Source organism: Pinus tabuliformis, chromosome 9 (genome assembly GCF_031772625.1).
Source record: "Pinus tabuliformis cultivar Carrire ecotype Pingquan chromosome 9, CPIR1, whole genome shotgun sequence".
NCBI classification, from domain to species: Eukaryota; Viridiplantae; Streptophyta; class Pinopsida; order Pinales; family Pinaceae; genus Pinus; species Pinus tabuliformis.
The window spans coordinates 799962456-800034544 of record NC_142307.1 but is presented as its reverse complement, the minus strand read 5'-3'; the positions used below and the strand labels follow the sequence as shown (position 1 = coordinate 800034544).

At 35.7% G+C, this 72089-nt stretch overlaps 2 protein-coding genes, 1 long non-coding RNA gene and 1 pseudogene across 4 annotated transcripts; 2 read left to right on the top strand and 2 right to left on the bottom strand.

Moving 5' to 3' along the window:
* Positions 1-9967: 9967 nt before the first annotated feature.
* On the bottom strand, positions 9968-13917 carry LOC149151191 (putative pectinesterase/pectinesterase inhibitor 51 pseudogene; annotated as a pseudogene).
* Positions 13918-14575: 658 nt separating this feature from the next.
* On the bottom strand, positions 14576-18076 carry LOC149151190 (fibrillin protein 5 homolog). Its single transcript, XM_089443087.1, has 9 exons — positions 18073-18076; positions 17794-17931; positions 16615-16830; positions 16338-16453; positions 16029-16151; positions 15781-15879; positions 15204-15248; positions 15031-15104; positions 14576-14872 (listed from the first exon to the last, which is right to left on the bottom strand). Exons 1-9 carry the CDS (start codon positions 18074-18076, stop codon positions 14782-14784), a joined length of 906 nt encoding a protein of 301 aa, XP_089299213.1. The 3' UTR covers positions 14576-14781.
* Positions 18077-18847: 771 nt separating this feature from the next.
* On the top strand, positions 18848-24108 carry LOC149151189 (uncharacterized). Of its 2 annotated transcripts, XR_016262525.1 has the most exons (4): positions 18848-19488; positions 19582-20034; positions 22041-22179; positions 22626-24108. It is a non-coding gene; the product is annotated as an uncharacterized LOC149151189 (long non-coding RNA). The 2 variants fall into 2 exon arrangements; XR_016262524.1 differs by having other exon boundaries at positions 18848-20034.
* Positions 24109-26093: 1985 nt separating this feature from the next.
* Positions 26094-33907, top strand: LOC149151188 (putative pectinesterase/pectinesterase inhibitor 51). Its single transcript, XM_089443086.1, has 4 exons — positions 26094-26190; positions 26757-27185; positions 32514-33215; positions 33852-33907. Exons 1-4 carry the CDS (start codon positions 26094-26096, stop codon positions 33905-33907), a joined length of 1284 nt encoding a protein of 427 aa, XP_089299212.1.
* Positions 33908-72089: the final 38182 nt, after the last annotated feature.

The following is a 72089-nucleotide window of genomic DNA, read 5'->3' as shown; positions in this document are numbered from 1 at the left end:
TACTTATTTTTGATGCACCAACTTTTGGTACACACTATTTAGTGGTTCCTCTTTAACATAGAAACCTAGATCTTTATTAAAAGTATATATGTAGTGTTTACCAAATTCTTATGTAACTAGGTTTAGCAAAGGTGTTTAATCTGTATCCCCTTATTACTAACCAGTTCTTAATAGGTTTTGGGTTAAGATTCCTTTAAGACTTACTTATTTCTAATTACTTTTTTATTCCTATCAAATTCATTTCTTTCCGTGAAATTATTTTTTTAGTAATCATATATTCAATTGTGACCACTTACTTAGTTCTCTGTAATGGTCAACCATCTACCACAATGCTCTACAATTTGTATCATGATTACATGTAAGACTTTGTAGCCCAATAATCACCTATAATACTACATATAGGCATAATATTTGAATCCTTAAAAAGTACCACACTAGATTATGTACAAGGAACTGTGGGAGATGAAGACAATACCTTTAAGAGAGAACACTATAGTGGGAGAGAAAGGCTAGTTGAACCTGGAAGATTAGCAAGATATTGCTAAAGCATCTTAGAGGTGAATCCTAACTCAAATTTATGCATAGTTTCCTGACACCTAAGGGGTGGAACTTGGGGGAAATTGACAGAGAGTTAGGTAAGGTTGGGAGGATCATGGAGGACTTAATCATATTCCTAAAAATATTTAGATATGTATATCAATAATTAAATGGTGAATAGTATACATGTGAAAATGGGGATTTTGTAGTAAAGTATAGGGTAGATAATTATTGTAAAGGTTAATGGCTTAAAAAATTATTTATTGTTAAATGAACATGTTATTGTTATTCAATATAAGTGTTACTGTTTTGAAAATATAGTTATTTTCTAGCTAACTTTGTTCTTATAGGCACAAAAATGTGTATAGGTATTAGGACAAAGGCCTTTCTGACCAATAGCAATGCGAGGGTACTCAAAAACCTTGTTTGAATTTCCTAACTAAAAGCATCAACAAAATAAAATAAAAAATTGTGTAGGATATTTTCTAGATATATTCCCTTAAATAAATTTAGAATCAAATGAATAAATTGGGGGCTTATAGATAAACATATAATATTTGTGGGGATTTCTATTATCAAACAATATGCTCTAGAAGTTGTAGGCTATGTGTGTGTGTGTGTGTGTGTGGATGGTTTGGGCTTGCATGTAGGTTAAATGTGAAGCCCTATGGAAAAGAGGTACTATGTTCACAAGCAAGCATAAACAGTCTTGAACATGTCTGGGTTAGGGTTTAGAAGGATGAAAGGTTGTCCCCCATTACAAGGGTCCACTGTGTTGAGAAATCCTTAAGGAAACATCAGGGAAATTTTTTCTTGATTTCCCTTTACTTGACATTTACATGAATATTATATTAATATTCTATTTATTAAAATAGTGTTATTGTCATCAAATAAATTCCAAAACCATGAAGATCACAACCAAACAAGATGAACACAAGATGTAGGCACTCAGTTAGGGAAAAACCCCTCTTTTATGGGAACAAACATATGTTCTTATTTTCTTCCTTTAGAATCAAGTGAAATGATACAATCATGACCTTTGGCCAAAAACATAGACTATCTCCAAACCACTAAGTGAGCCTCCCATGTACATGATTCAAACTCTAGTCAAAATAGTTATCCTTCCAAGAAATAAGGTCTTGAATCTCTCTATTACATATGAAATTTTCATTCTGTGAGCTCACTCCTTTGTAATTTTGGCCCTTGCAATGTTTCAGACTTCAAATTATCCACAAGTGTGGCACAAAGATGAGATTTTGTGGCTTTCCTTTGCCTAGTTAAATTCCTCTTCTTTATCGGCATGATCTTCCTTCACTTCAAATTCATTCACATCCATTTTTTGTCCTGGAAAATGAAATCAAGTTTCATTCTTGATTCACCTGCTCAAATGGTTGAATACATGGCTATATATAGTAGTTCAAACTTCCTTTATTCCGGACGACATTAAGAATAGAGTGTTGAAAAATGTAACTAGGTTCAGTCTTCATAAAATTCATTTTTCAAAAGAATTTTTATTATTGTTACACTAACTTATTAAAGAATGGGTTTCATGCTCGAGTCATCATTTTATTAGTCAAATTCCCCATTGAGGACTCGTAGGATTAAGAAAGAGTCAATAGAGTCATTACATATTTTATGAGACTCTTCTTGGGATTTCAAACGATGTGAAAAGAATTATTTTCTAGTCAAAAATAAATTGTGTAACCTCCATAGCAAGTTGTCATCAAGAAGATCAAGTCATCCTCAAGAAGATCGTGTCATCTCCAAGGAATGCAATTCGACCTCAAGTAAGGCTATATATACAAGGCAGTTTGACTTCATTTGAGCAACTCACTCTCTCAAGCATAATTTGATATTTTGAAGCTAAAAGATGGAAGCCAGGAAGAAGTGTGAAGTTGAAGGAAGGTTCGAAAAGGAGTTTTTGTTTGGACTAGGTGAAGGATAAGAAGAAAATCAAAATTTTGGTGTCTCTGTCTTGTGTGGGTTAGTTTAGGAGATTGAAGTCGCCTAGTCTAGTTCAAAGTTGTTGCCGATGTTGGAAGCTACCATGTCAAAGTTCTAGGGTCAGAGTATTTCTATTGCTAGGTTGAAGGTTAGCTTGGTGTGGTTGAGGTATTTGTCTAGGTATAAGAGACTCAAGGAAAGCTATTGAAGGAAGAGATTTTTGACTGGGTTTTGTCTATATCTTGTGTCTTAATTTTTTTTTAACTTCATGCACACATAATTCAGTAATTGCTTGACGAAAGATAATATAAAAAATAAGTAAAATAACTAAACATACTTCACAAATAATTATCAAGAAAGAGAAATATACGTCTAATCCTACTAGCATTAATTTCTCAACATGGTATCAGATTTCTAGAGTCGAAGTGTTGTTGCTACTAGGTTGAAGGTTAGCTTGGTGTGGAGAAGGTTTTTGTCTAGGTATAGGAGTCTCAAGGAAAACTATTAAAGGAAGAGTTTTTTCACTTGGTTTTTCCTATATCTTGTGTCATTTTTTTTTCTGAACTTCATGCACACATAATTAAGTAATTTCTTGATGAAAGATAAGACAAAAAATAAGTAAAATAATCCAACATAATTCACAAGTAATTATCAAGAAATAGAAATCTAAGCCTAATCCTACTGGCATTGATTTCTCAACATGGTATTAGACTTCTTGAGTCAAAGTGATGCTATTGCTAGGTCGAAGGTTAGCTTGTTGTGGAGGAGGTCTTTGTCTAGGTATAAGAGTCTCAAGGAAAACTATTGAAGGAAGAGATCTTTTACTATATTTTGCCTATATCTTGTGTCTTATTTTTTTTTGAACTTCATGCACACATAATTCAGTAATTGCTTGATGAAAGATAATATAACAAATAAGTAAAATAATCCAACATAATTCACAAGTAATTATCAAGAAAGAGAAATCTAACCCTAATGCTACTAGCATTGGTTTCTAAACGTGGTATGAGAGTTAAGTTCAAAGAAGATTGAAGGTCACCTCGTTGGCTTAAAGGAAATTATTGCTCCCTCTATGATAAGAATGAGATCCACTTCTACAAGGAGATGGATCAAGAGGATTGTCTACTACTCATTCAACTAGGTCATAAGCGAAGGGTTCTTAGCTACCGTTAAAGGATCCCTCAATGATGATAATGCATCGATCATTGACAATGGAGCATCAAGTCATATGACAGGGGTAAGTAAGTAGCTAAAAACTCTATCAAAGGAAGCATCCTCTCATGCTATGGAGTTGGGAGACAACAAAAGGTGTGTTGTTAGAAAATTGAGATCTACATCTTTGAAGATGGAGAATGGAGCAGAACTACATCTCAACAACATACTATATGTTCCAGGTTTGAAAATTAATTTTCTTTTCATTTATTTCTTAGAAGATAAAGGGGATATAGTTTATTTTGTGATTGAAAGGTCTTGGCTTTGGGAAAATATTCTAGTATTGATAAAGATAGGGTCATTGGAGTTTATGAAGGAAGTTTGTATAGAGTCATTACACCACCTCTGAAAGTCCTAGTTCATTTGGAAATATCTCCTATCGATCTATGGCAGAGAAGATTTGGTCATCTTCACTACAAAGTCATTCCTACTCTTAAACATCTTGTTCATGGCATCCCCAATATAAAAGATGACTATGAAGGAATTTTCAATGGATGCTCTTTGGGAAAACATACATGAAAACCATTTTCAAATAGTGAAATGAGGTCTAAAGAAATATTTTACCTCATACATTTCGATGTATGTGATCCCATGTGTAACAAATCACTTGGAGGCCATCTTTACTATGTAACATTTATCGATGATCACTCTAGAAAGACATGGCTCTATCTTCTCAAGAAAAAGGATGAAGTATTTGAGAAATTCAAGGAGTTTAGACATGAAGTGGAAACCTTAACTAAAATAAGGATAAAAACTTTTGGATCTGATAATGGCGTGGAATACACTTCTAAAGAATTAATTTCAAATTATAATGAAGCGAGAATGAAGAGGGACCTCATTGTTCCCAACTATCTCGAACAAAATGGAGTGGCTGAAAGAAAGAATAGGAAAATTGAATAAGGTGTACAAAAAACCCTACTTGATCTAGGTTTACCAAAGTTTTTATGGGGAGAAGCACTAATGATAACTATATATATTAAAAATAGAAGTCCTTACAGAATTCTCAATAATATGAAACTCGAGGAAGCATTCATAGGAAAGAAGCCAAGTGTGGACCATCTTTGAATCTTTGGGAGTCTTGCATATATCCATGTTCCAAAGGACAAGAGAAAGAAGTTGGATTCTACAAGTATTAAAGGGATCTTCGTTGTCGATAGTCTCTGCTCAAAGGAATGTAGAATCTACATCAAGGAAGGGAGACACATTGAATTAAGTAGGGATGTTATATTTGATGAGAATAAAGCCAACAAAAATTTGAAGGATATTCCTATTGATTCCAATGACAAAGATCTACATGTATTTGAAGAAGAAGAAGTAAAACCCAACAACCCTTCTACAATTCAATAGGAAGAAGAAGGACCAAGTCAACCTATTCAAGTTGTCGTCATATTAAGCACAAGGAAGAGGAAAAATTGGTTTAAAGCCCCCCTTGAAGATGTTGAAGGGCATGGAATTGCGAAAGGAACCCTCAGGGAAATATAAAGGCCAAATATATATTCTAGATATGTTTCATATAAGAAAAATATAATTGAAGAAGATCCATCTACATTTGAAGAAGATGCTCATCAAGAAGTATGGAAGAAATCTATGCAAGATGAATATCAATATGTCATGAAGAATGGGGTTTCAGAAATTGTTCAGAGACCTAGTGACAAATTGGTTGTCACCTAGAAATGTATCTACAAGATGAAACACGTTGTTGATGGAAGCACAAACAAATACAAGGCGATATTTGTTTCAATAGGTTTCTCTTAAAATGAAGACATAGATTATGAAGAAACTTTTACATCCACTGCAAGATACATTGCCATTAAATCTTTTTTTTGTTGGCTACTACAATGGGATGGAACATCCAACAAATGGACATGAAGATAACATTTCAAAATGGGACCATTGATGAGGAAGTATTGTTTGAGCAAACTAAAGGCTTTGAAGAAAATAGCAGTGACACTCATGTCTGTAGACTCAAGAAGGCCATGTATGGTTTGAAGCAAGCTCCTAGGGCATGATATGGAATAATGAATGCATACCTTCTAAGAATTGGGTTCATGAAGAGTTCCAATGATCCAAATATCTAAATCAAAGACATGAATAATGAGCCAATCATTATTCTATTGTATGTGAATGATATATTCATCACAAGTGTGAAGATAAGAATACAAGATTGTAAGAAGATGTTGGAAGGGGAATTTGATATGAAGGATCTAGGATTGATGCACTATTACCTAGGTAAGGAAATATGGAAATATCAAGGGTGGTTATATTTGGGGCAAGGAAAGTACATCATCAAGTTGTTGCAGAAATTTGGGATGATGGATTCCAAACACATGACTACTCCTATGATCACCAATCTCAAGAAGTTGAGGAGCTCTGAGTCAAGTCTCATGGATCCTACTTCCTATCATCAGTCGGTAGGTTCTTTGATGTATCTGGTAAATACTAGACCAAATATATGCTTTTTTGTGAACATCCTCAGTCAGTTTTAGTTGGATCCTCGTCGTGATCATTGGATAGCTGCCAAGAATATATTGAGATATCTTTGGGGTAAAATACATCAATCCTTAAAATACAATAGAAAGGAAGTCAATTTAATTGGCTTCACAAATTTAGATTGGGGTGGCGGTGAGATTGATGGAAGAAGAACTACCAGAGGAAGCTTTAGTTTGGGATTTGCCATGACTTCATGGATGAGTAAGAAACATTATCCTAGTGCTTCAAGTAGCAATGAAGCAGAGTTTGTGGCTACATGTGAAGTAGGAAAGGAGGTTGCATGGTTCACAAAGCTTTTGACAGATTTTTTTGAGGAGCCTCTAGATCCTACCATGATTAATTGTGATAATCAATGTTGCATCAAGATGTTTAGAGATCCCATGTTTCATGCTAGGATGAAGCATATCAATAATAAGTTCCACTATATTAGGAACTTGGTGCAGGATGGAATCGTGAAGCTACAATATGTCCCAATAGACGATCAAGTAGCTAATATACTAACAAAGTCTCTTCCTAATAAGAAATTTGAGTATCTTAGAAGCATGCTTGCCTTAGTTGATATTGTTGATTTTGTTGATGATAAAAGTTTGGAAGAGATTTGTTGAGGTGTTATGTGTGAGAAACATTACCTCAAAGGACATGTGGACAACACTATGAGTTGATATCTATTTTCCGAAGTAGGGAAGGTGGGGTTGGTCTTAGGGCTCTGACTTGATATACTCACCTAGATCTCTCTGTTGATAGTTAGCAAGTAAGAATGATGGTACCTAGAAAGGCTAAAAGCTCTGGTTGATCTTAGTCCCACTTGGATAGATTGCGCTGGTGAGGAATCTAGTCCATGACATTACAATACCTAAATTGTTGAAGTCCGTTATATCAATTAAATAACGATTTTCTAGGTGATGTTGCCCCTTCGCATTCAAATCGGTGTTGGCCTTTCAGAGGAGTTGAGGCAGTGTGACTGTTAGATATTTGATGAGGTAATGTGCAATGAATGACGGTGGTGACCTTTGGAGACGGGATGAGGTGTGGTTGCAGGTGGTGGACATAATTATCTCTATCAATTTGTACGTTTTCCATTGTCTCTTTTTTGATCTTAGAACTAGTGGTATTATAATAATTTGTAGATTTTCCCAAATGCATAATTATAAAATCTATAAACCCTTTGATTACTATGACATATCTCTCAAAACTTGTTATAGTAGTATTATAATATTAATATTAAATACATTTATAACTATGAAAAATGGCATTTGGTTTAGTGAATCTTAATATTAAACTCATTATTATTAAAAATATTAAATATTAAACTTTTCATTTTATATATACACCAAATAATTTTATATTGACAAACCATCTTTTAGCAATAAAATATTAAATATTAAATTTTTCATATTATATATATATACCAAATAATTTTATATTCACAAATCATCTTCTAACAATGAAATACTAAATTTTTCATATTATATATATACCAAATAATTTTATATTAACAAATCATCTTCTAGCAATATATGTTTATGCTAATATACTGATTCCAAATTTGAATTGAGTTTCAAGTTTAGCTTCACATTGACCACTCTCGCAAAATTTTGTGAAGCTTTTCCTGATTGCGTAGGGATATCGAACTCACAATTGACGTAGATCCGTAAATAATAAACCTAAGGCTTGGCCACCTAGCTTTCAAATTAAAAAAAAAGATGATAGGATTAAAATCTCCAACTATAACTATGTCACAATTGACGTAGATCGGTAACTAATAACCTAAATGTTGGCCACCTACCTTTCAAATTACAAAAAGATGATAGGATTAAAACGTTGTCTAAAATGGGCATTTAGACACAAAGCTGATGGTAAAGTTTGCAAGATCTGCAGCCACTGCTTTCGTAGAAACATTTCCTCTTTGAATTGTATGAGAAAGACATACACTAGCATTTGCACCACATGTTGCAAAAGAAACGCCGTAAGGCAATGATATGAAAAACAATAGCATAGAAGAGAGAAGTCAAAATTTTATGCAAATGACATAAGAAACAACAGCATAGAAGAAAGAAGTCAAAATTTTATGCAATTTTGTTTCTTTACCGGTGTTTATTTTTTATCATCAACAAATGGCCAATTCGAGGCAATGCTAATCTACATTTTTGACAAAGAAAAATCAATAAAAGTCAAAAACAATTATGGATCTAGAATTGAATCTCAACACAGAGGTGTGCCTTACTGTCTAGCATGTATGAGTGGATATCACAATGAGACTTTTCAGAACATTATATACCTTAGTGTCAGACAAGGGATGAACAAAGAGGAATCCCAGATAAAATGGAGACTTCTGGCTTGTTTTAAGTTTGATACATTATAAGTGCTACATTCTTTTTCCAACCCTAGCGTTGCTTCTGATCCTAAAAGAATTCGACAATGTTCTGATTTTTATTGAGAGCTGAGAAAGTGTTAAAACATGTGTACAAACTCATAACGTTAAAGAGGAGTATACTATAAATATAAGATTTATCCCACATGTCTATCTAGTCCTGTCAGCAAATCTAAAATAACTGATCTTACCATTGGTTTAGGAGCCTATAATACAATTAGATGGATATAAACTCAATTACATCTTAGAAATCATGGGAAGACAATCATATGGATGGAAATGATAAACATACATAAAGTTGAAAAAAGTGAATGCATCATTGCTTGTGTGTAGCATAAGGACACCCACAGGGAGATATATTTTGAATAACATCACTCCTTGGAAAAATCAAAGAGAGTGTATGCAAATTGTCACACAGAATAAGCCATGACGTTGTTGAGAATAACATGTTGTTAAAAATTAAGTACCTTATTCTTCAAATGATCAAAGTATTATCCAAACTTATATTGTTCTAGAATCTATTAGTTCCAACGATGTTTAAATTATTCTTCATTGTGGTTGTCTTTTTATTTCTGGTGTTAATAATAGTTTGTATCTTATACCAGGAAGGTCAGACTTTTATAACTTTCTAGGTCCGGTTTTTATTTCAAGCCTTTTAAAAGTCTTTTGGTTAGTTTAAAAAGTATGCTGTAATGTTGTCGTAGAGTCCTCTATTACCAGAAAGCTGACCGATAGACTGGTTTTTGCTTCTGTTCACCAAATCGCTCTGCACTTACACTCAGCCTGTATAAGTTGCATGTTTTTTTTTATATTAAGAACATATTGAGAACTTGAATGATATCTACTTAAAACTTGAGAGTCAATATTATGTTTGGTGGTTCAATAAATCCCTGTAATTTTCATTCAACCAATTTTCGTGATTTAAAAAAAAAACAACAACAAATACAGACACCCAAACCTTTAGAGTTCATAACATTTTTCCAAAAGTTTTATCCCATGCTTCAAACATAACTGCGGGAGGATTCGGCCAATCACAAAACAGTGCTGCGTTGAAACTTTCCCAGTAACAAAACAGCTTTCCTCTGCACCAGGTACAAAATTATTCTGTCATTTTGGTCATCAATGTCGATCAAAATAGTGCAGTAAAAATTGCAGACAAGTACAAATAACATTTTCCTCCAATGAAAAGCAAGTGGCTCCTTCATAGCAGATTGAAATTGCAATACTCCAAAGACAGATGAAACAGTGATAGAAGGAAACAATGTGGCTCATGGATTTTTGGGTTGCAACTGTCTGAGAATTTTTAGTCCCATTGCTTCCCGTTCAATTCTTCACCATCATCAGGGAACAACAACAATGTAGAAGAAAATCACGCATTAGAAGATTGCATAGTAACCAACCTTTGTTTTTGGATTAATTGATTGTATCTGGCAGCCATTCGTCTCCCTGTATAAAGTTTCCAACAGTATGCATTCCTACATTTCTCTCAGGTATCTGATTAGACCATGGCGTTCTTCCAGAAACCTTAACCCCCGGCCCATAATTCTGGTATTCCCCATAGTAAAGCGTGTTAAGAGCAAAGTCCTCTATCCACGGCATCCATCCCTCAGGGCTAATGGCCTCTCCCAAATATGAATTTATGCAGATTGCTTTGGAGTACATCTTCCATGGCCGACCCAAATAGCCTTTGTAAATTTTTGGGTTGGCATAGTAAGCCCTCATATATTCTTCAGTTCCATTGATAGTGCAGTTATGGAAAACAAATCCTGTGGGCTCGGCTGGATCTGTTCGACCCTGTGCAGTGACAGGATCTGATGATCCTTTGTCTAAGTTTATTTGACGAGGATGCAGCAGAATGAGACAGTTTTCAAAGATGGCTGCCGAGTCTCCAAATATGAAGTCAACAGTGCCTTCTATTCTGCAGTTTCTATAGAACTGACGAAGAATATGAGTGTACAATGTATCCTGGTGGCCAAGAAAGGCACAGTTGTAGAAGGCAGAGTGATCACTATCTACTCTTAGGGCTACCGCTTGTTGACTACCTGGCCCTGCTGCATTTTCGAATGTTATATCCCGTGCTAAGAAGCCATCAACATTTACAGCTGCAATTGTGAAAACAAATAAATTAGCAATCCTCAACATCTAAAACCAGATTTAGTGGGATCGAGGAATATGGATTGATTGAATTTTCCTTTGATAAGAGTTCAAAACCAAAGAACGATGGTAATTGTAAGTATTAAATTCCGTCTTTGTTTAGAAATAGCATACACATATTTATCTAGTTATCAGAATAAACAAAGGATCTGATTTTAGCATATGCCCATTGAAATTTCTCAAACTTACAAACCCCAATGCATGTTGAAAGACATTACACCTATCATATGAAAGGGTTCCAAATATCTTATTCTTAAAATGTAAAACCATAATTAATTTTTTTGCTGCTTTAATAGGATGAAAGAAGTGCAGAATCTGCAAAAATAAATGTTATTGCTCTCTTCTTTTCAGCAACCTACAATCTGAAGAAAAGCATTATTGCTTCCCTTGCAAATGACAGATTGCATTCCAAGCACTGCTGGATTTTGATTGTTTCCTTCTCCTCTCATTTGTATTTTGTTGATGCTTTCTAGATCATCATTCCTTTGCAAGGGAATTAATCTGGGTTGAACTCAAGTAGAAAATTTCTCTCTCATTAATTGGATTGTCATTTTCACAATTGATTGTCTCCAAAGAAGTCTTGTCAGCCAAATCTCTACCTTTCCTCAGGCTTTTAAGTTTAACCAGCATGTAGGCCCTCAGTGTTGTGGTTTGGCATTTTTATCCAGTAGTTCTTAGCAACATGGCAGAAAGGGAACACTTTATGTCCATGCAGAAGGAATTGGAAGCAATGGTAGTGGATTCCTTGGCCACAGAATTGAACAAGCGTTTAAAGCCCTTTGGGTTCTGCAAGAAGACCCATAAAAATCTGCAAATGTATCAAAGAGAATTGCTTCCTAGATCATACTTGTACAATAAGTGATCATAGTAGAAGGTCATTTGATTGTGAAACCGTTGTGGGATTCAATCCAAGTGACCTGAATTTACTGTAGATAGATGTCCTCTTTGATATCCATGTTTATCTCCATTCAGGGGCTAGGATGTCACTAGGGCATCTAGAGAATAGCTAAAAGGAGGGAGGCACTCTTTGAAGAACTGAAGACGCCTTTAAAAAAACAGCACATTCGCTAGACAAAGGGGCCTGTGGAGGCAATCTAAAAAAGGCAAAGGGCCAGATAGGAGTTTCCCGTGAAGAAAGAAGACAAGTCCAAAAATGCTCTCAAGGAAAAAGGGATGAATGCCAAACTGTTTGTACAATGGGTTATGGAACTGTTTTTTTATGCTAAATCATACACTGTAGCATGAGGAATTGCACTGTCTCAGCCTGCGCGCAGTCAGGTGGTAACGAGGTAGGCCCCAAGATTTCAACACCGTATAGTACTATAGGTCTGTTAATTGTGTCAAAAAATGCATCTCAGAAGAGATGTCCTGACAATGCATATGGAAGTATTGTCGGTCAAGCATGGAGAGAGACCTATAACCCTTTCTAAGTTTGGGTTGAAAGACATGCCTTAAGCTAAACCTAAGGGCTATGGATCAGATCCCATAGATGTATAAGCAATGGTAATCTCCACCTCGCTTCCTTTGAAGAAGAAGTGGAAGTTTGTTAGGGTGCTCTTGGATATTTAAATCACAACCTCAGTTTCACTAAGGCTCACCACCATCATTCTATGACCATCACATTGGCAGGGGCATCAATCTATCTCTGAATGTCCCTAGGGGAGGAGGCTAAAAGGATCAGATCCTCTGCAAATAAGAATAAGGTAAACAAAACATGGTGTAAAACGTAAACATCTTCCTTGTGGAAGTACTCGCTCGGTTATGCTCTAACCCATTAATGTATATCCCATGGAATTTCATGAAAGCAACTATGAGACACTCAAAGATGCCAATTTCACGTAGTCTCCAGAACGATAATTCCCTTGGAACAGAGTCCAAAAGCCTTCTGAAAATCCACAAAGCTACAGGACTTTAGATGAGGGACGTCAGCTTCCTTGATAATAGCACGCAGGCTAAAAATGTGGTCACTAGTTTCATAATCTCTTCTAAGACTTGGTTGCCCCATAGCTTTGAATTTGTTCCTCTATAGATGTTGAGAAAGCCACACGTTCACGCCCATAACATAGAGTTCGACAAAGGCACGCCCAATCATAATATTCCTGTAATTATTTCTATCAGAAATATCCTTCAATTGGAAGATGGGGTGGATGATATTTTGAGACCATGAAGAGGGAAAGCCAATGCAAATTCAACTTGCAGACCTTACTCATCTACTTCTTTGCTGGTGCTCAAGATCCTAACAGCTCTTTTAATGTCTCTTGGGGTGAATTAGTGACAAAAGGTGAGAGAGGAGAGAATATGGACTAAGGTTGACCCAAAAAATCACAGAGGGATGTGGTCCGCAAGAACCATGTGTAATGATCAAAACATGTTGGAAGAGCAGATTTTCCAATTTCAATTCAAGGCATCTCAAATCTGCCAGGAACCACACCATGATCAAACACAATAACAAAACCAAACTCAGGCAAAGAAATAAATTCCAACTTAATATGAAGAGGAAGAGGAACAATGATGAGCATTACCAACAGTTGCAAAGCCATATGTACTTGGAACACCAGGCAGGGATGGCACACGCATAGACCCCGTGATCACAGTCTTCCCCATGCCATCACCCACAAACATAAGATTAGTTTTACTGGGACGAGCCCTAACAATCTCCTTATACACCCCAGCCTTTATATGTATCACGAATCTCCGCTCAGATTTATCCGGTGCACTGTTCATTGCCTGTTGAATACTCATAGTGGATTCATCCTTGGATACAGTCACATCGGGAACCAATTTATCAACCTCTAATACATCCCAAATTTGATTATAATGATGGTAATAATCTGCAGTACTAGAGGAATTGGATGATCTCTCTGTTTTTGGAGGCCTCCATAGGACCATATTCTGTCCGTATGTATCCAGAGCATCTACCATGCTAAGGGCATTACTGGTCAAGCTCATGACTGTAAGAATAGGTTACGTTACATAGCGGCTGCTCAGCAAGATTTGAAGCAGCAAAAAAACCCATTGTTTGATTATGTATAATAAATTAAATATAATCAAAACAATGTAGTGACTTACAGTTCTGCCATCTTAACCTGGTTGGAGTGTTCAGAAGTTTTCTTCGCGCAAGGATAGTAATCGACGGATTTCAAGGGGCAGGCCTGCCTCCACTGATTCAACCACTCTGTCAAAGCGTTATCTGTCCTGGGGATCTCCATCTTTGTCCCTTCCCCAGCTCAGCCGCAATGCTTGTCTCCCCCGATGCAGCTAACGAATCTTCCAGTGGAGTAAATACGCAGAGGAAAAATACGAAGACCGGCAAGAACAACGAGCCTGAAACCAAAACCAGAGCGAGGGCAAGCGTTTGATCTGAGGTAAAAACCCTGCTGCCTGGATGAAACTATTCGATGAAACGCCCAAACCGTTTGGGCAACCCCGATCAACGGCTGAAATGGTTGCAATCGTCTAACATATAATCCTGTGGCTTACAAGATGACAGGTAGGCAGAGAAGGAAGTTGATCTCAGAGGGAAACGCCTTACGGCGTAATTAATATAAAATGAATAAATTATATATATTTTATAAAACTTAGTTTTAACTTGTTATATTTAATTTAAATATAATTTTACTTGAATTTTATATTTTACAACTTGGCCACATGTTCACTTGTTCCACCTTTCAATTATCCAATCTGATGATGCGAGTTTGATGATAGAATAATTGCGATCATAGATTCAGAGCAGGGTGACAACCATCACAGCATTTTGAGAAGCCCTGAAGTGGAAATTTCGTGCAGGTTATTTACTTGACTTCAAGTCCACTGAAACCAGGTAACTGTATTTACTTTTTCAGTCTATTCAAATGATTGCTATAGAATTAAAGAACAAAATATATTATTGTGGCCCTTTAAATCAATTATAGAACACATTGTACAATTTAACTAAATAATCTCTAAGAGTCATCAGCCTAGGAATATCTTTTTTGACAATGATATTCTCTGAGCTTGATGCAGTCAGCCAACCAAGCTCTCATAAATTACATTTCTCTGCATCATTTTTTTTGACAGCTAAGAACTTGCAAACCTTACCCAGATATCTTTTCTCCTGCCACTCGTTCAAGGAGAAAGACATTACCTTTGTCATCCCTACCAATCGTTGTAATATTGTCAACATATCTTTCCCCACATTAAGGACCATCATTCATGTGACCAAAATCACTTTTAACTATTGCACACTTTCAAAATTAAAATCAAACTGCAGCCAATTCAATATTTTCACAAAGAAAGAGAAAGAAGTCCTCTAATTATCCTAGGAAACATATGGTCAAGGATACGTTATTTCCAACCAGCCTTGGGGATTGAAAATGCTGAGAAGTATATCATAGTTCTTTCGGAACAAATTTAGTAACTGCAAATCACAAACAGCAAAGACATTTGCAACCTCACAACCGAAAATTCCATGCCAAATCTTGTTAACAACCTGTATTTCTGAAACAAAGTAGCCTACCGTTTCAGGGGCAATGGCTGATCTTTCAAACTGTATGTCAACGCGCTGGTTGGAAAGAAGGGCAGGATTAGTTTAAATACTTATGCAAGATTGAGAAACTGAACAATGTTGACTATAAATTTTGAATGAATCAAATCAAGGAATAGGAAAAGACATGAAACAACAAATTGAATTTGATCTTGAGCTGGTGAAATTCAGCCCTCAACCTTAATTCCATGTTCATTAGGCACCTGAGTTTTCCCTATGATTTCGGAAATATCAGAGCACACCTTTTGATTCTATTCAAGAACATAAACTAATGCATATTGTAATAAGTTTTCCACAATGGCTCAATAGATATCAAAGTGTAAATTTTGATTCTATTCAAGAACATGGACTATTCCATATCATACTCAGTTTCTCCCAATCGTTTGGAATATATCAGAGTGAACATTTTGACTTATTCAAGAACATGGACTAATCCATTATAAAATCAGTTTCTCAACATTAATTGGAAGACCTCAATGTGCACATTTTGATTCTATTCAAGAATGTAGACTAATCCATATTACAATCAGTAAGGGTTAGGGTTTGGAACCTTAGGGCTTGCAATCTTGAAGGAAGCCTCAATAGTTAGCTCTCTTGTGAGCATGCCCAAGCCGGCAACACTGAAGCCAATGGTGTTTACTGCTTTTCCCTACATTCAGAGGATTAAGATTTCAAAACCCATATGGGTCCCTACAGAAATCAAAGCCATGAACACCCAAGCTTTTCTGATATGATTTTGAATTTAGAATAAAAGACAAGCAATTCATGAATGAATGACAAACTGGATAGCAGAGCCACCTCTTTTGTATTGATAGTCTGCACAAACTCCCCCAGAGCAATAAAGTCCTGGAGACCTAGCTTTGTCCGTTTAGAGCCCAGGATTGTTATTGTACTGTATAGAAGCTTCCACTGGCCTTCGACCTAGTAGAAACTTCACATTAGGGCATCCATGGTATCCTATCCATGCCCAAATCTAATTAGAACATGGGATCCCAAATCTTGAAATGGAATAATAGCGCTAATTTCTTTTGTAAATGCCACCAACCATTGGACTAGATCCACTTAGTTTCGGAACCCAGATTCACACTGAAATACAAACGCATTTACCATTTGGAGATTTTCAGTAGGATTGTGTACAAGTTTTTGTTCTTGAAGCAGCATTAGAAGCTTCTCTATTTCGGTCCTTTTAGCCACTGGAACGCCGAAAACACCCCTGTTCAGGCCTTGCATTGACATTCACAAAACCCAAACGGGCAATCAACAATTTATTTTCAGAAAAGGCTTCAATCCTTCAGCTCCGAATTACTGTTATCATCCAAAATGCAATAAGGACCCCAAATTCAATAACAGAAAGCATAACATACCCATGTAATAATAAGCTAACCTTCTAAGGAATTTTTTAGGGCTATTTTTAGCTGATCAGTGCTCCCAACCTCTGGAGTCTCCATGGAAAGCTCTGTTGCTGCACTCGCATTCAGAGACATGATCTGCTGCACATCGCATCTGATGGCGCCGCCTTTGATGGCATGATCCAGCAGCCTATGATCCAATGGAGTAAATACGCAGAGGAAAAATACGAAGACCGGCAAGAACAGCGAGCCTGAAACCAAATCCAGAATTGAATTTGATCTTGAGCTGGTGAAATTCAGCCCTCAACCTTAATTCCATGTTCATTAAGCACCTGAGTTTTCCCTATGATTTCGGAAATATCAGAGCACACCTTTTGATTCTATTCAAGAACATAAACTAATGCATATTGTAATAAGTTTTCCACAATGGCTCAATAGATATCAAAGTGTAAATTTTGATTCTATTCAAGAACATGGACTATTCCATATCATACTCAGTTTCTCCCAATCGTTTGGAATATATCAGAGTGAACATTTTGACTTATTCAAGAACATGGACTAATCCATTATAAAATCAGTTTCTCAACATTAATTGGAAGACCTCAATGTGCACATTTTGATTCTATTCAAGAATGTAGACTAATCCATATTACAATTAGTAAGGGTTAGGGTTTGGAACCTTAGGGCTTGCAATATTGAAGGAAGCCTCAATAGTTAGCTCTCTTGTGAGCATGCCCAAGCCAGCAACACTGAAGCCAATGGTGTTTACTGCTTTTCCCTACATTTAGAGGATTAAGATTTCAAAACCCATATGGGTCCCTACAGAAATCAAAGCCATGAACACCCAAGCTTTTCTGATATGATTTTGAATTTAGAATAAAAGACAAGCAATTCATGAATGAATGACAAACTGAATAGCAGAGCCACCTCTTTTGTATTGATAGTCTGCACCAACTTTCCCAAAGCAATAAAGTCCCGGAGACCTAGCTTTGTCCGTTTAGAGCCCAGGATTGTTATTGTACTGTATAGAAGCTTCCACCGGCCTTCGACCTGGTAGAAACTTCACATTAGGGCATCCATGGTATCCTATCCATGCCCAAATCTAATTAGAACATGGGATCCCAAATCTTGAAATGGAATAATAGCGCTAATTTCTTTTGTAAATGCCACCAACCATTGGACTAGATCCGCTTAGTTTCGGAACCCAGATTCACACTGAAATACAAACGCATTTACCATTTGGAGATTTTCAGTAGGATTGTGCACAGGTTTTTGTTCTTGAAGCAGCATTAGAAGCTTCTCTATTTCGGTCCTTTTAGCCACTGGAACGCCGAAAACACCCCTGTTCAGGCCTTGCATTGACATTCACAAAACCCAAACGGGCAATCAGCAATTTACTTTCAGAAAAGGCTTAAATGCTTCAGCTCCAAATTACTGTTATCATCCAAAATGCAATAAGGACCCCAAATTCAATAACAGAAAGCATAACATACCCATGTAAGAATAAGCTAACCTTGTAAGGAATTTTTTAGGGCTATTTTTAGTTTATCAGTGCTCCCAACCTCTAGAGTCTCCATGGAAAGCTCTGTTGCTGCACTCGCATTCAGAGACCTGATCTGCTGCACATCGCATGTGATGGCGCCGCCTTTGATGGCATGATCCAGCAGCCTATGATCCAGTGGAGTAAATACGCAGAGGAAAAATACGAAGACCGGCAAGAACAGCTAGCCTGAAACCAAATCCAGAGCGAGGGCAAGCGTTTGATCTGAGGTACAAACCCTGCTGCCCGGATGAAACTATTCGATGAAACGCCCAAACCGTTTGGGCAACCCTGATCAACGGCTGAAATGGTTGCAATCGTCTAACATATAATCCCGTGGCTTACAAGATGACAGGTAGGCAGAGAGGGGAGTTGATCTCAGAGGGAAACGCCTTACGGCGTAAATATTACGAATATCTCAAGTCCTTTTACCTTTTACTATTTTTTAGATTAGTAGTTTTCAAATACAAACTTATCATCAAAGAGTATTTCTCTAAATATGGCAAAATTTTGTATCAGAGAATGTATCTGTCATCGTGGATATTTAAAAATGTGTAAATTGGTAGGAACTGAAATCTAAACTTAATTACGCCGTAAGGCGTTTCCCTCTGAGATCAACTCCCCTATCTGCGTACCTGTCAACTTGTAAGCCACAGGATTATATGTTAGACGATTGCAACAATTTCAACCGTTGATCCAGGTTGCCCAAACGGTTTGGGCGTTTCATCTAATAGTTTCATCCGGGCAGCAGGGTTTGTACCTCAGATCAAACGCTTGCCCTCGCAGATCAACACTTGCCCTCGCTCTGGATTTGGTTTCAGGCTCGCTGTTCTTGGCGGTCTTCGTATTTTTCCTCTGCGTAACTCCACTGGAAGATTCGTTAGCTGCATCGGGGGAGACAAGCATTGCTGCTGAGCTGGGGAAGGGACAGAGATGGAGATCCCCAGGACAGATAACGCTTTGACGGAGTGGTTGAATCAGGGGAGGCAGGCCTGCCCCTTGAAATCCGTCGATTTTGCAGAAGAAAACTCCTGTTAAGTTTCTCCGCTTCCTTTCTTGAAGATTCTACCCATTTCCTGGTATTTGTATAAATGCTCTCCTGTCCGTCCAAAAACTTCAGCAAATTCATCTCTCCAGGTCTGTGAAGGAGGTCTCACATTCAAGATCGACATTCTTTCAGTCATTTCGTCCGCAGAAGATCCAGTGTTCTTGATCCCTTCTCAATGGATTTTCGTGATCCTTTGGAATCTGAGAATTTTCCATTTCAGGGGACATGCGGCATCGTGCAAGGAAGGAGTCAACATTAATAACCAACATTCAATGCCACTAGAAACTTCTGATGCTTACACCTTCAAGGTTGATCCTCTAGGTATTCATCATACATATTACAGGGTTTTTGTTCCTTTAGTTTTCTGGATTTGTTAATATTTAGGGCCTGGTGTTTATCGGTTGGTCTTGGCAGGTAAGGAAACTTCTGTCACATACACCTTCGAAGCAAAAAAAAGAGTTTCCCTGACCACAGGTCTCACTTCAAAAAGATCCCATTTTTTTAATCGTTTGCCTGTCGTTTCGTCGTTTCTTTTGTTAGTTTCCAATTCGCAGCCTGAAGGAGATGGTGCAGTTGTTAGACAAAGTATTTCTGGAATTTTTTAGGTTTTTTCTTTTTCTTTTCAAAGGTCTTGTGTTTCGATTTCATCATATTTTTGGATATCGATATGCATGCAGGCCTGAATTGAAGAATTTGGATCTTTTCCTGGGCGAATTTTCAGGTTAATTTTATTACAGGGTTTTTGTTCCTTTAGTTTTCTGGATTTGTTAATATTTAGGGCCTGGTGTTTATCGGTTGGTCTTGGCAGGTAAGGAAACTTCTGTCACATACACCTTCGAAGCAAAAAAAGAGTTTCCCTGACCACAGGTCTCACTTCAAAAAGATCCCATTTTTTTAATCGTTTGCCTGTCGTTTCGTCGTTTCTTTTGTTAGTTTCCAATTCGCAGCCTGAAGGAGATGGTGCAGTTGTTAGACAAAGTATTTCTGGAATTTTTTAGGTTTTTTCTTTTTCTTTTTCAAAGGTCTTGTGTTTCGATTTCATCATATTTTTGGATATCGATATGCATGCAGGCCTGAATTGAAGAATTTGGATCTTTTCCTGGGCGAATTTTCAGGTTAATTTTATTATTCGAGACTGTCCTTGGCGGTGAAGCTGTCCTTGCTTGGCGACGATGGAAAACCGGGATTGCATTGCGGAAATGAGGAGATCCCTCCCTTCTGGTTGATGGTAGTCTATCTTAATTGTATATGGATGGATGGATGGGATAGATATTTCTTTTATATGGATGGGATAGATATAGGCGCAGCCTGAAGGAGATGTTGCAGTTGTTAGACGATGTATTTCTGGAATTTTTTAGGTTTTTTTCTTTTTCTTTTCAAAAGTCTTGTGTTTCGATTTCATCATATTTTTGGATATCGATATGCATGCAGGCCTGAATTGAAGAATTTGGATCTTTTCCTGGACAAATTTTTAGGTTAATTTTCTTATTCGAGACTGTCCTTGGCGGTGAAGCTGTCCTTGCTTGACGAGGATGGAAAACCGGGATTGCATTGCGGAAATGAGGAGATCCCTCCCTTCGGGCTGATGGTAGTGTATCTTAATTGTATATGGATGGATGGATGGGATAGATATTTCTTTTATATGGATGGGATAGATATAGGTATTTCTTGATATTTGTAGATAGATTTTCTCCAGCAAAATAGATTAAGGTAGGCCAAACCTAACCAAGACCTTCACGGATCATTGTGAACTGGGGGGAAAGGATTACAGAGCAATCCTAGATAAGCGATAATTATGGAAGGGGTGGAATCAAATGACTACACCGTCTAAGTATTTTTGGAATTTTTTAGTTTTTTTTCTTTTTCTTTTCAAAAGTCTTGTGTTTTGATTTCATCATATTTTCGGATATCGATATGCATGTAGTTGTATATGATTATTGATTGGGATTTTGAAGATGCATTTGATGATTTGGCAATACTGTACACTCGTCATTGTTTTTATTGAGAATTTTTTCAGTTTCAATTCATCACATCATTGGTTGTATTGAGAAATTTAAAAAAATTAATTCCCAATTGCAAAACTTAATTCATCATTAATTGAATTAAGAATGAGAAGAAAGGATTTTGGGATTGAATAATAATTACCCTCGTCCTGCCATTGTAATATGAAGAAAGGATTTAGGAATTGAATAATAATTACCCTCGTCCTGCCATTGTAATATGTATATGATTTAACCAGTAAAATGATTTGAGCCACTACCGAACACATTGCAATTACATTTCTCTGAATGAGATATTTTAAACTCAACTCTCCCACTCATCCAAAGAACCCCAAACAACCAACATCCTTATCATCGAAGGCAAAGAGCTTCTTTCATTGCCAGAATTATGATTTATGAGATTGCTGTAATTTTCTTTGTGCTCATGAGTGGCATGTAGGTGTATATGAATATTGGGATTTCGAAGATGCGTTTGATGATTTGGGACTACTGTCCACTCGTCATTGCTTTTATTGAGAATTTTTTCAGTTTCAATTCGTCATATCATTAATTGTATTGGGAAATTAAAAAAAAATAATTGCCAACTGCAAAAGTCATCATTAATTGAATTAAGAATGGGAAGAAAGGATTTAGGGATTATAATATCTGAAGATTGTTATCTTTAAAGTATTATAAAATGAGTTTAGATATTTATATAGCAATAATAATATTAAGTGACTTTGAATAGTAGTAATTGTCTCAAATTTTGAGATTTTTGTAACCATTTATTCATCAATTGCAGCAGAAATGGGTTACAGGCCTACTGTTAAAAGGTTTGTGTGTATAATTCTTGCTACTATGCTGTCTGTTGATCATCTGTCTGTTGATCATCAGTTTGTGTTGGGTGAGTTTGACTACAAAGTTGCTTTGCATAAATCTATTCGGTTTCTGGAGGCTCAACGTACTGTCCAGCAGTAGCAAGAGGATAAGGTGGAGAGGAGATTCTGCTCTCACAGATGGACAAATCCAAAATGTAATAACAATATTTTCTCATTTTGGTATTACCATTTATTCCTAAATGTTTTAGAAATGTTGTTTCCTGACTAGATCCGGTAAATCCTTCTGCTTCGGCCATCAAATATCAGAGAGTAGCCCAGTCAAAAGTTGCTTGTATTTCTACAATGGCACGCATTTCTTACAAACTTACTCTGCAAGCCGTCTTTCTGTTCTGGCTTTTCACATCCTTCCCCTTGTTTGCTGCAGTTAAGTGGGCTTGTATTCTTCTGTTCTTAATTGCTTGCTTTTGATGTATCCCTCGAGAATCAGGGTGCTCTGCCCCTGGGGTGTAAGCAGATTTTTAAGTGTTCTTTAGTCCTGGGCTATGTCACTAGGTTGAAAGCCAGAGGATAGGGTGGGTATGTTCCTGCAAGGCTTTCCGACCATTAACTCAATTGTATTACTATGCACTTTTTCCTGCAGGAGCAAGGCATGCTAGGATATTCAAATCACAGGTTCAAATCCTTATCATGGCAGTCTGTCTGTGTAAGGTTTTTTGAAGAGTAAAACTCTATGAATTGTTGTTGTGGTTGCGGGAGGGCAAAGGCTATGGTGTATAGCTAAACCTTTAGCTTATGAGAGTGACTTGATGGTGAATATCAACTATGCATGTTCCCAGTTTGGAGTAGACTGCTCAACGCTGCAGAATGGAAATCCATTCTATTACCCCAATACTCCAGTATCACATGCAGTTGTTGCAATGAATTTGTAGTTCCAACACTATAGACGTAATTACTGGAATTGCTACTTTGACAACTGGACTTGTGGTACTCACCAGTCCAAGTAAGTATTATTCTTTAATGCCAAAAGCCATGCCAGTTTTTCTTTGAATAACTTACCATAGATTTTGCCTCTGCAAGGATCTGCAAATCTCTACCACACAGATTGTAGAGCACTTTCTCTTGCCATAATCATTCTACATACATACTTTCATAATTCTGGGCTGCTACAACAGAGGATATTCTCTCAATACTGGAGAATTTCTTTGTTCAGTAGGGTTAATTGAGAGTGTTTTTTTAGTAATATGAAGAAAGGATTTAGGAATTGAATAATAATTACCCTCGTCCTGCCATTGTAATATGTATATGATTTAACCAGTAAAATGATTTGAGCCACTACCGAACACATTGCAATTACATTTCTCTGAATGAGATATTTTAAACTCAACTCTCCCACTCATCCAAAGAACCCCAAACAACCAACATCCTTATCATCGAAGGCAAAGAGCTTCTTTCATTGCCAGAATTATGATTTATGAGATTGCTGTAATTTTCTTTGTGCTCATGAGTGGCATGTAGGTGTATATGAATATTGGGATTTTGAAGATGCGTTTGATGATTTGGGACTACTGTCCACTCGTCATTGCTTTTATTGAGAATTTTTTCAGTTTCAATTCGTCATATCATTAATTGTATTGGGAAATTAAAAAAAATTAATTGCCAACTGCAAAAGTCATCATTAATTGAATTAAGAATGGGAAGAAAGGATTTAGGGATTATAATATCTGAAGATTGTTATCTTTAAAGTATTATAAAATGAGTTTAGATATTTATATAGCAATAATAATATTAAGTGACTTTGAATAGTAGTAATTGTCTCAAATTTTGAGATTTTTGTAACCATTTATTCATCAATTGCAGCAGAAATGGGTTACAGGCCTACTGTTAAAAGGTTTGTGTGTATAATTCTTGCTACTATGCTGTCTGTTGATCATCTGTCTGTTGATCATCAGTTTGTGTTGGGTGAGTTTGACTACAAAGTTGCTTTGCATAAATCTATTCGGTTTCTGGAGGCTCAACGTACTGTCCAGCAGTAGCAAGAGGATAAGGTGGAGAGGAGATTCTGCTCTCACAGATGGACAAATCCAAAATGTAATAACAATATTTTCTCATTTTGGTATTACCATTTATTCCTAAATGTTTTAGAAATGTTGTTTCCTGACTAGATCCGATAAATCCTTCTGCTTCGGCCATCAAATATCAGAGAGTAGCCCAGTCAAAAGTTGCTTGTATTTCTACAATGGCACGCATTTCTTACAAGCTTACTCTGCAAGCCGTCTTTCTGTTCTGGCTTTTCACATCCTTCCCCTTGTTTGCTGCAGTTAAGTGGGCTTGTATTCTTCTGTTCTTAATTGCTTGCTTTTGATGTATCCCTCGAGAATCAGGGTGCTCTTCCCCTGGGGTGTAAGCAGATTTTTAAGTGTTCTTTAGTCCTGGGCTATGTCACTAGGTTGAAAGCCAGAGGATAGGGTGGGTATGTTCCTGCAAGGCTTTCCGACCATTAACTCAATTGTATTACTATGCACTTTTTCCTGCAGGAGCAAGGCATGCTAGGATATTCAAATCCTTATCATGGCAGTCTGTCTGTGTAAGGTTTTTTGAAGAGTAAAACTCTATGAATTGTTGTTGTGGTTGCGGGAGGGCAAAGGCTATGGTGTATAGCTAAACCTTTAGCTTATGAGAGTGACTTGATGGTGAATATCAACTATGCATGTTCCCAGTTTGGAGTAGACTGCCCAGCGCTGCAGAATGGAAATCCATTCTACTACCCCAATACTCCAGTATCACATGCAGTTGTTGCAATGAATTTGTAGTTCCAACACTATAGACGTAATTACTGGAATTGCTACTTCGACAACTGGACTTGTGGTACTCACCAGTCCAAGTAAGTATTATTCTTTAATGCCAAAAGCCATGCCAGTTTTTCTTTGAATAACTTACCATAGATTTTGCCTCTGCAAGGATCTGCAAATCTCTACCACACAGATTGTAGAGCACTTTCTCTTGCCATAATCATTCTACATACATACTTTCATAATTCTGGGCAGCTACAACAGAGGATATTCTCTCAATACTGGAGAATTTCTTTGTTCAGTAGGGTTAATTGAGAGTGTTTTTTTAGTGTGCAAGTTCTGAAAACTGTGAATATATATCGCAGTGAGTGATGAGTGGGAGATTGTTACAAAAGCTTTGAGATTGGTTATATCCACATCTCCAATAAATAAATGTCAGCAAATTCAGATTCCAAATTAAGAAATTCAACAATAGTGATTTTAATGTGTTTATAAAGATAAACCGGAGATTTTTTCCAAAAATCTTGGAGTGCATTATCAGCATTTAGCATCTTTAGTAAGGAAATTCAACGATAATGCTATTGATATGTTTACAAGGAAATACAGTGTTTCTATATGGGTCGTTTGGTGAGTATTATTGTATGTGACTACGTAAATTATGTACAAGCCCACGATGTATATCAATGCTCCTCTCGTGGGAGTCCTAGCTAAGCTCCATAGCAACAACATGGAATCACAGTTTGAATTCAAAACGTTATGATAGTTTTCACAATGAAAATAACGAATTTAATGATGCTAATTTTTGGAAGTTGTCTTAAATTTTGAGATTTTTGTAGCCATTTATTGATCAATTGCAGGAGAAATGGGTTACAGGTCTATTGTTTACTGCAGGAAAAATGGGTTACAGGTCTACCGTTGAAAGGTTTGTGTTTATAATTCTTGCTACTGTGTTGTCTGCTGATCACCTCGGGACTGAGTTGAAGCAGCTACACAAGATTTTGACGGTAATTCCTAGGATACGTTGGATTTTATTGAGTGTGAGAGTGACTGCCATTATTTCATTTCAGAACGCATTTAGACAACTATCCCCCTCAAACTCTGGCACTCTTACCTGGGGCCGAAGACGATGCGGTTGATATAGTGGAGAGAATTCTTAGATTCAACACCTGGTGTGGTTCTACTGGAGCTTATTACGCTTCTTACTGGTAGGCAGCCCATTGAATTGGAAACCCTTAATCATGTTTCATTCACAGACGGTGATTGGTCAAAGGCATTTATCGCGGGAAGGTCATATGTTCGATCCCACAAATAAATAAAGAATGGCTCCTCTTAACACGGTGTACATTGAGTACCCTGTTCAGCTCGGTCACAACCCTGCAATTAGAGAAGAGAAATGGAGGAAAAGGGCAAACAAAAGTTGTAGAGAAGCCTTCTATTTGGGCACCAGCAGTTGCAGTGTTGTTAAGTTTTTTTGGTTTCTGGATTGATCCATAAACTCCTTTTCTGCTGCATCACAAAGACGAGAACACCCACTTGGGAAGTTATAGCTTTCTTCATCTTTCACAGTTTGTGCATGTCCATTGAAGTCGGTATTAGCGAAGCGTCGGCTTGTCTCATGATTCCAAATTCAAAATAGATTGAGCTTTCATGTAACACAGAAACGTAATCATGAATTTATACAAATTATACTGATGTATGAAGAAAGCATGAAAACTTCGTATTTTCATTCGACTAATATCATGTGCTACTATTTTAAACGTGAAAGAAATAACCTTTCCTATTTATAGATTCAAAATTTTGTTTTAAAAATTCAATTCAAATACCTCTAGTCTAGGTTAACATATAGTCTAGTTTAGTTTATAGATGCCTCTTGAGGAACAAAAAAATCAAATCTTCATATACCTAGTTATCCTTTTAGGAAAAGAGATGCCAAAAAAAATCTCAAAAACTTAACCGCTGTGTAACGTAACCTGTTCTTACAGTCATGAGCTTGACCAGCAATGCCCTTAGCATGGTAGATGCTCTGGATACATACGGACAGAATATGGTCCTATGGAGGCGTCCAAAAACAGAGAGATCATCCAATTCCTCTAGTACTGCAGATTATTACCATCATTATAATCAAATTTGGGATGTATTAGAGGTTGATAAATTGGTTCCCGATGTGACTGTGTCCAAGGATGAATCCTCTATGAGTATTCAACAGGCGGTGAACAGTGCACCGGATAAATCTGAGCGGAGATTCGTGATACATATAAAGGCTAGGGTGTATAAGGAGATTGTTAGGGTTCCTCCCAGTAAAACTAATCTTATGTTTGTGGGTGATGGCATGGGGAAGACTGTGATCACGGGGTTTATGCGTGTGCCATCCCTGCCTGGTGTTCCAAGTACATATGGCTCTGCAGCTGTTGGTAATGCTCATCATTGTTCCTCTTCCTCTTCATATTAAGTTGGAATTTATTTCTTTGCCTGAGTTTGGTTTTGTTATTGTGTTTGATCATGGTGTGGTTCCTGGCAGATTTGAGATGCCTTGAATTGAAATTGGAAAATCTGCTCTTCCAACATGTTTTGATCATTACACATGGTTCTTGCGGACCACATCCCTCTGTGATTTTTCGGGTCAACCTTAGTCCATATTCTCTCCTCTCTCACCTTTTGTCACTAATTCACCCCAAGAGACATTAAAAGAGCTGTTAGGATCTTGAGCACTAGCAAAGAAGTAGATGAGTAAGGTCTGCAAGTTGAATTTGCATTGGCTTTCCCTCTTCATGGTCTCAAAATATAATCCACCCCATCTTCCAATTGAAGGATATTTCTGATAGAAATAATTACAGGAATATTATGATTGGGCGTGCCTTTGTCGAACTCTATGTTATGGGCGTGAACGTGTGGCTTTCTCAACATATAGAGAGGAACAAATTCAAAGCTATGGGGCAACCAAGTCTTAGAAGAGATTATGAAACTAGTGACCACATTTTTAGCCTGTGTGCTATTATCAAGGAAGTTGACGTCCCTCATCTAAAGTCCTGTTGCTTTGTGGATTTTCAGAAGGCTTTTGGACTCTGTTCCAAGGGAATTATCGTTCTGGAGTGTTAAATTTGGACAACTAGGTCCAAACTCCATGTTCTGATGCTTAGATTAAGAGGCTAATATTTTTGTTGGATTCCTCTTTCTGAGAGGTGTAAAATCCATATAAAAATAGTCTTAATCCGATGAGCAGAACTTATATTTTGAATTTATTATTCTTAATAAATTATATGTGCAAGGTCAGCCAGTTTTGTAATGTAGGCTCACATGCCCAACAGATGTGTCACACACCCTCATTGATGGATATATATACAGGAAAAGTTGGAGAGAATTTGAACATAACTCACATCTTCCTCTCTCATCCTAAAAAGTACGAGCTACCTGGAGGAAGAATTTCAGCCACACGTGGGAAGGACGAAGAGGATTTTTTTGCTGCTAGGGTTTCTGCTGCTAGGGTTTCGCAGAAGTTTGACCAGCATTGACTTTGGTCAACGCTTGGTCCAAACAAGCTGAAAACTTGTGGGAGGTTCGATTTTTGAAGGCCGTACTACCGGGCACAAAAATCGAGGTCAAAGGGTTGACCGTTTTGCTGTTGCGTTGACTTTTAGCTTGCTGCCCCTGCGTTGACTTTTCAGGACAGCGTTGACTTTTGTAGAACTGACTTGGGTTGACTCATCTACTGGTTGGAGGGTTGTTGTGACACATGCTGGGCTGGCTGACCAAAGGAGACTTTGCTGGTTGAAGCATCCTGTTGACCGCCGAAACAAACACATACATTTTTCTTGTTTCTGATTTGTCTTCAGTAAGATCTGCTTATATGTTCTATCTGCATTTTGCTTATCTACTTGTATGATTGCTGTGAGAAAAGTGAAATTGCTCTTAGCATAGAACATCTACAAAACTTTACATGGAGACTACGTGAAATTGGCATCTTTGAGTGTCTCATAGTTGCTTTCATGAAATTCCATGGGATATACATTAATGGGTTAGAGCATAACCGAGCGAGTACTTCCACAAGGGAGATGTTTACGTTTTACACCATGTTTTGTTTACCTTATTCTTATTTGCAGAGGATCTGATCGTTTTAGCCTCCTCCCCTAGGGACATTCAGAGATAGCTTGATGCCCCTGCCAATGTGATGGTCATAGAATGATGGTGGTGAACCTTAGTGAAACTGAGGTTGTGATTTAAATATCCAAGAGCACCCTAACAAACTTCCACTTCTTCTTCAAAGGAAGCGAGGTGGAGATTACCATTGCTTATACATCTATGGGATCTGATCCATAGCCCTTAGGTTTAGCTTAAGGCATGTCTTTCAACCCAAACTTAGAAAGGGTTATAGGTCTCTCTCCATGCTTGACCGACAATACTTCCATATGCATTTTCAGAACATCTCTTCTGAGATGCATTTTTTGACACAATTAACAGACCTATAGTACTATATGGTGTTGAAATCTTGGGGCCTACCTCGTTACCACCTGACTGCGCGCAGGCTGAGACAGTCCAATTCCTCATGCTACAGTGTATGATTTAGCATAAACAAACAGTTCCATAACCCATTGTACAAACAGTTTGGCATTCATCCCTTTTTCCTTGAGAGCATTTTTGGACTTGTCTTCTTTCTTCATGGGAAACTCCTATCTGGCCCTTTGCCTTTTTTAGATTGCCTCCACAGGCCCCTTTGTCTAGCGAATGTGCTGTTTTTTTAAAGGCGTCTTCAGTTCTTCAAAGAGTGCCTCCCTCCTTTTAGCTATTCTCTAGATGCCCTAGTGACATCCTAGCCCCTGAATGGAGATAAACATGGATATCAAAGAGGACGTCTATCTACAGTAAATTCAGGTCACTTGGATTGAATCCCACAACGGTTTCACAATCAAATGACCTTCTACTATGATCACTTATTGTACAAGTATGATCTAGGAAGCAATTCTCTTTGATACATTTGCAGATTTTTATGGGTCTTCTTGCAGAACCCAAAGGGCTTTAAACGCTTGTTCAATTCTGTGGCCAAGGAATCCACTACCATTGCTTCCAATTCCTTCTGCATGGACATAAAGTGTGACCTTTCTGCCATGTTGCTAAGAACTACTGGATAAAAATGCCAAACCACAACACTGAGGGCCTGCATGCTGGTTAAACTTAAAAGCCTGAGGAAAGGTAGAGATTTGGCTGACAAGACTTCTTTGGAGACAATCAATTGTGAAAATGACCATCCAATTAATGAGAAATTTTCTACTTGAGTTCAACCCATATTAATTCCCTTGCAAAGGAATGCTGATCTAGAAAGCATCAACAAAATACAAATGGGAGGAGAAGGAAACAATCAAAATCCAGCAGTGCTTGGAATGCAATCCGTCATTTGCAAGGGAAGCAATAATGCTTTTCTTCATATTGTAGGTTGCTGAAAAGAAGAGAGCAATAACATTTATTTTTGCAGATTCTGCACTTCTTTCATCCTATTACCTCATGCTACAGTGTATGATTTAGCATAAACAAACAGTTCCATAACCCATTGTACAAACAGTTTGGCATTCATCCCTTTTTCCTTGAGAGCATTTTTGGACTTGTCTTCTTTCTTCACGGGAAACTCCTATCTGGCCCTTTGCCTTTTTTAGATTGCCTCCACAGGCCCCTTTGTCTAGCGAATGTGCTGTTTTTTTAAAGGCGTCTTCAGTTCTTCAAAGAGTGCCTCCCTCCTTTTAGCTATTCTCTAGATGCCCTAGTGACATCCTAGCCCCTGAATGGAGATAAACATGGATATCAAAGAGGACGTCTATCTACAGTAAATTTAGGTCACTTGGATTGAATCCCACAACGGTTTCACAATCAAATGACCTTCTACTATGATCACTTATTGTACAAGTATGATCTAGGAAGAAATTCTCTTTGATACATTTGCAGATTTTTATGGGTCTTCTTGCAGAACCCAAAGGGCTTTAAACGCTTGTTCAATTCTGTGGCCAAGGAATCCACTACCATTGCTTCCAATTCCTTCTGCATGGACATAAATTGTGACCTTTCTGCCATGTTGCTAAGAACTACTGGATAAAAATGCCAAACCACAACACTGAGGGCCTGCATGCTGGTTAAACTTAAAAGCCTGAGGAAAGGTAGAGATTTGGCTGACAAGACTTCTTTGGAGACAATCAATTGTGAAAATGACCATCCAATTAATGAGAAATTTTCTACTTGAGTTCAACCCATATTAATTCCCTTGCAATGGAATGCTGATCTAGAAAGCATCAACAAAATACAAATGAGAGGAGAAGGAAACAATCAAAATCCAGCAGTGCTTGGAATGCAATCCGTCATTTGCAAGGGAAGCAATAATGCTTTTCTTCATATTGTAGGTTGCTGAAAAGAAGAGAGCAATAACATTTATTTTTTCAGATTCTGCACTTCTTTCATCCTATTACCTCATGCTACAATGTATGATTTAGCATAAACAAACAGTTCCATAACCCATTGTACAAACAGTTTGGCATTCATCCCTTTTTCCTTGAGAGCATTTTTGGACTTGTCTTCTTTCTTCACGGGAAACTCCTATCTGGCCCTTTGCCTTTTTTAGATTGCCTCCACAGGCCCCTTTGTCTAGCGAATGTGCTGTTTTTTTAAAGGCATCTTCAGTTCTTCAAAGAGTGCCTCCCTCCTTTTAGCTATTCTCTAGATGCCCTAGTGACATCCTAGCCCCTGAATGGAGATAAACATGGATATCAAAGAGGACGTCTATCTACAGTAAATTCAGGTCACTTGGATTGAATCCCACAACGGTTTCACAATCAAATGACCTTCTACTATGATCACTTATTGTACAAGTATGATCTAGGAAGCAATTCTCTTTGATACATTTGCAGATTTTTATGGGTCTTCTTGCAGAACCCAAAGGGCTTTAAACGCTTGTTCAATTCTGTGGCCAAGGAATCCACTACCATTGCTTCCAATTCCTTCTGCATGGACATAAAGTGTGACCTTTCTGCCATGTTGCTAAGAACTACTGGATAAAAATGCCAAACCACAACAATGAGGGCCTGCATGCTGGTTAAACTTAAAAGCCTGAGGAAAGGTAGAGATTTGGCTGACAAGACTTCTTTGGAGACAATCAATTGTGAAAATGACCATCCAATTAATGAGAGAAATTTTCTACTTGAGTTCAACCCAGATTAATTCCCTTGCAAAGGAATGTTGATCTAGAAAGCATCAACAAAATACAAATGAGAGGAGAAGGAAACAATCAAAATCCAGCAGTGCTTGGAATGCAATCCGTCATTTGCAAGGGAAGCAATAATGCTTTTCTTCATATTGTAGGTTGCTGAAAAGAAGAGAGCAATAACATTTATTTTTTCAGATTCTGCACTTCTTTCATCCTATTAAAGCAGCAAAAAAATTAATTATCGTTTTACATTTTAAGAATAAGATATTTGGAACCCTTTCATATGATAGGTGTAATGTCTTTCAACATGCATTGGGGTTTGTAAGTTTGAGAAATTTCAATGGGCATATGCTAAAATCGGATCCTTTGTTTATTCTGATAACTAGATAAATATGTGTATGCTATTTCTAAACAAAGACGGAATTTAATACTTACAATTACCATCGTTCTTTGGTTTTGAACTCTTATCAAAGGAAAATTCAATCAATCCATATTCCTCGATCCCAGTAAATCTTGTTTTAGATGTTGAGGATTGCTAATTTATTTGTTTTCACAATTGCAGCAGTAAATGCTGATGGCTTCTTAGCACGGGATATAACATTCGAAAATGCAGCAGGGCCAGGTAGTCAACAAGCGGTAGCCCTAAGAGTAGATAGTGATCACTCTGCCTTCTACAACTGTGCCTTTCTTGGCCACCAGGATACATTGTACACTCATATTCTTCGTCAGTTCTATAGAAACTGCAGAATAGAAGGCACTGTTGACTTCATATTTGGAGACTCGGCAGCCATCTTTGAAAACTATCTCATTCTGCTGCGTCCTCGTCAAATAAACTCAGACAAAGGATCATCAAATCCTGTCACTGCACAGGGTCGAACAGATCCAGCCGAGCCCACAGGATTTGTTTTCCATAACTGCACTATCAATGGAACTGAAGAATATATGAGGGCTTACTATGCCAACCCAAAAATTTACAAAGGCTATTTGGGTCGGCCATGGAAGATGTACTCCAGAGCAATCTGCATAAATTCATATTTGGGAGAGGCCATTAGCCCTGAGGGATGGATGTCGTGGATAGAGGACTTTGCTCTTAACACGCTTTACTATGGGGAATACCAGAATTATGGGCCGGGGGCTAAGGTTTCTGGAAGAACGCCATGGTCTAATCCGATACCTGAGAGAAATGTAGGAATGTATACTGTTGGAAACTTTATACAGGGAGACGAATGGCTGCCAGATACAATCAATAAATTCAAAAACAAAGGTTGGTTACTATGCAATCTTCTAATGCGTGATTTTCTTCTACATTGTTGTTGTTCCCTGATGATGGTGAAGAATTCAACGGGAAGCAATGGGACTAAAAATTCTCAGACAGTTGCAACCCAAAAATCCATGAGCCACATTGTTTCCTTCTATCACTGTTTCATCTGTCTTTGGAGTATTGCAATTTCAATCTGCTATGAAGGAGCCACTTGCTTTTCATTGGAGGAAAATGTTATTTGTACTTGTCTGCAATTTTTGCTGCACTATTTTGATCGACATTGATGACCAAAATGGCAGAATAATTTTGTACCTGGTGCAGAGGAAAGTTGTTTTGTTACTGGGAAAGTTTCAACGCAGCACTGTTTTGTGATTGGGCGAATCCTCCCGCAGTTATGTTTGAAGCATGGGATAAAACTTTTGGAAAAATGTTATGAACTCTAAAGGTTTGGGTGTCTGTATTTGTTGTTGTTTTTTTTTAAAATCACGAAAATTGGTTGAATGAAAATTACAGGGATTTATTGAACCACCAACATAATATTGACTCTCAAGTTTTAAGTAGATATCATTCAAGTTCTCAATATGTTCTTAATATAAAAAAAAACATGCAACTTCTTATACAGGCTGACTGTAAGTGCAGAGCGATTTGGTGAACAGAAGCAAAAACCAGTCTATCGGTCAGCTTTCTGGTTATAGAGGACTCTACGACAACATTACAGCATACTTTTTAAACTAACCAAAAGACTTTTAAAAGGCTTGAAATAAAAACCGGACCTAGAAAGTTATAAAAGTCTGACCTTCCTGGTATAAGATACAAACTATTATTAACACCAGAAATAAAAAGACAACCACAATGAAGAATAATTTAAACATCGTTGGAACTAATAGATTCTAGAACAATATAAGTTTGGATAATACTTTGATCATTTGAAGAATAAGGTACTTAATTTTTAACAGCATGTTATTCTCGACAACGTCATGGCTTATTCTATGTGACAATTTGCATACACTCTCTTTGATTTTTCCAAGGAGTGATGTTATTCAAAATATATCTCCCTGTGGGTGTCCTTATGCTGCACACAAGCAATGATGCATTCACTTTTTTCAACTTTATGTATGTTTATCATTTCCATCCATATGATTGTCTTCCCATGATTTCTAAGATGTAATTGAGTTTATATCCATCCAATTGTATTATAGGCTCCTAAACCAATGGTAAGATCAATTATTTTAGATTTGCTGACAGGACTAGATAGACACGTGGGATAAATCTTATATTTATAGTATACTCCTCTTTAACGTTATGAGTTTGTACACATGTTTTAACACTTTCTCAGCTCTCAATAAAAATCACAACATTGTGATCTTCAATTAGATATCCTCTCCGTTATTCTAAATATCATTGCTAATTCTTTTCCAGAGTAATGCCATTGCTAATTCTTTTCGAGAGTAATGCTAAGGCAGGATTGAATTTATGTAGGTTTCATAAATATTAAATAGTTAATGCAGAAATAATACAAGTGAATTTTGTTGGTATAAATTTAAAAATTATAAAATTTGAAAGGTATGAAATTTGAAATTATAAAAGTGTGAGAGAACTCGAAGTTAACTCGCAGCTATTAATTTGTCTCAACTACTTAAAATTTTAAATAGACAAAATTTAAATTTTGAATGCCCCATGGTGAGAGATAAATTAAACATAGTATTAGCATAAAAAAATCACTACTGAAGTTTGATGCATATCTATAACAGATGGGAAGACCACTCCACATGTTCCGACCCATAGACCACCCTGCAGTCGTGCAATCGTGGAAGTTTGATTTTTAAATAAACTATTAATATTATATTCTAAATATAGAACGTGAAATAAAAATAAAAAATAAAAAACAAAAACAAAAACCATATTGCATGTTGTTACTAAATGTTATTTTACACACAATGTAAAGTGAAAAGTTAAATAGTGGTTATGTAATGAAGTTTAAAACTGAAATTTTTAATATGAATTGTTTTCATATTGTCATAATTATATAATATAATATTAATAAAGTCTAGTGAATTCTTTTATATAATATTGGTAAAGTTACTATTTATTTGTGATGTTATTATATTATTATTGAGGTTTAATAATGAGTTTATATAGATATTTCTTTTTTTTAATATTTGTTTTATTAAGTATTAGATTTATTTTGTATTTTGTTATTTATATATTTTAATAAAGAAATATAAATTTTATATATAAAAATTGCTCATTGGTTTATATATATATATATATATGTCTCAATCATGTTTTATGGCTTAAATTTTATTGATACACTATGGTATTATGTATAAAGTTATGGTTTCAATTATATGTTATGTCAATATGGAAATGTTGAAGTATAATGTTGCAAGGATGTTTCATGATATGATGGTATGAAGATAATGATGCACATGTGGTTCTTATTTATTTAGTTGTTATGATAATGATGTGGTATGCTCATGATAGATATGATGAATATGTATTATGATGTGAAACATGTGGTAATTGTATGAAGATGTTATGACATGCATGAGCATGATGTTCTTTACTATCCAGAATGCGGCGATTAATAATGATGTTATGTTATCATGATGACATGCAAGACTTGGCATGTGGATTATTTTATATGATATTATGATGTTATAACTAATGCATTGGTTGCATAATGAGATGTGCTGATTGACAAGAAATCCACAAATGGGCCAATAAGGTCGGTTATTTGATTTGTGGACTTCTTGTCAATCACCACCTATGACAGTGGTTCCTTTGTCTTGTATATCTCTTGATGGATAGCTCTTGAGGGGCTATGGGACCATCTTGAGGAGGCCAAGTGCCTGATATTGGATTGAGATGTCGAAGTCTGGTGGGGTGTAAGGACTTTGATGTCTGGGGTTGTGCACCTTAGTGAGTGTGGAGGGAGAGGGTCAGCCTTGCGAGATTCTCGGAGTCATTGAGTACTAGGACTGGATGCTTACCTTGGGGCATATGAGGTCTAAGCCTTGGCGCAAGCCTTGGATCAGTCATAGGCTATGGTATAGACCGATGAGGCTTATGCTTGGTTCCGAAAGTGGGAAAAATGATAGAGATTCCTTGGGATTTCTCGGGTGTTGTGGAAACTTTCAATGTCTGCTAGTTATACTAGTTCAGCAGAGGGTGTGGGGCAAACGTGAAGTAATAAATAACTAAATAAAATAAAATGTTAAATGATTCAACTTAACTTCAGGATGAAGTTCCTTAAAGAGGGAGAGTATGTAATACCCCTAATAATAATAAAAATGATAATATAAATAAATAAAATAAAATAATATTAAAATATAAGTAAATAAACAATAAACAATAAAGAAAAGATAATAATACTAAATAAATAGTAAACAATAAATAAAAGATAATAATAGTAAATAAATAATAATTAAAATAATAAATAATAAAATTGAGTCCTAAATAAATATATATATAAGTAAACTATAAAAATAGTAAGAATAAGTAAAGTTAACAAAAAGTAAAAGGAATAAAATAAGAAAGAGTTAAATTAAGAGAAATATTAAATTAAGTAAACCCTAAAATAAATAAATAAAAGTTGGCATGTTGACACATGGAATGTGTGCATGCAGATCTCTTTCTATTTTTTGGTCTATTTAATGGATGATGAAGAGGATGAGATTCATCCATTCCTTCATCCATTCTCTTGGAAGAAAAGTGTTGTGAGACAAAGGATTCCCTAGCAGTAGTACACTGATTGAGGGCTTAGGGGTGGCCAGTAGTAGAAAGATTATGTGTAGTTGAGCCTACAATTGGTTGGAGAGTCATCCCTAAAAAAATTGTTGTGGTTAGCGGGATTCAACTAGTGTTCAACTCCGAAGCCACAAGTAAGAAATATCATCGCTATAGGTAAGTCGTATCTACTTGTATTTTTGGGAAATTTTATGCTAATTAGTTGAATAGTTGTGTGTTGATTATAAATCACATAATTGATCTAATTAGTTGTATATTTAAATTGTGGGTTGTTACATTTCTACATAGTTGCATATATTGTTGAATAATGATGTAAATTTGAATAACGTTATGATGCTATGGGGTGAATTTAATGTGCAAATGAAGAAATGAAATTATCAAAGGAAAGAACAATATAGCCCTAAGAAAAAATAACACTTTTGTAAACTTTTCCATTGCTTCAGCTTGAAGTAATTCCATCAGATCCACTGGTCCTCTACATACCTAATAGGGTAAAATTGTGAGTTTATGAGGGTTTTTAATTCCTCCTACTTAGTCACTAGAGAGTCTCCCTCCAACCTCAAGGTGTCTATGTGGCTTTCCTACTAGGTTAGGGCACAACCTTTTAATTTCAGCTACACAAATGAAATCTTATGTTCTTCCTCTATATGACGAACACTAAAATAAACTTCTAATTGCTACAACCTGTAATTTAGCTTCATAGCATCATTCTCACCTTAGTACCACTTGATATCTATCTTCGCTTCCATTTTAAACAAGGACTATGAATGGTTCACAACTCTTGAAATGAGATGATCTTTTTTGGGTCCTTTCTTCGACTCTTTCTTCATTTCTTACCAATCTCTTGATCTCCCCACTGATTGTATCTCTACATTAGAAACCCCATCTCCTTTGAATTTCCTGAGCTTATTGGTCATGGATTCCATGAGAAGATTCACATTATGGTCTATATTTGCAACTTGTGCTTCCAGCCACAAAAACCTCTCCTCTATGGGATCATGAGGGTTATTCACATATTCGTCAGCCATGACTGGGGTTTTATGACTTTTGGCTAAGCTAGTCTAGATACTCTACATATATCCACAATATACCCAAAGAAGCATGCTTTGATACCAATATGTTCCATAAACTACCATGGATATTCCATTTGACAATTCGTCACAACAAATCTAATAAATTATACTTAGAAATCCAAAATCTACACTATGAGGGTTTCTTTCTATTTAGATTTTTGTATCTTTATATTATTATTTATTGTGTATGCATGCAAATTATAATTATGCAGAAAAATAGAGAATAGCGAAATAAAAAATCTCACAAACCACAATTGACACTATATATATCCTAGGAAATTGTTTCAAAAGAAAACCTAGATGGAAGGTGAAGTCGCTTTGTTCTCTTTCTTTGAATAGAAAATGGTTGTAAGTATTAGGAAGTAAGTAGTGTGGCCCATAGAATAATATAGTGCACAAATCCTCTATGTGTACTCTCTCCTTATCCCTCTCAGTGACTCTACTCATATATGGAACAAAAAGCCCTTGAAAAGAATGGAACCCCTTTTCCTCCTAATGGATCGATTATAACACATCTTGATAGCCTACTAGTGGTTAGGACTTCTTCAACTCTTAACTAAAGTTACAATATGGACTCTTCTAGAGTATTCTTCATCATGATCACATGGCTAGCCCCTTTTCCATGAATAATGAGGGATGATGTGGCATTGTCTCAAATTAGTATGGTGGCCAAAACATGAAGGTTAACTTCCAGGTGGCATAGCTTTTGCATAATAACTTTTAGTGAGGTGATTATCCCATTATTGGAAAGGTATTTGTGTGTAGAATATGAATCAAAGGTGTTACACTAAGGTGACAAAGTTTTACCCCAAAAAAATGTCGTTTAATGCCTCAAAATTATCTTAGAAGTTTTAGACCCCAGTTTGCCAAATTGGGTCCCACTGGTAAAAATGGTCCTTTGAGTTGATTCCTTCACTACTTCCACTCTAAAACCATAAATATGCATGGAAAAAAATGTAGTGATCCAATCTTGATCAAATTAAAATCCATTTTTTTTAAAGTCTAGGAATCTTGAAAAATGTATCTTTCTAAGAAAACCTAGATCAAGATGGTTGATTATTTATTAACCAATGTGTCGTCAAACCTAAATGAAGCTAAAATATTGGAAAATTTGGAAGACCGTGGATTCAAAACTTTTATTAATGAGGCATTTGGAAAAACTTGGATCCGAATGTGAATTGGTTGTTAAAGTGCTTGACCTATGGAGGTGCACAGGGTGGTGGTAACATGTGGGCACAAGATTACCACATATCACCGACATGTATATTGTGTATACACTAACAAGGCATGAGTGGTAGATCTTTCTAGGTTCATAAATTTATGGCAATAGCTTAGAATGAGATGAAATTTATATTGTCATAAAGTTCTCGACAAGTAGAAGAGAATGGTAACCTTGGAAAGAATATTGGAGATGGTCCATGAGAAGAAAAATAAAAAATTTCCCACCTCCATGAAGTGACCATGGGGTTTGAGTATAATATAGAAATCAACCAAAATGTTAGGAAACTCAACCAAAATGTGTAATGGACCTAGTCATGGTCAATCAAGATTGATATTCATCCACGCAAACTAAACATAAAAAATATTTCATAAAATACTTCAAGTACTAAACTATAACACATGGTAAGTTGTAACATTGAAATTTAATAAGAGATGCACATACTTTGATCCCAACCCCTAGTAATAATTAAAAGTAACCCCTTTATCTTCCCAGTTCAATAAACACCATTAGTTGAAACCTACTTCATCTGGCATCTTACAAAGGAGAAACATACTCAACCCATAGTCTCCAAAATGTGTACATCCCTCAATATTTCCTTATTATTTACCAAGGAAATGTCAAATTCATCTCAATCTAGAAAAAGTTTTGGAATTGTAGGACCTAGAGAATGAGGAGGAGCCTCAACTACCTCTCCATACAAATCCACTCTAAGATCCTTAGAATTGTTCTTGGAGGTAACTATAACATACTTTGTACCCTCAATGGATATAAAATGGACACCATTATGTGGGACAAACCCCACTCAAAGGGAGGACCCTCCCTCAATAGTCAATTGTGCACTACCATCAATAGAATTAGGAACGTCTTCTAAATATTGACTAAGAATCACCACCAACTCATCATCTCTAGTGGATACTTTCCCTTAAAGATATGACAAGGCCACTCTTCCAAGGGTTTTAACGCACTAGGAGTCAAGATCCCAAAAATCTTAACATTCAAAGAGCACACCATCATTTTCATCAAACCATCACAAGCAAAGTTGTTCAATGAAATATACTCTGACAAAGCACTCACACTATATTTATCACGTCATCAATAAACATTGTCCCTAACCATCAACAAAGATTGAATCATATCTTTAAAATAATTTCATTTCAAAACCCTTCTGCTCAAAATTTATAGTGAACTAAAAACATGGAACATTAGCTAAATGATCCACTGGTGATGATTTATCCACATATACAACTAAAATACATATAATACCTACAAAATTTGACACATAAACTTGCCTCCCAAACTCATAAATGTACCTATAGATAAAGAGAGTATCCCTTTTGCTCTAAAAGGTAGTGATGTCCTTGCAATTTTAGTAGCAAAACCAACTCCTAGGTTTTTCGTGCCCCCACCAACAACCAAATATGTCATATGATTACAATATGGCTTGTACAACCTCTAATTGTGATGGAGTGACCATTATGTTGTGTTACATGTCTCTTCTAAATTAGGTTTAAAAAAGAAACTTAACTCTTTCAATACAATACTCATAAATGTAAAAGTTCAAATGATATAAAATATTTCTTAAATAACTCCTAATACATATTTTAAGCCTTTGGTTACTATCCAACTGTTTAGTGTGTCATTATAATTTTAAGCATATATGATTAGGTATGTATTTTTTTTGTAAACTGGATTTTACTACCTCACATAAACCAAAAATCCATTACATAGTTCATCCATTCACTTCCATCAGACTTTATGGAAGATGGTATCACCTGCCCATTAGGAAACCAAGTATTTTTTACCATCTGTCAATAAAGTATCAAGACAAAAACTGAAGAAAAAAAATTACAACATTTGCAACATCATCGAAGAGTCTATTAGAGTATCATGCCATAAAAAACTAACAACAAACATCTAACAGTATATCTGCGTTTAATGTCTGCTACTGAAATGCATTTCTGTACTCTTAGTAGCTATTAAATTATGAGAAGATAAATCTATATTGCTGAAGCTCATGAGTAGGACTTGTTATCAATGATACTTTTATCTCTTAACGATTTCTGCTTACGTGTCAAGTAATATGTTATGTTCAGTTGTTTATGTATGAAAGCTTGAATGTTTAAGTTATCATTTGGCACTTTTGTACAGTGGTGACTATTCTGTTTATGCTTAGTGTATGAATAACTTATTATGCGATATGTTTCTCACAATTGTTTCAACTAATTTCTTATATCAGATAATTCACTTTTAATGAATTCTTTTCTTGTAGCAATTGAATGGTCTTTATTACCAATTGTTGTTAGAAACTATTTTAGATCGCATAAAAGAAGAATTAATCCCGGGATAGTTTAGAATTAGATGTTTCTGTTTATTAGAATAAAACTGCATGTTTTAGATTAGGATTAGATTAAAAGCATTTTATTTAGAAACTTTTAGAAAAGGAAACATCAACCCTTAGCATCATCACAAAAAAATTGGGAAACTAGTCCCATTATCCCTAGTCGGACCCACCATCCCAAACAGAAAAGGAATTCCTTTCAAGGTCCGAACCGGGTGGGTATCCCCCTTGTTGAAGACCCTTATTTTCGGGCTTCAACACATAGGAATTTAGTGGTGATAGATCTTGTGCACTGAAGCCTAGAGGGACTAATGAGGTAGTAATGCAAGGGATGTGGCGTTTGATCTGAGAAGGACGAGTATCCATCATTTTCATATGGAATCTCATATCGCACTACTCTCTTTTCACATCCATGAGGTGAGAAAAGACATTGTACTTGTCTGCATGTCTTTCCATTAGGATCCTTCCCATTAAAGTTTCATCTTCTAATAAAGGAACAAGTCCTAAATGTATTGCTTCTTGTGGCCCCTGGTGTGGCTAGGGTCCAAAATCAGTTGTCCAAACTCCTCTAACAACTTTGAATTAGACATAGTGTGTCAGTCTTTGGCAGCTAAGTTTTCAAATTTAGCAATTCATTTCGAATGTCATCAAGGATAATCGAGTTGAAAGCTTCAACAACCTCCTAGGCTTGTTGGTAATAATGACTCTATCCCCTTTGGCCTTGACCAACCCCCAACCCCTGGCCTCTACGGCTTCTCATGCATTGACTTTGCATGGTGGCAAGGTTGTCAAGGTTGTAACCAAATAGTAGTTGCACACAATATACCGATGATAAACCTTCAAACTGACAACCACAATAAATCTCTTAATACTGAAGTGGTGATTAACGTCTCCCAACAAAATCTGCATATAAAACTAAAATTCACAAAAAATAGAGCTAAAAACACCCAATAACCAGATTATACTATGGTGTAGAAGGACAATCACAACCAAAATTTCCTCATTGGAATCGTAAGTGCAATTTCACAACTCAGACCACAAATAAGACTAAATCCTGCAATAATACCACAAATAAAACTAAATCCCACAATAATTAAACAGGAGTACACCCCGAGACCAAGTGCAATAAGCATAGACCCTCCCTGAAGCCACGAAAATGACACTAAAAAACCATTGATATCACAATACAAACTAAAGATCTAGGCTATAAGCCAACTAATGCTAGCATCACTAAGGATAAAAATCCATCGCACAAGCCATACCTTTACCAAAACACAATTAGTAAACTAAGAGGCCTATAAGAGTTCATAATTACACAGTGAGAGGCGTGCTCTAGTATCCACATGTAGGGTGTGACGGTCCTCCAACGAAATGCAGGCAAGGTAGAAAGCAATGATCCTTTGTCACTAAGGCTCGACTAGTGCTCCAGAATTCCTCTCCAAGTCGATAGATCTAGACTTCTCAACGAGCCAGCAAGCGTGCAAACATTCCTTCCATTCTAGTCTAAGTATGTAGTTATTTTTATAACTTAATTTAATTTATTTTAATATATTATCAATGAAAAAGTGAAATGTGATTTTTTGAAGTACTTTTAATTATTTTTATTTTTAAATATATATAATTTTGTTAATTTTATACAAATTTAAAACCAATTTGACCACTCATTCGTGTAACTTTGATTTGAAATTTCATGCAAAATATGTTTTTTAAATTATATTTTTTAAAATTTTATGTAGCATAGTAATCTTATATCTCCCTTTTGTAAAGATTTTTTTCTTGGTAAGCTAAGTTTTCTAATTATCAACAAGATAACATATTTCTGAGTTTTTATTGGCCTTTGGTTTGTCGCTAAGGAAACCAAACCATTGGCAAAACAAGAGAGCATCTATCCAAAAATATTTCAATTTCAAATTAAACCAAATTTGACATAAAACCAAAGTTTGTACAGGAAAACTTCAAAATGACCATCTAACCAAAGCATAACCACCTTAACAGACCTAAAGAGAACAATAAACAAAAATTCTAGAGAATGTTGAAACATATGAAAGACTAGGAAGAAATTGAATCATCAACCTTGATAGGCACCGATGCTTCTAGATTGTGGATGTTTGACCCTAAACCCAAAGTGATGTATTCTTTTATACAAGCCAATTTTCCATCCATGTCTTCTAACTGCTACTAAATGTCATCCAACATCAACAAAATTGTTTCCTTAGTGTTGTTTTTCCTAAGAAAAACTTTTCCAAGAAGTGATTTCATATGCCAATAAAATTGATGATCTGTAAATATTGGTTTTGGCAGCCTCGGGTATGTCCCATGTTGGGTACCCAAGCTACCACTACTACAAAAAATGTTTGAATTTGAGAGACATTCTTGCTCACCCACCATCTCTACTCCTAGTTCTTGTACCTCTTGTTATATATCCTAGGGGGTTTGGTCATGAATTAATCTTGCAAGAGACTCGATATGGAAATGAGCTCTTGACCCATTTGAAGAACCCCTACCTCCACTTCCATGCCTACATTGTGCTCAATGTCGAGTCATTGTTGATACCTAGAGAAAGTAATGAGATATGGGAAGGGCCAAGAGAGCCAAAGGTTGAGGAAGATGGGGATGAGAGGAAGATAGCATAAAATAAAGAGAAGAATAGAGAGCAAAAGGACCCATCAAAAAATCCACAACAAAGCCACTCTTGCAATTCACATATGCGGAGGAAAGAACCAAATTAATTCACACTGCAATCTGTAAGGAAATAAAGGGTGCCAAGGGAAATAAAAGTGGAGAAGGATTGAGGCCATGGGGAAAAGACCTGCATCATGAAATGAAGCATAATAAAATAGAGTACCTTCTAGGAACAAGTGGCCATCCACAAGCAGATACGGTCCACACAGTAAAGGATTGTTTGAGTTGAATATAATCCATAACAACAATCATATGCACATCGAGAAAAAACCCACATATCATTTGGTTAATGAGAGGTTAAGGGAACATCAACCTCATTCAATGTGTGAGGCAACAATGGCCTCACCCCTGCTCACACCTTATTTGTTCCTTAATCACCCCATATAGGGAAGAATAATATTCTCTAGCCAAAACATGGCATTCCTATTTTAGCAAAGAATCGAGGAAGTCATACCAAGGATTGATTAAATGATAATATGGACCAAAGAAACCTTCATTATCTAAGAAATTCAACACTTTATTACTATTCATGCCAAAATGGGAAGTTAAAACAACAGGAAATTGTGGAAGAAAGGCAACAATTCAGGCTAAGTACTCTAGTCTCCAACTATGGGAGATCTTACATGGGTATGCACCATGTAAGATTTCCTTGATTAGATTTATCACAAGTTGGGAGTCTCCCTCGATGAAAAGGTTGGATAAGATACTCGTGAGTGCTTACTAGAGACCAAATTACAGAGCATAAATCTCAATGGAATTGTTATTTTTGAACCCAATGGAGCCAATATAAATATGCAATATTTTTCCCTATTCGTCACAAAATACCCTTCCATATCCTACAACACCTAGGCTCCCCTTCAATGCTCCATCAAAATTCATTTTTGTGAAGCTAGAGGAGGCGGGTGGAAGGGGGCATGTTGTGGGATACCAACAATCAGGAGGGGGGGAGTAGGATGATGGTGTTAATAAAAAGGAATTAAGGGACCATGAGCTATCTGAATGCATTGGAGTATGATTAATTATGAAGCTAAGGACTCCAAATCCTTTGTTTTCCATGGATTGAATAAAAAAAATTCCCAAATACAACACAAATTTTCCCAGATTGAATCAGTGGAAGAGTTTTGGTATAAAAAATATGTAGGTTGTGTTATTTCCACACTTGCCAAAATAGGAATCCAAGGATAAGGCTCCATGCTTTATTTAAGATGGGATTGTGGAATACCACTACTATCATGTCCCAAATACTACTTTGAGATTTATCCATCTACCTGAAGAGAAGTGTTGTTTGAGTCCATAGTAACTCAGTGGAGGGAAAAATGTTGAAGATATGCTTTGCATCTCCAGGATTGACATGATGAAGGTGACAAATGGAAAGTCCTTCAAAACCATGATTGAAAATATTATCCCATTTTAGATATTTTTTAAGCTATAAGCCATAGATAATCCATAGAAAATGAGACCTTAGGCCAAAAAAAATATTTCCATATTTTATGCCATATTTATTGCCTAGGGAGGTGGGTATTTCTTGCCTCTAAGTGATAAGTTCCTTTCACCATGAATGTGCCTTTAGGGTGATATCCCCGCCTAACATTGCATTAATCCTCTAAAACTGATATATTTCACTGCTACAAAGATTCTCAGAAGGTCATCTAATCAATGTTGTCAAGAATTGATAGCCATGCAACTTTTGGGAGCCACTTCCTCCAGTGAGTTTGTTGTGTAATCCCCTTCTATTAATGAACCAAAATTTGGTGATTCCTAGAGAGAATACTAGCATGAAGATCCTAAAGTGATTCATGTGCATTAAATTGGGGAATTGGTGCTAATATGCATCCCATAAGAACACACTCTTTCCGTTTATTATGTCCCAAAAACAATGTTTCTATATGATGTGTTTTCTATTGCTAGAAATATTTCAAATTGAAGAGCCTTAGATAGAATGATGCATTTTGACTCTTTGCTAAGGGGTAGTGTTGTTGCCAAATTTTCTATTCCATATTTGATGACACATTTCATTACCCTCTTGGAGTCATTGCCATCAAGTGTTGGCCCCTAACATTGAACTTAGGATCTCCAAGTCGCGAAGGCATATGCCTCTCTCCCAAGTGACTAAAGACCATTTTCTTTCATGAGAATCACCTCACCATAAGAAAGAGTGTTGAAGGATGTGAATAGAATTAAGATTATTTTTACGAGCAACAAGAGTAGGGTGAGATATATGGGAAGGAGCCAAAGGACCTGTTTTAAGAACATCCAATTGTCCAACTTACTCGTCATTTTTTGCAGCAGATCGGTCTAGTACTTTGACTTGAGAGAATTTTCTACCATGGGAGTGGCCATATATTTAGCAGGAAATGGATAGGGCTAATAACCAAGTAGATGATATATATGGCCTTGGACTACTGAAGGTGTATTGAAGAAGAAATTTTGGGACTTGGAATGATTAATTGAGGTGCCCAAAATCATGAAAATTTGTAGACATGAAATCATTTAGCACTTGGGAAAATGAAAAGGCTTCACAGATAGAAGGTGTGCCCATTGACATGGTGTCATCAACAAATATTTGATGGAAAACTGGGAGATCCTCCCCAAAAAGGAACAAACCTTTAATTTTTCCATTTTAAATTGCAACATTTAAGGCTTGTCCAAGCCCCTCTACGACTAGGATAAAGAGAATATTGGAGTATGAATCACCCTGCCTAATTCCTATAGAAGGAATGAACTTAACAAATGGGGACCCATTAATGAGGTTAAAAAACAAGGAAGAAGAGATTAGTGAGCCAACCAATTTTGACTAGGAATTAGAGAATCCAAAAGAAAGCAACATTTGATGAATAAAATACTAGTTGAGTTTGTCAAAAGCTTTAGAAAAATCAAGTTTTATAATCATACCTACTTTTTTGGATTTCTTTAGTGAGTGGATGAACTTATGAGCTACCGAAATACCATCAAGAACCTACTACCCTTCAACATATCTCATTTACTCTACAAAAATTAAAGAGGGGAGTAGGGATTTAAGATGATTGGCAATGACCTTGGAAATAATATTGTAGATGAAGTTACATAGGGAAATGTGATGAAAGCATCTTGAATCATATGCCTTTTTAGATTTGGGGGCCAAGGTTAAGAAGTTAGCATTAAGGGCCAGAAGGACTGAAGCAGATTTGCTTGATTCTTCCACCAACTCCAGAATTTCCTCTCCCATGAATGGACAACATGCTTGAAAAAATTTGTTATGAAGTTGTCAAGACAAGTGACCTTGTTTTTGGGAATGTCCTTAATATCACATTCCCCTTTTGATAGGGATATTTCTCTTGTCAATGCTTCATTTTTCTCTTGGCTCACTAAATATGGAATATGTCATGTTAGTTCCTTGATAACCTCCATTCTATTTGGATAAGGATATAACAGAAGTGAGCAATAGTAATTGACTAGCTCTGCTTCAATGTCTTAGTGATATGGTCTGTAAATTCGTGTGGATATTCCATTAGACAGGTCAATGCATATATATATATATATATATATATATATATATATATATATATATATATATATATATATATATATATATATATATATATATATATATATATATATATATATATATAAGTATGGGGGATTTACGCAGTGCATTATATTAGATATCATTTTTGGGATTCAACTGCGTTAATTAAGTCATTCAAACGTATGACCATTTCCATGAGAGGTAGTCGTAACTGACTAATTTCTCATGATTTTGAATAGTTCACTTAGCACTCATTGCATCGGGTGATGCTCACAGGGGTGAAGAAGTGGGATTGAAACTAGTGAAATGTGGAGAACGAATCACATAGCATCAATCATCACTTCCGGGGCTTGCACCCGGTAACCAGGACTTCCCAGGAGGTCACCCATCCCAGAACTCCTCTGGCTCAAGCGCGCTTAACTGTGGAGTTTTTCCCCACAATCAAGCCCACTTAGCTTGCTACCCCATTTGCAAAACCTTAGCAAGTATTGTGCCTCATGAACCATTCAAGTAGAGATCCCTTGACTCTTTTTGAATTTAAGTATGGGGGATTTACGCAGTGCATTATATTAGATATCATTTTTGGGATTCAACTGCGTTAATTAAGTCATTCAAACGTATGACCATTTCCATGAGAGGTAGTCGTAACTGACTAATTTCTCATGATTTTGAATAGTTCAGTTAGCACTCATTGCATCGGGTGATGCTCACAGGGGTGAAGAAGTGGGATTGAAACTAGTGAAATGTGGAGAACGAATCACATAGCATCAATCATCACTTCCGGGGCTTGCACCCGGTAACCAGGACTTCCCAGGAGGTCACCCATCCCAGAACTCCTCTGGCTCAAGCGCGCTTAACTGTGGAGTTTTTCCCCACAATCAAGCCCACTTAGCTTGCTACCCCATTTGCAAAACCTTAGCAAGTATTGTGCCTCATGAACCATTCAAGTAGAGATCCCTTGACTCTTTTTGAATTTAAGTATGGGGGATTTACGCAGTGCATTATATTAGATATCATTTTTGGGATTCAACTGCGTTAATTAAGTCATTCAAACGTATGACCATTTCCATGAGAGGTAGTCGTAACTGACTAATTTCTCATGATTTTGAATAGTTCACTTAGCACTCATTGCATCGGGTGATGCTCACAGGGGTGAAGAAGTGGGATTGAAACTAGTGAAATGTGGAGAACGAATCACATAGCATCAATCATCACTTCCGGGGCTTGCACCCGGTAACCAGGACTTCCCAGGAGGTCACCCATCCCAGAACTCCTCTGGCTCAAGCGCGCTTAACTGTGGAGTTTTTCCCCACAATCAAGCCCACTTAGCTTGCTACCCCATTTGCAAAACCTTAGCAAGTATTGTGCCTCATGAACCATTCAAGTAGAGATCCCTTGACTCTTTTTGAATTTAAGTATGGGGGATTTACGCAGTGCATTATATTAGATATCATTTTTGGGATTCAATTGCGTTAATTAAGTCATTCAAACGTATGACCATTTCCATGAGAGGTAGTCGTAACTGACTAATTTCTCATGATTTTGAATAGTTCACTTAGCACTCATTGCAATGAGTGCTAAGTGAACTATTCAAAATCATGAGAAATTAGTCAGTTACGACTACCTCTCATGGAAATGGTCATACGTTTGAATGACTTAATTAACACAGTTGAATCCCAAAAATGATATCTAATATATATATATATATATAGATGTATGTATGTATGTATGTATGTATGCACATACATACATACATACATCTATATATATATATATATATATATATATGTATATATATATGTATATGTATATGTATATGTACATATACATGTACAGACATACATACATAAATGCATACATACATACCTATATATTTATATATATACATGTATGTATGTATGTATGTATGTTTGCACATGTACATGTACATGTACATATACATACACATATACATATAATATGAAAGTTAATTTTTCCTTAGACTTTCTATATTTATTTAGTCAGTATTTTATGTTTATGCATGCAATATATAAAAATGTGAAAAATAGAGAATACACAAAAGAAATCACTCACAAACCACAACAATACCAAGATATGACCTAGAAAACCTTTTTGAAAGAAAACCCAATTGGAAGGTGAGGTTGTTCTACTCTCTCTTTTTCTAAATGAAAATAGTGCAAATATAAAGGAGTGAGACCTACAACCTGCGAGCTGATACAAAACACAAACCCTATTTGTTCTTCCCCCTCTCTATCCACTCTTAATTACTCTGATCTAATATGGAACAAAATGCACTAGAATAGAATCGAAGCCCTTCCCCCCCTAGTGGTCCAATTATAACACAATTCAATTGGAAAGTAGGGGTTAAATTTGACCCATTAAACACCAAATATGAGTTACAAATCGAATATTCCATAGTATTATTCATCATGGTCATGTGTCTATCCCCTTTTCCATGAGTAATGGGGTTGATGTGGCATCCTCTTGAATCATGGTGGAAAAAACAGGAAGGTCAACTTTTGAGTGGCATAACTTTTGCATACATACTCTATTTGAGATCTTTCTTAACCCAATCAAAATGTATTTGAGTGTAGAATAGCATTAATGGGTCTTACTTAAGAAATATTTTTTGGATACAAAAAAACTTCATTAAATACCTCAAACTACCTTAGAATGGTTTTAAACCCCAATTCGTCAAAGTAGGACCTACTAGTAAAAATGGTCCTGTGAGCTTATTCCTCCCATTTTTCCACTCTGAAAGCATCAAGATGGGTGAAAAATAACACAATAATCCAATATGAATAATGATCCAATATTTTTCTACCTTCAACATCCTTGAGGGAGGAAATATAATTGTGATGGAAATGTTGCATCATTGATTTGTGGAATAACTTTGTATTCCCCACCCCCCCCCCCCATCATTGAGCCATTTGATCTAGTATTTTTTATGCCAGAGAATTTCCTCCCCAATTTTGTGCTCTTCTAGGAGAGTAAGGAGTTTTTCTTCCTCCACTACTAGATCCTCTCATAGTCCCCTGAGGATATTCCTCTACTAAAGTTGATGCATGCAATTCTCTAAAACTTACTTGGATTGAAAGACGTTGGAAAATTCCTCATTATTCCATTTCTTTAGCTTGGATTTAACATTTTTTTTAATCAATACATCATTTTACCTTCTATGTAATTCCTTTCTTTCCACCACTTATTGGCTTTTTCTAAGAAGGATGGATCCATAAGTAGAAAATTTCAAACTTGAATGGCTAATTCTTTGGATTGGTTTTTACATTGAGATATAGGCATATGGGGAAATGGTTCAAGCCTTCTGATCTGGATTGGATCATTGTATTGTTTGACATCCATCTCAATTCTTTTAGAGTGGAAACATTGGAGTAATAAGCTCACAAGACCACTTTTACTAGTGAGACCCAGTTTGGCAAATTGGGGTATGAAACCTTCCAGGAGCATTTTGAGGCATCAAACAACATTATTTTAGGGGGTAATTTTTTCTCATTTAGTGGAACACCTTTTTTGATATTATAAACACATATACCTTTCCAAGAGTGCAAGAATCACCTCAATCAGAGTCAGTATGCAAAAAATATGCCACTCGGAAGTTGAACTTCCTATTTTCACCACCATAATTTGAAAAGAAGCCACGTCAGCCACAATTACTCATAGAAAAAAATCTAGCCACGTGATTATGATGAATAATACTCTATAATATTCCATATTGTAACTCTAGTTAAGATTTGAGGTAGTCAAACTATGTTATAATCGAGCCATTGGGAGGAAAAGGGTTTCATTATTTTCCAGTGCATTTGTTCCATAGACAAGAAAAATAGCTAAGAGGGATAGGGAGAGAGCACAAAGAGGATTTGTGAACTGTAGTAGCCCATGGGACACATGCCATATTTCTTTGTACTCATAGTCATTTTCTACTCAAAGAAAGAGAGCCAAGTGCCCTCACCTTCTAACTAAGTTTTATCCCGAAAGGGTCTCCTAGGTTATATCTTGTGTCAAATCATGGTTTGTAAGTTTTTATTTCATTGTTCTCTATTTTATGCATCATTTTAATTTTCATGCATATGCTTTTAATAGTAATCTATATATCTATAAAGTTAAAGAGAAATAAAACCCTAATAGTGTATATTTTAGATTTTTAAATATAGTTTTATCATATTTGTTGTGACAAATTGTCCAGTGGAATATTCACAACAGTTTATGAAACACCTCCACATAGTAGGATGAAGGCTTCAAGAAATATATCATTCTCTAGGATTGATTCAAATACCAAGAATCGATCAAGCCATGGCATGCTCTAATGAATTCCCCTTTTATGTTTATTCCATATAAAGATCCTATTGATGGTGTCCACATCCTTTAGGCTTAGTTGCCTCGTCATATCCCTATAGTGGTCCACATATGAGTTAATTTGACACATCCCACCACATTTCTCCTCTAAGGACTTGATTAGGTTGAAATTCCCTCCCACTATCCAAAGGGCATTTGACAAAAGGGGCTTGAGTTTACACAGGTCTTGAAGGAAGTTATTTTTGTCTGCCAAAATATGAGGCCCATAGACATTGGATATAAATCCTGCTTCCTTTGATTTGAATGGATTGAATTTGCAGTAGGATACATGGAGTAGCAAAAATATTGGAAATGTTAACCTCCCTTGAGTTCCATGGCATAAGTATTCCTCCTACTTGGCCAATAACATCAATGGATGTAGATTGGTAGCCTACCCAACAATGTGAGGCTAACATTGTCACTTTTTCATTGGTACATTATTCTTGTAACATTACATTGGCTCATCGTTCTTGATGTATTCTATATTTGAGAAGCATTTTTTTCCCTTGGAATTGATGCCTTTGATATTCCATGAGATGATCTTCATCAATGTTTGGGTGGTTTAAAGGAGAGGCCATCTATAGTAAATAAACAAAGGTTTGTTTATACTTAAAATGTGTTGTGCACAAATATGTGTGTGTGTGTGTGTGTGTTTGTGTGTTGATAGAATGATAGAATTGTTGATGTTACAATAAGGGCCTTGCTTATAAATTAGGCAAGGTGGCCCTTCACAATTGGTCATGTCCTTTGGGACATGTCTCTTCAGTAACTAATTTTTATTTATTATAAATTTGTTACATTAATTATTATTTAATATATATTTATGTTTGCTACAGTGTCGCCCTCTTAAGAAATGTTTTGTCCTCAAAGCATAATAAGTAGAAATATGGTTGTGTACTTCACTTATATATTTTAATGGATTTGACTATGGCATGTCAAGATTAGTCTTCTTCCTTTGTGACCCATCTCTTTTTCATTTTCTTTCCTTTTCCCTTTTTTTTAATATTATTTTATCTTATTTATTTATTTTACTTTATCTTTTAAATTATCCACTTTTATTTTTATTTATTATTGTTGTTGTTTTTAATACTTATAATTTAAACTTTAACTATTTATATTTTTTTAATTTAACTTTTAATTAGAATTTACCAATTTAATTTTTTCCCTACGTCGTACCACCCACTTTCGTTAATCAACCATTATATAGTGAAACAAACAGGATGATATGAGGCACTGAAATAAATGTGTGAAGTTGAAGCGATGAGGTAGGTTTCCCTTCAACACTTACTGCTTAACTGTTTTCTTTGATACAGGTTCAATAGGAACACACCCTCTCTTTTATTAACTAGGATTAATAGAATTTTGTAGTGGTAAATTCATCAAATGGTTTGATTATCATTGAAAGATAACATAAATAACCCAGGATGGATTGTAATTCTTTCAATTCCTATCTTAATAGGGTATAATATTATTAAATTGACAAATATAGTCTTTATAAAGTAGATAATATAACTAATGCTAGTCTTGTATGGTCATGACCGTACACTCCTTGAGTTATTGTGTGGCATATGGGATGTTCATGACCTTTCAGTGGAGGGAAGTTGAGAATGTTTGTTGTTGTTTACCAAATAATTTGAGACAAATGAATATACCTTGATTTCACTTAGATTCCTACTTTCATTTCCCATAGTTAGTCGATTGCTTTCATGTGTCCCTCTATGTGATTTATGGTCCTAACTGGTGTAGAACGGGCCACTTCGTTTCTCAGCCAATAAATTGTACCATTTTGCTTGGGAAAATGGATCGAATCAATGAATTTTTCCTCTGAAACATTTTTATTCCTATGATCGGGTTGCAATGTAACTTCGTTCCTTTCCTCTAGAAAATAGAATGGAGCTCTGATACCATTTTCACTCCTCTAGTAAGGAAATTGGAATGGATCATTGTATTTCTCCTCTGAAACATCTTCCTCGATTTCATCGGTATTATGGGATTTTTTACATAAATTACGTAGCCATGATGTTGGATTCAATTTAGGTATATATCGATATCAATTGAAGTAATCTTGAAAAACACAACAATAAATTCTCAATTTGATTTTCCCTTGATTAAATTGAGAAAAATTGAATTTCCACATAAGAAGACAACTTGGATGATCTTAACTTGTGTGACATGCTTGTGTCAACCAAGTTACTCAGTAAATTCGAGTTGGGGGAGTTAGAGTTCAGTTATGCATGTGTGATTTCTAATTTGTAGCAATCAAGATAAGTTATCTCAAGTTGTTTTCAATTAAACTAGTTCCAACTTTTAAAGGAACTAGTGGAAGGTCAGTTAAGCAATGTGACTTCAATGAAACTCAGTGATCATCCAGTTAACTGATCAATCAGACCTGTTGCCTCTCATATTTTATATGCACTGCAACAATGAATCAGATTGGGGGTTGTCACTCTGATCCTCGACCTCTTCATTCTCGTTGTCTCCAAACAATAGGCTATGGGGGGTAGTCCCTATGGAATAGTGAGGATGAAGGACAAGTTGGAAACCAATGAGTCTGGGAGACAGGATTGAGTGACCTAACTACTTGGTTACTTTTAGAAATACTGAAATATTATATTGAATTGAATTGTGAGACCAGTGCCTTATGGAGTCAACTTCTTGCTTATTATCACTTAAATGCCAAGTAATCAGATGGACAATCATTGCTTGAATGCTTCACTAACTTATATGCTAAGAAAATCCTAACAACTAGGTGTGATGCAAGAATATTGGTTACTTTTAGTTATATGCCTATTCTAAGTAAGACCTTCCTCTTAACTATTTTGGAACCAGTCTTTAGAGTAGGTTGTGGGATGGAAGCCAACGGGAACCAAGCAAAAGCTTAATTAACGATTCCTCCCCCTGTGTTCCAACCACCCGATGCCTTTGGCTCTACAGAGACTGTGGCTCTGATGATTGCAAGGTCACTTTGTTAACCACTAGAAAGGTGATGAATCCCTCAAGCTAAATTGATAAAGGGTGGTCCTAAATGTCTATCAACAAAGCTTATGCTTGGAGGTACGTTATTAATGCAACTAGACTTAGAATTCTCGTGCAAGGATTATGAGCGATTCTTAGGTTAATATTGCTTAATGTTTAAGTACTTTAGTTATGATTAACTTTTATGACAAGAGTACTTAGAAATAAATGGAAAGACAATCTTATCACCAAGAATGTACCAAATTATCAAGTGCCAATACTCAATAATAGATCAATCCAAGGACAAACTTATCTTCCACAAGATGCTTAACCAATGATAGCAATTTGGAGCACTTATCCAATTCAACAATAATGACAATTACTTGAGACAATTTAAAATCTTCCAAGATACTTAAACAAATTAAATTCCAATGATGATCTTATATCAATATCAAGAGATGCTCACTTAGAATGATTTACCACCATATATATTTCACAACCAATAATTCTCAAGATGTCAATGCTTAAGATAGACGATAAAATTATCAAAGCTTCTTAAGATATGTCAATAAGCCAAGAATAACAATAGACCAATGATGGCAAAGGGAGAACATGACGATGTGTTTACTTTAGAGATATATCCAATGATTCCTAATGTCTAATTAAATTCTTAACACAATAATTCCAATTAGATGCCAAAAGGCCATTCAACAAAATTACAAGATTAGATCTTAGATGTGTATGCGTTTTATGAGTGATTCTTAGTGCAAAGTTAATGATTCTTAGATCTAACACAAGACAAGCAAATGTTAGATTCAAAAGTTTAAGCAACCTTCTTCACAATAGCATAATATAACAAATATTCTCCACAAGGAACTTATTAGAGAATGAAACAGTGAAAACTACTTATGTAACTTGTAGTTCACTGTTAAGATAGATTCAGGATAGCAGTAAACAAAATCACTTTACTCCAAAGTGACAAGAAAGTAATGAACCAAATGTGAGCAATGAGACACCCAATGACTTGCCAAATGAAAATTTGAGCTAACAAAACTTCTTATGATGTATTTTTCATTGTTATATCATATCTTAAAACATTTATGACAACAGTAAGAAAAGTGTGAAAACAGTGAGCCACCAATGTGAGAATGTGTGCTAAACAATTCCCAAATGCCAAAACAAGCTTATCAAACTGAAATTTTGGATTTTAGCCCTTTATCATGCAGTTATCAGATCTGATCACACTTGTAATGCAGAGATATTCATTCAATAAATAATTTAGATCTATCTGCAAAAAACAATGCCCAATTCTCAAAATGACTAGTAGAATTATACCATGAATTTCTTAGTGCATTTAGGAGATTTATATGTGATTTTTAGGGCACTTAGATTTAACTTAATCACTGCTATGAATGTATTCATAAAGATGTAGAAAACAGTGAGATAAAATAGGGTTTAGAGATCAAACCCTTGTCCTCTAGGCCTAGAATGGATTAGCCAAAATTCTCCAAATTTTTTCCAATGAGTATGCCACCTGAAAACACAAGATTTTACAAATTTCTCTGCAAAACCCACCAATGAATTAGCCTCAGAAATTAAATGACCAATGAGGGAAAGGCTAGGAAAATTAGGGCCAAGGAGAAGGACAAAAGGGAAGGGAAAAGGCCTAAATAGGCCTGTGGCTAGGGTTTAGAGGCCTAATAGGCCTCACGACAAGGAAAAGATAAAGGGGCTACGACCTAGGGAGAAAAGGCCTTGGATGCCTGTTGCAAGCCCTTAGAGGTTGCAGCTTCGAGAAAGGAGGAGGAAGAAGGCAAGAGGAAGAAGGAAAGGGAAGGTCGCAACAGAGGGAAAATGGAGGAGGGATGAAGGTCCTAGGCCTCACAGCCATGCCTAAGAAGGCTGAAAAACACCAAAGCAAGGGGAAAAGGGGCATGTTGAGGTCTCTAGGGGCCTACGGCTAGCCTCTAAGGCTAGAAAAGGGTTGACGCTGAGGGCTTAGAGGTTGGATGACTGGCTTAGAGGAGAACGTCAAACCTGGGAGGCCCTAAAAAATGAAATCCTTGCTCAAAACTTTATTTTGCTTCAGATATTCAATTTCTGCAAAATTTCTTCAGTTGTTGGCCCTACAAAAAAATTGTAGAGGCTAGATCTTACCCTCAAGGGCCTAGATCTATCTCTAATCCAACTCTCTTCCTTTAATATCACCTACAAAAATAAATTTACAATAACCCAAAACCCTAATATATACAAAAAATTCAAAATCCAAAACCCCAAAAAGCCCTAGCTGCAAAACAAGGGTTAGAAAATAAAATAATTTACAAGTATATTGTACAAATTATATTTACAAAATATACAAGTGTACAATGCTTAGAGAAATTTTGAGAAATATTTTTTTGTAGATTTTGACAATGGCTAAATGTATTTCGAAAAATAAATGTCAAACTATAGCCTTAGCGAAGTTAGAAAACCATATAAATTATTCAAGATCCAAACATAGTCAACTTGTTCCCACAGTTTATGAACTTGGAGCCCAAGGACTGGGGAACCTACAAACACTATATAATTTCTCAAGAATAAATCGTCAAAACAATGAATCAGATGAAGATAAGCCCAAAACTTATCATTAGAATGTTCCTATCATCTACAATGAAATAACGATTTAATAAAAATTTAAAGCACAATATAGGAATTCCCATACCCAGCACATAACACAAATCAGTAGAACAGAGACACCATGAACTACACCCCAAAGTATTTTATTATGATTATTCAAAATGTTCCTAGTGGAATAGTAGCTTTACATAAGCTTTTACATAGTTACATTAGCCAAATATTATATGGTTTGAGACACAAATGACTGTAGGAGAGTGTCATTGTTGTACTCCCGCTTTCAAGTGCATGAGAGTACCATATTCATTTGATTGTTGGCTACAATAGGTGAGATTGAATTCTGTGGTAAAACTTATACAATCATTTTACTGTTTTCCCAAGGATCAATCCATGCATAATTGATCTTCAATCTGGTTGGTTGGTTTTGTTTGCAACATTTTTCTGATGAGTGATTCTTCTTTCCATAATGGTGATAAGGATGGAGATCAAAACAATGATGTTCCATGTGACCCATTCTTTGACAATGTTTGCATGTGGGTTTGTCTTCAACTTTCGCATGGCTTGCTGATGTTACTTGATAAAGAAATCTTGCACTAATGAACTTGGTCGGCTTTGAATAATCTAGGATATGCAAGTTGTTGTCATTTTTGTCATATCCTAATCCACGTCAATTTTTGTTTCTTTGGATTTCTTCCCACAGCTTGATGATTGGCTTGGAAGAAGAAAGGTGAACTTGATCATGGACAACTTCTACACTTGAAGTTGTTTAGATGAGAGATTTGGAATCATCATTTTTATCTTCATCTGTATGGTTGAATGAAGCATCACTCCTCTGTTGCAACTCATCTCATTGTAATTGTGACTCTAGTTGAAGAAATTCAGTTATCTCATGTGCCTCATATAGATGTTTTGAAATATCAGCAAGATTTGCTTTGCTAATTTGCACCATGTCTTCAGCAGTTGATAGTATCAGATTGTTAAGAATCTATAACAACTAAATTTTTTTCTCCATGTGAACTTGCTGGACCTCACGCTTGCTTTCTTTTAACACTTGTTGGGTTTTTCGAGCTTGATTAAACTTGTTTGCTTGATTGTCACTTTGAATTTCATGCTCGCTTTGAACTTATGTTAACAATTGAATGTTGGAACTCATGCTTGCTTGTTGTCACACTCACTTGATTTAGAGTTGAACTCGCTCGCTTGATGCTTGCTTGATTGTTGCGTGAATTTCACACTTTGCTTTGAACTTGTGTTAACAATTTAATGTGTAAACTCATGCTTGCTTGCTTTTGCTATTTGCTTGATCTCTCTGACTTGCTTGGTTAAACTTGTTTGCTTTTATTCATGCTCACTTGAATAATTAAATACTATAACTCACTCTCACTTGTTGTGGATGTGAACTTGCTTGATTGTTGTTTGAATATCACATTTGCTTGCTTTAGAGTTGAAATCGCTTGATTACAACTGCTTGTTTTTGAACTTGCTCACTTGCATTTTGCACTTGCTTGAACACGCTCACTTGATTGAGCTTATTTGAAAAAGAAGGGTGTTGAATACTATCGAAAATGCACCCAAGAAAATTCTTACAATGATTTTATGATAGGTTCAAATGAATTTGATGACTCGGTTGAAAACAATGGACTCACTTGACTTAATTGACTCTTTAACAATTCAAATCTTGGGTGTTGGTTTCAACCGAGAATGCACCCTTACAATTCAACTCAATTCGATTGCAAGTTAACTAACAAAAAATAATATTATTTGCAAGTTACAATTTTATTTTGAGTTAACTCTTACAAAAAAGTTGCAAGTGCATTGTCCAAAAATTGATGTTGAATTGATGCAAATGTTGTTGATGTAGTTGATTGTTGATGTAGATGGCAACTTCATTAACTTGATTGCCTTAATTGAATGATTTTGAATTGCATGTTGATGTAGAATCATTTTGAATGTTGATGTTGACAACTTGATATTTTTTATTATGTGTTGTAGATGCTCAATTGCTTTTGCTTTGCTTCTTTATGCTTGATTACATGAGCTTGAATAAAATTTATTATGTGCATGCATTTCCTTAATTTGTTGTGTACTCCATGTGTACCATATTACAAAGATAGTGTCAAAACTAGACACACAAACATAAGCAACATCAAGAATCCAAAAATGCATGAGCCATCACAAACGTACTCATGGTGTACCTAAGATCCCCTTATTCAATTTCAGATGGATCTGTGACACAATCACCAAAAAATGATATCTTTATTATGTTTGATACAATGTTCGATTCTCTTTTCAATGGCCTTTGCCATGATACATGCATTACTCTCATTTTCATACACAAGCACTTATACATCAAGGACTTCTAAATTTGTCTTGGCTTTGGACAATGACTCCTTATCACTCCAAAGTAAAAAATTTAATGCACCTTATCTCTCCAAAGAAAAAATTTTAATACACCTTATCTGTCCAAAAAAACTTTAAAAATATCAACCTTATTACAAGCAATGATAATATCAAGCTAGCAACCCTTAAAGCAATTTGTCTTAAAAATGAATGATTTCAACAATGAGCTTCCATTTTAAAAATATTCACTTATCACTCCAAAAATACATCTTACCACTCCATTATAAAAGCTTCATTATCACACATCTTTTTTCTTTCTTTTTTTTCAACTTTTTTGACCAGTCTTATCCCTCCATAAAAAAACTCTAGTTTATCATCCCATTTACCTGTAATTCATGTAAAAAATATAAAGTAAATTCTCACCATTCACCCTTGAGAGGTCAAACCTTGAATTTGGCTATGATAAAGATTTTTCCACCATCCATAAAACTCTCCACATGAATCTTTATATAATATCTCTTTCTTGTAATATGTGTTGCATAATACCAATATCAACAAGGCTGCATAGCTAACGTTTGCTCCAGCTTAGTTTAATAAAATATCTTAATGCCATGATGTGTAGTATGTACTCCAAACAATAATAAAATTGTAAAATGAGTTATATGAATTTCTTTTTTAACTTTTTTTAATTAATTTTTATAATATAATTAAACATTTTTTGGTAGATAAAGGTTATATATATATAATTGACATTGAAGAGAATGATAACAAGTTAATAATTATTTATTTAATATTGAATGATGACAAATTTTTTATATAATGCTCATATTATAGTACACATGTCATGTCATTAGAGTATAGATTGATATAATGAGAGTTGTACAAATTGTACACATGTTATTTTTACATATTTTTTCAAATTTATATTTTTTAAATTATTTTTTTGTAAATTAAAAAATAAAACCCATAAAAATGGTCTATTCAATACTTTATGTAGGGGCCAACCCTATATTATTATTATTTTTTTTCAAAATAAAAATGCAACCAGAAGAGAATAGAAGAGAATAGCATTGGGAATTCAAATTTATTAAGCACTATTTAACACATCTCTGAATTTCACTTCATTGAACATATCGTCTAATTTACATACATTTAACTAAAACCATAAAGAAGTCATAAAAGAATATAATACAACATAGGTACCGTTCACCAGAAGACGAGATTCAAACTTGGCTTGTCGCTACTTGTCTTCCTTTGTTGTCGGTCACCTCCGAGTGTGAATGTTGACATGCTTGATCCGAATGCAATGACCCACCGGTTGACCTCCCAGCCTACTCCTTGGGTACTCTCCTTCCCCGCAGACCCCCAAGTTGCAATGGGGTTGTAAAATAGAGGAATGTATTGGTTGGTAAAGGAGAGCACTCTTTGGCTCAAGATTCCCCTCTCTAAAGTCCTCTACCTCACCAAACTCATTATAGCTCGTAGTCACTACTCTGTGTTATAGATCTGACCTGAAAATATATAAAATGATACCAATATACCCAATAACTGTAAATAATCACCAGAAATAACAAGATCTGAATATAGAAATGCTTCTTTATTGATATCAAACCCTTAAGGTAGGACAACATCATACATTCACTCCTTAAGGAAGGAGAACACTCCACAAGCCATGTGCCTGTTCATATAATATTCCTTGACATCTCTCAATGGGAAGTCTCTAGCCTCTATATAGGCCTCATACATATAATACCATGGGTCATTACCATGGTTACCTCAATACCATCTATCTAATACCATGGGCTTATTACATTATTCTTAACTATTTGTGGACCCTTACATGATGCAGGTTAGCCACCTTATTTATTACTATGGCCCATCCCATTATTACATTATTCCCTTGGGTACCTCCCTCTGTACCCCATACTATCCCTTCTAGCTATACTACATTCCACCCCCGTTAAACATGTTTTGTCCCCGAAAGATAAGAAGAACACAAATAATAAGATCTACTCAAAAGAGTAGTCCACTGGTACCATGCACATGCATCTAGCCATCCCAGAGAAAGGTGAACCCTTGATCTAGCTGGTGCCTCGCTCGGTTGAGATGGAAGTTGACCCTGGCGGCTCTTCTGTGTTGATGTGTAGTAGGTGGATTGTCGCCCCTCTCTATCTGTCATGCAAGGGTTGTCCTTGTGGCTAATTCGTTGCCATCTTGTTGGTTGTTTTCTTGCAAGGTGATGTGGGTGGTGATATGTTGAAGTTTTAACCAACGGTGTATTTTTCTTTAATTCACCACCTAGTGGAGCCTGATTTGTATCTGGTACATGTTGTGGTGCCTGTTGTTGTTTCTTATCTTCCAATATTACTTCAACCACGGATTCCTCATTTGATGTATCTGTACCTGTAACATTTTCTGCTTCAGCCTCCTTGGACTCTACCTGTTTTTCTGGTACCTAGTTTGATGTTTGTGTTTGGTTGTCGATCATCAAGGGCTCATCATCTGATGTGTCAGTCCCTGGAACATCTTCTGCTTCAGCCTCCTTGAATTCTCCATGTTTTTATGGTACCTAGTTTGATGTTTGTGTTTGGTTGTCGACCATTAATGGCTCATCATCTGATGTTTCAGTGTCATTAGAGCTTTGTGCTTCTGCCTCCACAGTCTCTGCTTGGGTCTTAATAGAAATATCCTGCAATGTTATTTTCTTCTTTTTATACCAGAGTTTCATAAAAAAATTCTGCACATTAATATTGACAATACCCACATATTCCATCCAAGGATATCCGAAAATAACATCCATGTTATCCATATCTGAAATATAAAAATCACAATGCAACACATACTTATCCATAGAAAGCTTCAAATCTTTATAAACTTGCACCTCCTCATTATTAGCCTGTGTGTGCTCCATTTGTTTTACTGGAACTTGCAATTTTTTTGCCAAATTAACATTGATAAAATTATGCTTGCAACTAGGATTTACAGACACAATGATCTTATCCTTCTGAATCAGTCTATGAACTTGCAATAAGGAGATACCAACAGAAAATAACCCTTTAGGTTTCTTGGTTTCCTTCTTTCCTATAAAAATAAAATCTTTGCTACGTTGTGTGCCTGACTGTCTGAGCTTAGTAAGAGGACCCAAAAGATTATATTTATGGTCAAAGTGGTCACAAATGGATTTTGCGAACATCTGCCAAGTAATTGTCCTTGGATAGCATTTAGAATGCCCTTGCCACCATTGCCATCTTTCTTGGTCCAAGTAAAGGTATGTCACACGTAGTTTAGTTTCATCATCTACGATGTGATTCAAAGTGAAATATTGTTCCATTTGTTCTATCCATATTTTTGGATTAGAGCCATAAAAATTTTACATCTTCATCGAATTCTAATCTAGGCACTGGAATTTCAGATTCGCACTGCCGCTATCCCGCCTTCACAAAAATTTCTGAAAAGAGTTGATTTTAAATTAGCGATATCTCCCTCATACGTACTCCTATTCAACCAATTTTTTTTTGAAATTGGATATTTTTTCAAAAAGAACTCAGATCTACAATTAGACTCTACAAATATTTCCCTAGAACATAAATATATGATCTGCAAACTCGCTACTTCGAAAAATGTCTACAACACAGCCGATTTTTAAATCAGCGATATCTCCCTCATCCAAAGTCCGATTCGGCCGATTCTCTTTTTTAAAATTGGGTATTTTTTTGCAAATAAATTAAATCTACAATTAGAATCTACAAATGTTTCCTTAAAACATACAGATCTAATCTAAAAACTTGCCGCCCCAAAAATTTCCTGCAAAAAAAAAATCTCCGCTTTGCCCAAGAAAATGCTCTGATACCACTTGTTATAGATCTGACCTGAAAATATATGAAATGATACCAATATACACAATAACTGTAAATAATCACTAGAAATAACAAGATATGAATATAGAAATGCTTCTTTATTGATATCAAACCCTTAAGGTAGGGCAACACCATACATTCATTCCTTAAAGAAAGAGAACATTCCACAAGCCATTTGCTTGTTCATACAATATTCCTTGACATCTCTCAATGGGGAGTCTCTAGCCTCTATATAGGCTTCATACATATAATACCATGGGTCATTACCATGGTTCCCTCAATACCATCTATCTAATACCATGGGCTTATTACATTATTGCTAACCACTTGTGGTCCATTACATGATATGGGTTAACCACCTTATTTATTACTATGGCCCATCCCATTATTACATTATTCCCTTGGGTACCTCCCTCTATACCCAATACTATCCCCCTTAGGTATATTGCACTCTGACATAGTCTCATCCATCCAACAATAGGGTAAAGAAAAAGTCCCTTCTCTCATGGCCTACCCCTTTTTTTATAGGAGTCCTCATAAGTGACACTTGGCATATCATGCATAATTAATTATTTTTGATAATTCAATAGTTTCATTATTCACCCACCCATGTGTCACTCTCTCATCAAGGGTCTCCAAATTATTTACTTAAATTTTAATTTAAAACTAATATTTTTCCTCACCTCAATAAGATTCCTATTTCTTTTCCTAGTTGTCTCTTGATCCCCGTTTTTACTCCTTAATTTTTGTTCATTACTAAAGTCAGTTGATAAGTCAAGATTTGATCCCCTATCTACTCCGTAATTTAACTCAAGTTATCTCTTAAATGAATATTATTATGTTGGTTGTTGCCACATGGAGGTTATCTAAATTTCTCTAAAATTTAATTTATTAATCTTATTTTAATTCACCATACTCTTCCCTTAATTAGGTTTAACTATTTTAGGATTCCTAATTATCCTTACATTTATGTCCCTCTTTCCCCTTTTTACCTAATTAAAGTACATTATCTACCTAAAATTTTTCAACATGGGAAGGGTAGAGTTTTAAGGTAAAATATGTTATTTCTTCCTATGATCCCCTTAACCCAAGTTTTATTCTTGATTTAATTACCTCATTTCTAATCATCATTTATCAGTTGATGTGAATTTACATGGTTTTCATATCTTAATTATATTTATTAATTTATTTATTTTTAATGATTCCAAGGGTACCAAGTTTGCTCGTGCCCTTCAAGAACATCCCTTGAAGTTCCAAGGGTGTCAAGCCTAACAATTTATTTGTGATGCCAAGGGTGCCACACCACTTGCCCTTCAAGCATTCAGTGGCTACGAGGGGAAAGTATAGGTGCAACGATAGAGAGCACTACCATCTCTTATGATGTCTTCTATAGTGAGACTAATGGTGTCGGGGATCAAGGAATCTGCCTTGATGCGCTCCCCCTGGTAAAATCCTCATGAGGGACCCAACTTTGGGACCTACCCTCATGACATCACGATCTTCAAGGTGAAGGTGTTTCAACCTTTCCAGCCCAAGTCATGACGGGAGTGCTAGTAGGTGAGATCAGGGACACTACCCCACCCCTCCCATGTAGTTCCATCTAATTGTACAACCCCATCACCCATATGTGAGTCATTTGGCCAAGAAACAAATTTGTGCCTGCAACCACTAACATATCATCAGAATATAGATAAACATATACAACAGGTTTCAAAATTGGCTTAGAATTTCAAAAATAAAATAATATAAATTTTTCATCAAACTAGGTGTCGTCAACTCCTCATATGCGAGTGCCTTTTGTGGTTTCCTACCATACTCAATAATCATCAATAACAAAGTTTCTCAGTGTTAGTCATTTTCATAATAACATCATCAACATCACCTAGTGATTTGCATCATTGTTCATTGTGAACCAGAACTAATGCAAGTAGGTAACATAGGGGACACATCCATCATGGCTATCATCATCATAACATCAATGGAAACATACCTATATATCAAAGCTATGATCATCATGATATCAATAGAGAGCATACATATCCTTTACTGCTATCATCATCATAAATTCAATAGAGACCAAACATAACCATTTATGCTACAATCATCATAATATCAATAGAAAACATGCATAACCATTAATCCTACAATCATCATAATACCAATAGAGAACATGCATAACCATTAATTCCACAATCATCATAATACCAATAGACACATGCATCACCATTAATGATATCTTCATCATAATATCAATGGAGAACATACATAAACATCACAACCACTAATAATAGAGTCGTGTCTGGATCCTCAACCTGAGGTCCTCAAAGAATAAAGTGTCGACCTTAGGGCTAAATAAATGTTAATGTCATATCATTGTCATTTGACTAGAGCAGGGCACTACATGCACGCCCTCTTAATACTAGACTTCGTCTCGAAGTCCTTGGAATAGGTAAGGAAAACAATGATGCTTCTCCTCAACGTCCTCCCAAGTAGCTGAATTGGGACTATAATTGTCCTATTGGACCTTAATATAGTCCACTAACCATTGTGTAAGCTACAAAGTTCGTTGTTCTAGTATGTGAAATGGTTCGGCCATCACTGTTCCCTCGTCCGAAATCTTGCAAATGACCAAAGTCAATAACATGCGAAGGATTTGAAATATAATGACGCAAAGTAGAAACATGAAACACATCATGCATACGCGCTAAAGATGGAGGTAAGGCAAGCCTATATGCCACTGACCCTTTCTTTCCTAAGATTTCAAAAGGTCCCACAAACCATGGAGACAATTTTTCTCCCTTTCCAAATCTTATAGAGCTTTTTTGGGGTCTTACTCTCAAGAATACCCTATCTCCCACTTCATAACTTTAGTCTACCCGATGAGCATCAGCATAGCTCTTTTGTCGATCTTGTGCTTCTTTCAGCCTTCCTCTAATCATGGTCATTTGTTATTCCATCTCTTGCACCACTTCTGGTCCTATTAATACTCGATCCTCTAGTCAGTCCCAACTGAGAGATGTTTTGCAAGGTATTCTATATAAGAACTCAAATGACGCCATCTTGATGGAACTTTGATAGCTATTATTGTAAGCAAATTCCACGAGGGGTAAAAACTCCTCCCATCTCTTTTTTTGGTCCATCACATACATCCGAAGCATGTCTTCGAGGATTTGATTAGTCCTTTCTATCTGCCCATCTGTCTCAGGGTGATAAGCAGTGCTAAAGTTCAACTGGGTTCCCAAGGCTTCTTGGAAACTGGTCCAAAACCTTCTTGTAAACACTGCTCCCCTATCAGATATGATCTTCCTAGGCACTCCATGCAATCTCATAATCTCATCAATAAAAACTCTGGCTATTTTTGGTGCCTTATATGTAGTCTTAACTGGTATGAAATGGGCGCTCTTCGTCAACGTCTCCACCACTACAAATATGGAATCATGTCTTCTTGAGGTCATTGGTAGTCCTACAATGAATTCCATTGATATAACTTCCCATTTGATTTTGGTATCTCATGGGGTTGCAATAACCCTACTAGATGTTTGTGTCCCGCTTTTACTCATTGACACTCTAAGTATCTTGTTACCAAGTTCACGATGTCCTTCTTCATCCCTTCCCAAAAGAAGAGTGGTTTCAGGTCCACACTCATCTTCTTAACACCAGGGTGCGCCATGTATACTACGCAATGTGCTTCATTCAAGATTAACTGACATATTTCTTCATTCAGTGGTACACATATCCTTCCCCAAAATTTTAGTAGCCCATCATTATCAAGGGAGTATTCTTCATATTTTGGGACCCTCATTTCATCCTCCCTCAAACTTTTGCTAACCTCCTGATACCAGGTGTCTTTAAATTGTAAATCAAGTAGTTTCTCTCTCAAATTTGTCTTTAAGGGAATCACTGAAATTATCCGAGGCCTCCTACTTAAAGCATCAACCACCCTATTTATCGTTCCTTTTATGTAAGCGATATCAAAATAGTATTCACTAATTAGCTCAGACCATCGTCTTTCTCTTGCATTTAAGTGCTCTTGAGTGAATATTTGTTGTAACCCACAATGGCTAGTCCTAAGATCAAACTTCCTTCCTTGAAGTTAGGGTCTCCAAATCTTTAGTGCATAAACAATTTCCACCATTTCTAGATCATGGGTTGCGTAGTTTTCTTAGTTGGTTCTAAGTTTCCTATATGCATAAGCTATTACTCTTCCTTCTTGCATTAACACACAACTCAGCCCTTCCTTGGAGGCATTAGTGCAAAACAAAAGTTCTTGTTCCATATCTGGCACCTTCAAAATTTGTGTTGTCGTTAACAACACCTTTAACCTTTGGCATGCCTCTTCACATTTTTCATTCCAAATGAATTTCTTGTTCTTTCTTTGGAGCTCGGTAATGGGGCTTTCTATCTTTGAAAACCCTTTGACAAATCTACAATAATACCATGCCATACCCATGAAACTTCATATTTCATGAACATTGGTTGGTGTTGGCCATTCCGTGATGGCCTCGATCTTTATCTTGTCTACTTTGATACCATCCCCAGAGATAATGTGCCCAAGATAATGAATCTTGGTTTGGTAAAAGGAACACTTTGACAACTTCCCGTATAATTGGTTTTCTCTAAGACATTGTAGAACTATCCTTAAGTGTTATTCATGCTCTTCTACTAGAAAGTTGATGTTGCCTTTGGAGTATTTGAAGGATAACATTTTTTTTCCAAAGGTTTTGGTGGAGTGTTATTTGGATTCCAATTATCTGATTTCTACTGGTACTGAAAGATTGAAATTCATTTTTGTATACAAATCTTCAGTAGCCTATCATATTGGTATTGAAACTAATTCCTGTATGTTAGCAACATTACAGTTGAACTACATAAACCATGAATTGCTGCAAAAGTTACAGTATGAAGTTAATGGTTATCTTATAGCAGTATTCGTTCTTAAAGATTGGTATGGAGATTCATCTATTTGTGTTTGTGCAATTGAAACTTCTTGTTGCTTGCAGGAAATAATCTGAAATTGACTACTGAATGCCTATAGGTAGGAAAGACTTTGCCAGGAATTGAAATATGTAATAGTACTAAAGAGTCATTAATGCATTTTGATTATAAATTTCCTAATCAAGTTGTAAAATAAGATGTCAGGTCACTGTTACAAACATTCCATATATTTCACATTAATGGAGGAGTATATTGCACATTAATGGAGTGTATGGCATTATTATAGCTATTATCTAAATTGATAAGCCATTAATTCAATAATTTTTATTGTGGAATTTAAAGCTGTGAATCTACAGCAAACTCTTTTGCATTTAGGTCCCAACATATTAGGCCGAGTAAGATGAGATAGCATCTCACTTTGCAAGAATATATAAAATAATCTCTTAATATAAAATCGAATAAGATTTCAAAATATGTACTTGATAAATTAAAAATGTTATTAATGCTTGATATATATATATATATATATATATATATATATATATATATATATATATATATATATATATATATATATATATATATACATATATATATATGTATATGTAGAGATATACATATATATATATATATGTAGAGATATACATATATGTATATGTATACATATACATATATGTATATGTATACATATACATATATGTATATGTATACATATACATATATGTATATGTATACATATACATATATGTATATGTATACATATACATATATATATATATATATATATATATATATATATATATATATTTCAATATCAAACTATTGAAAAAAAACAAAAAGCTTTTAAACTAATAGGAGAAAAGCAAAAACTCTTTACAATATTCTCAACTTCCTTTAAAACAAGGACTAAGAATATAGTGACCTTCTATCATATTTTAAAATATAAATTAAAATTCCTTGAAAAATGCTATAAAATAAAATTTTAAATTATAAACCATACATAAATTATCCTAGCTTTTAATAATTTCTACACTTTTCTTTTTCTGAACATATTAATAGTAATAATGTTTATTTCTAGACAATAAAAATACCAAACTCAGTACATTAACAAACAAATAGAAATATAAAGATTACAATAAGCATGTATCTGTGTTTGAAATTTGTGATCTGACATGAGTTGAAATTGCTGATTATCAATCAATTTACTCTACAGGGAATTAATTATGTCGTTTAGAAAAGGACAACACAGGAAATGCAAGTGAAAGATAGAGTTTATGAAATGAATAAGGAAATTTGGAACACAAAAGAAAACTTTATAGGATTTGTAATGTCAAATGAGCAAGGCTAACAAATGTATGATGATGCTGAGCTTGATGATATTGACCCCTTTTTTTATTGTATGTCTTAAGGTCTGCATGGCAAGGCAATAATCTTCCTATTACTTGTCTCTTGACTCAATTATTTTGTAATAATCATTTTCCTAACTCAAATATATCACGAGAATTATTGGTTGTGTAACCATACTATATGATTTTTTTTATCAATATATTTTAATTCTATGGTAACTGCTTTTTTTTTTTTTTTAGTGTGTGCCTCGTTCCCTGTTTAATAAAAATTGAAAGTGCCATTTCCAAAACCTGTAACCATTTCTGAGACCAATATAGTTTCCAGGGTCTATGTGACTCTGCTTTGCATGTTTTAATAAAGATATTGTCATTGACGGACGAATATAATGATTGACTGAATACATTTCAAAAGCATCTAGTTATGTCAGCGTTGTAGTAAAATCAGCAACTTATATTCCTCAGAATCTCAAAAAACATACAAGTTAATAATTGAAACTGATAAGCTGGTACAATGCATGTGACACACTGAGGGAAATACTTCCAAGTTAGCAAGGAAAACCAACATCTAAATTTCTCAGATGCCAAAGCCCATTGTCTCATTAAAAAAGTTTCATTTACCTTTAGAAAAACAATTAAGCTGGCTAAAATGAATATGCGTACTTAGAGAACATGAAACTGATATTATATTGATTATTTTGAGAAATAGAAACAAATAGATCCACTTAGCACAACGCACAATATTCAGATGAATATTAGTATTGTCATTGTTGTTGGGGACTTGAAGATACAGGGGAAAATATCAAGAGTTCAAAGCAAAAGATATATAGCTCTTATGAATATTGCTTGAAAAGTGGGATTTCAAAAGTTACAGCTTCATTTTTGCCTTTGGTTTTTCTAAGAAAAACAAATCACAACTCTGTTAACATTGAGAATAGAAACAAACAAACCCTAAAAGTGTAGAGAGAGTTTTGTTTTGTGTGAAAAAAGGTAAACACCAGCGGTTTCTTATCTGTGAGCAATAAGCATTGCTTTATTTCAGAGAAAGCATCGAAAGGAGTATTTATACTAGATACCTTGTCATAAGCTCCAGCATTAGCAGTTTTGGGCTTGTCTGGTCCACTCTCGTTACTTCTATGAGGTGGTGATCGAGAACCATGTTTCCGTCAACTTTTTCTAGCAGGGATTCTGTGGTGCATACCAAATTGGGAAAACACCATTGTCGGGGTTCAATACCTTTTTAGGGAAATTTCTCCCGAGTTGCTAGGGCTACATCACTACGTTGAGAACAAATATTTGGCATTGGAGGATAAGACTGTGACAAACATCAATTCGACTGCAGAAAATGTTCAAATCAATCTTGATGTGTGACAACATTATTGCACCGCAAAAAGAATCTCCACCAGACCTTATCAAGTGGGTGTATCCTGATTGGGATAACTGAGGCAATCCACATCTTAAGCGCCAAAACACTGAGAAATTTGAATCTTCAATCGAATCAATTTATGTCAAATAATTACACTTGGATTTTTCTCCAATCAATTTATGTCAAATAATTACACTCAGATCTTGAAAATCTCGCCCAAATCTCAGATGCAAAGCATTGTTGGCATAATTAATTAATAATTATAGATTTCTGAGGGTGAAACTGATTCAATTTATTTTCTATCTGCAGGATTTTCATGGCACGATTTCTGATTTTCCCGATAAGCCATGCCATGAGATAAGAAGCAACTATCGTTAGTTGGAAACGAAATCTATCAGTTTTCCATACACAATATGCATGGCATCAGAACGATCCATTTAAGAGTTCGAACGATGTGGGATTCGAGAGAAAAGAATGCAGGAATGAAATTCGACCGCACGAGAGTAGCACGAGTGGTTTCCTATGGAAAAGTGATAACGTGATGAAAT

What these genes read in the sequence shown, in the direction of transcription:
- LOC149151190 (XM_089443087.1), bottom strand. An exon ending in CTACTGAAAATCTCCAAATG is followed by an intron (nt 16,152 to 16,337) that starts GTAAATGCGTTT and finishes AGTTTCTACTAG; the next exon opens with GTCGAAGGCCAGTGGAAGCT. An exon ending in CAGCCATTGCCCCTGAAACG is followed by an intron (nt 15,105 to 15,203) that starts GTAGGCTACTTT and finishes TGTGATTTGCAG; the next exon opens with TTACTAAATTTGTTCCGAAA.
- LOC149151188 (XM_089443086.1), top strand. Translation starts at nt 26,094, where the DNA reads ATGGCTCCTCTTAACACGGTGTACATTGAGTACCCTGTTCAGCTCGGT. An exon ending in ATATGGCTCTGCAGCTGTTG is followed by an intron (nt 27,186 to 32,513) that starts GTAATGCTCATC and finishes TCACAATTGCAG; the next exon opens with CAGTAAATGCTGATGGCTTC. An exon ending in CAATAAATTCAAAAACAAAG is followed by an intron (nt 33,216 to 33,851) that starts GTTGGTTACTAT and finishes CTGTAAGTGCAG; the next exon opens with AGCGATTTGGTGAACAGAAG.